Source organism: Trichoderma ghanense (assembly GCF_004382785.1).
Source record: "Trichoderma ghanense strain CCMA-1212 chromosome Unknown scaffold_1, whole genome shotgun sequence".
In the NCBI taxonomy this organism is placed as follows: Eukaryota; Fungi; Ascomycota; class Sordariomycetes; order Hypocreales; family Hypocreaceae; genus Trichoderma; species Trichoderma ghanense.
Window position 1 is genome coordinate 1,087,505 of NW_027395664.1, and position 66,205 is coordinate 1,153,709.

General features: G+C 54.4%; 23 protein-coding genes across 23 annotated transcripts in view; 14 read left to right on the forward strand and 9 right to left on the reverse strand.

Annotated features, from left to right (window-relative positions):
• The window catches only part of CCMA1212_001721 (Glycerol-1-phosphate phosphohydrolase 1), a gene marked incomplete at both ends in the record, with an annotated part of 3,059 nt that extends 2,791 nt beyond the window's left edge, over positions 1-268 (reverse strand). The window contains 2 exons of the mRNA XM_073699138.1: positions 1-209; positions 263-268. The exon at positions 1-209 is cut by the window's left edge and continues 293 nt beyond it. Coding sequence (XP_073562052.1) covers positions 1-209; positions 263-268 — 215 coding nt within the window. The remainder of the gene's footprint in view (positions 210-262) is intronic.
• A 1,746-nt stretch (positions 269-2,014) lies between these two features.
• On the forward strand, positions 2,015-3,849 carry CCMA1212_001722 (Pyroglutamyl-peptidase 1; the record flags this gene model as incomplete). Its single annotated transcript, XM_073699139.1, has 4 exons — positions 2,015-2,458; positions 2,532-2,767; positions 3,529-3,548; positions 3,710-3,849. Coding segments are annotated over 4 exons (840 nt in total), but the record flags the coding sequence as incomplete, so codon positions are not given.
• Positions 3,850-4,299: 450 nt separating this feature from the next.
• Positions 4,300-6,615, reverse strand: CCMA1212_001723 (Kelch repeat-containing protein 3; the record flags this gene model as incomplete). Its single annotated transcript, XM_073699140.1, has 2 exons — positions 4,300-4,575; positions 4,669-6,615. 2 exons carry the CDS (start codon positions 6,613-6,615, stop codon positions 4,300-4,302), a joined length of 2,223 nt encoding a protein of 740 aa, XP_073562050.1.
• Positions 6,616-7,183: 568 nt separating this feature from the next.
• On the reverse strand, positions 7,184-8,395 carry CCMA1212_001724 (Trimethylguanosine synthase; the record flags this gene model as incomplete). Its single annotated transcript, XM_073699141.1, has 3 exons — positions 7,184-7,763; positions 7,826-7,924; positions 7,983-8,395. The coding sequence occupies 3 exons, from the start codon at positions 8,393-8,395 to the stop codon at positions 7,184-7,186; spliced, it is 1,092 nt and encodes a 363-aa protein (XP_073562055.1).
• Positions 8,396-8,980: 585 nt separating this feature from the next.
• CCMA1212_001725 (uncharacterized protein) lies at positions 8,981-10,113 on the forward strand (the record flags this gene model as incomplete). Its single annotated transcript, XM_073699142.1, has 3 exons — positions 8,981-9,145; positions 9,202-9,285; positions 9,346-10,113. 3 exons carry the CDS (start codon positions 8,981-8,983, stop codon positions 10,111-10,113), a joined length of 1,017 nt encoding a protein of 338 aa, XP_073562056.1.
• A 384-nt stretch (positions 10,114-10,497) lies between these two features.
• Positions 10,498-11,185, reverse strand: CCMA1212_001726 (Dolichyl-diphosphooligosaccharide-protein glycosyltransferase subunit dad1; the record flags this gene model as incomplete). The annotated part of the gene is made up of 4 exons (XM_073699143.1): positions 10,498-10,564; positions 10,642-10,705; positions 10,766-10,823; positions 10,910-11,185. The coding sequence occupies 4 exons, from the start codon at positions 11,183-11,185 to the stop codon at positions 10,498-10,500; spliced, it is 465 nt and encodes a 154-aa protein (XP_073562053.1).
• Positions 11,186-11,596: 411 nt separating this feature from the next.
• CCMA1212_001727 (Transmembrane protein) lies at positions 11,597-12,068 on the forward strand (the record flags this gene model as incomplete). The annotated part of the gene is made up of 3 exons (XM_073699144.1): positions 11,597-11,599; positions 11,685-11,814; positions 11,878-12,068. 3 exons carry the CDS (start codon positions 11,597-11,599, stop codon positions 12,066-12,068), a joined length of 324 nt encoding a protein of 107 aa, XP_073562054.1.
• Positions 12,069-12,360: 292 nt separating this feature from the next.
• CCMA1212_001728 (uncharacterized protein) lies at positions 12,361-12,657 on the reverse strand (the record flags this gene model as incomplete). Its single annotated transcript, XM_073699145.1, has 1 exon — positions 12,361-12,657. One exon carries the CDS (start codon positions 12,655-12,657, stop codon positions 12,361-12,363), a length of 297 nt encoding a protein of 98 aa, XP_073562057.1.
• Positions 12,658-13,003: 346 nt separating this feature from the next.
• Positions 13,004-13,695, forward strand: CCMA1212_001729 (uncharacterized protein; the record flags this gene model as incomplete). Its single annotated transcript, XM_073699146.1, has 4 exons — positions 13,004-13,043; positions 13,132-13,222; positions 13,390-13,582; positions 13,663-13,695. The coding sequence occupies 4 exons, from the start codon at positions 13,004-13,006 to the stop codon at positions 13,693-13,695; spliced, it is 357 nt and encodes a 118-aa protein (XP_073562058.1).
• A 3,028-nt stretch (positions 13,696-16,723) lies between these two features.
• Positions 16,724-17,107, forward strand: CCMA1212_001730 (uncharacterized protein; the record flags this gene model as incomplete). Its single annotated transcript, XM_073699147.1, has 1 exon — positions 16,724-17,107. The coding sequence occupies one exon, from the start codon at positions 16,724-16,726 to the stop codon at positions 17,105-17,107; it is 384 nt and encodes a 127-aa protein (XP_073562526.1).
• A 942-nt stretch (positions 17,108-18,049) lies between these two features.
• CCMA1212_001731 (Transcriptional activator hap3) lies at positions 18,050-19,012 on the forward strand (the record flags this gene model as incomplete). Its single annotated transcript, XM_073699148.1, has 3 exons — positions 18,050-18,539; positions 18,609-18,736; positions 18,803-19,012. The coding sequence occupies 3 exons, from the start codon at positions 18,050-18,052 to the stop codon at positions 19,010-19,012; spliced, it is 828 nt and encodes a 275-aa protein (XP_073562525.1).
• A 1,409-nt stretch (positions 19,013-20,421) lies between these two features.
• CCMA1212_001732 (RNA polymerase I-specific transcription initiation factor rrn3) lies at positions 20,422-26,748 on the forward strand (the record flags this gene model as incomplete). The annotated part of the gene is made up of 5 exons (XM_073699149.1): positions 20,422-22,559; positions 24,477-24,710; positions 24,930-25,003; positions 25,552-25,910; positions 26,289-26,748. Exons 1-5 carry the CDS (start codon positions 20,522-20,524, stop codon positions 26,746-26,748), a joined length of 3,165 nt encoding a protein of 1,054 aa, XP_073562528.1. The 5' UTR covers positions 20,422-20,521.
• Positions 26,749-27,190: 442 nt separating this feature from the next.
• CCMA1212_001733 (Protein dopey) lies at positions 27,191-33,142 on the reverse strand (the record flags this gene model as incomplete). Its single annotated transcript, XM_073699150.1, has 6 exons — positions 27,191-28,528; positions 28,587-30,052; positions 30,117-30,361; positions 30,415-32,783; positions 32,856-32,988; positions 33,039-33,142. The coding sequence occupies 6 exons, from the start codon at positions 33,140-33,142 to the stop codon at positions 27,191-27,193; spliced, it is 5,655 nt and encodes a 1,884-aa protein (XP_073562527.1).
• A 785-nt stretch (positions 33,143-33,927) lies between these two features.
• On the forward strand, positions 33,928-35,694 carry CCMA1212_001734 (Vacuolar fusion protein MON1; the record flags this gene model as incomplete). Its single annotated transcript, XM_073699151.1, has 1 exon — positions 33,928-35,694. The coding sequence occupies one exon, from the start codon at positions 33,928-33,930 to the stop codon at positions 35,692-35,694; it is 1,767 nt and encodes a 588-aa protein (XP_073562522.1).
• Positions 35,695-35,978: 284 nt separating this feature from the next.
• Positions 35,979-36,452, reverse strand: CCMA1212_001735 (uncharacterized protein; the record flags this gene model as incomplete). Its single annotated transcript, XM_073699152.1, has 1 exon — positions 35,979-36,452. One exon carries the CDS (start codon positions 36,450-36,452, stop codon positions 35,979-35,981), a length of 474 nt encoding a protein of 157 aa, XP_073562521.1.
• A 3,044-nt stretch (positions 36,453-39,496) lies between these two features.
• On the forward strand, positions 39,497-42,445 carry CCMA1212_001736 (uncharacterized protein; the record flags this gene model as incomplete). The annotated part of the gene is made up of 1 exon (XM_073699153.1): positions 39,497-42,445. The coding sequence occupies one exon, from the start codon at positions 39,497-39,499 to the stop codon at positions 42,443-42,445; it is 2,949 nt and encodes a 982-aa protein (XP_073562524.1).
• A 641-nt stretch (positions 42,446-43,086) lies between these two features.
• Positions 43,087-43,995, forward strand: CCMA1212_001737 (uncharacterized protein; the record flags this gene model as incomplete). Its single annotated transcript, XM_073699154.1, has 1 exon — positions 43,087-43,995. The coding sequence occupies one exon, from the start codon at positions 43,087-43,089 to the stop codon at positions 43,993-43,995; it is 909 nt and encodes a 302-aa protein (XP_073562523.1).
• Positions 43,996-44,542: 547 nt separating this feature from the next.
• Positions 44,543-46,887, forward strand: CCMA1212_001738 (uncharacterized protein; the record flags this gene model as incomplete). Its single annotated transcript, XM_073699155.1, has 5 exons — positions 44,543-44,580; positions 44,643-44,667; positions 44,746-44,831; positions 44,908-46,233; positions 46,320-46,887. 5 exons carry the CDS (start codon positions 44,543-44,545, stop codon positions 46,885-46,887), a joined length of 2,043 nt encoding a protein of 680 aa, XP_073562530.1.
• A 2,431-nt stretch (positions 46,888-49,318) lies between these two features.
• CCMA1212_001739 (uncharacterized protein) lies at positions 49,319-53,003 on the forward strand (the record flags this gene model as incomplete). Its single annotated transcript, XM_073699156.1, has 2 exons — positions 49,319-49,431; positions 49,589-53,003. 2 exons carry the CDS (start codon positions 49,319-49,321, stop codon positions 53,001-53,003), a joined length of 3,528 nt encoding a protein of 1,175 aa, XP_073562529.1.
• Positions 53,004-54,181: 1,178 nt separating this feature from the next.
• Positions 54,182-55,579, reverse strand: CCMA1212_001740 (uncharacterized protein; the record flags this gene model as incomplete). Its single annotated transcript, XM_073699157.1, has 1 exon — positions 54,182-55,579. One exon carries the CDS (start codon positions 55,577-55,579, stop codon positions 54,182-54,184), a length of 1,398 nt encoding a protein of 465 aa, XP_073561938.1.
• Positions 55,580-56,291: 712 nt separating this feature from the next.
• Positions 56,292-56,564, forward strand: CCMA1212_001741 (uncharacterized protein; the record flags this gene model as incomplete). Its single annotated transcript, XM_073699158.1, has 1 exon — positions 56,292-56,564. One exon carries the CDS (start codon positions 56,292-56,294, stop codon positions 56,562-56,564), a length of 273 nt encoding a protein of 90 aa, XP_073561939.1.
• Positions 56,565-56,599: 35 nt separating this feature from the next.
• CCMA1212_001742 (uncharacterized protein) lies at positions 56,600-56,957 on the forward strand (the record flags this gene model as incomplete). Its single annotated transcript, XM_073699159.1, has 2 exons — positions 56,600-56,605; positions 56,640-56,957. The coding sequence occupies 2 exons, from the start codon at positions 56,600-56,602 to the stop codon at positions 56,955-56,957; spliced, it is 324 nt and encodes a 107-aa protein (XP_073561940.1).
• A 3,702-nt stretch (positions 56,958-60,659) lies between these two features.
• On the reverse strand, positions 60,660-62,840 carry CCMA1212_001743 (uncharacterized protein; the record flags this gene model as incomplete). Its single annotated transcript, XM_073699160.1, has 2 exons — positions 60,660-62,563; positions 62,744-62,840. The coding sequence occupies 2 exons, from the start codon at positions 62,838-62,840 to the stop codon at positions 60,660-60,662; spliced, it is 2,001 nt and encodes a 666-aa protein (XP_073561941.1).
• Positions 62,841-66,205: the final 3,365 nt, after the last annotated feature.

The window sequence follows — 66,205 nt, forward strand, 5'->3', positions numbered from 1 at the left end:
AGACCCCACTTGAAGAGATATCTGATTGCTTGGGGTGTCATCTGAACGCCCGCACCCAGCTCGGCAAGCTGAGCAGCAGCGTCCAGGATCGTAACTTGGTGACCAGACTGGCCGAGGGCAATGGCAAGCGAAAGGCCCGCGATGCCTGCTCCCACTATGATGACTCTCATGCTCAAGGGTTTGCCTATGAAATCTGTCCTTAGCTCTGGCTGCGAGGAGACAATGATGTTGTATCTCATACAGCCAGCGGAGATAGGCACACCATCATTGCCCGACACTCGTACCAGCAGACTTGTTCCCTATTTCCAGATGCGATAATAGGCTGTAACGCAGTTGGCGACTGTCGTGTCTCCAATTGAGGCTGCCAACTGTGCAGACCTGGGTGGCAATGTCCAAGTAATCACACAGCACTAATGCGGGATTGATGGAGGGTCGCTTGAGGTGGACAGTGAAGCTGCGTGTAAGGCATTGGCCTTTTATCCATCGGATGCCGCAAGCCCGCTTGCATGCCCGCTTTGGGCCTGTTGGATCCGGGTGATGGACGAAACAAGAGAGGAGTGGCCGAGGGTGAGTGCAGCATTCGTTGGTCAGCCTGCTATCGGATAGCGACCTGGCAGTGTGTGAGTTGGTGATGCAGCAGCAATGCAAGCCCGTATGGGGCATACCCTGGAGTAGTTACGTACACCTTGTATTAGAATCAATTCACAGGTCGCGAGGTGAGGCTTGTGAGAGGTAGAAGCTTGAATGGATTGAGGCGATATGGATTGGGTTGCAAGGTCCTGATGCTGATCAATTGTACTCACGTGAGGCCAGCATTCATGCGCATCAATCAAGGCAGTTGCACGAGAGCGCACCTTCTTCCGATAACTAGCTTACATTCTACTCTGGTGAAGTCACACTGGGAAAGAACCACACATCATCCAATGCGACGCTGCACCTTCCTTAAACGAACTCGAGATACGGCTTACTGCTTCAAGTTCGTAGGGCATGTACATGGCATATCCGTCAAGCAAAGCAGCAGAGCAAAGTACCAATTCGCAGCCGGAGAGCAAGCGGTTTGAAATTGGAGAGGATTTAGACTAGGTAGAAGCGGAATCTACCCCGCGATCCCCCGCTGCTGGTTAACTCTGCCTGTGCAGCGACAGTTCGTACAGGGATCACAAAGTCAGTACAGACAGCGCTTCTAGGCCACGGCTGTCGTTTGACCAATTCACCTCGACGCCGTCAACTAGTAAGCTTAGCATCCCGTCTTGCCGTGCTGCTAATCAAGAGTCGATGTAGGCACCATTGTAGGTCGATGGAGGCTCAGTGTTGATTAATCACAAGAATGGCATCTCCCAACTCGGCAAAGTTGGTCTGATATCGCTTCCCCTCTATCTGTGCTAGTCTTGCTGCGGGCACGGATCCGGAAGCTCCCCCAACTTAACCTACATCCACTAACTCCCCCGCACCTCGGAAAGATACTGGACAGTTTAAACAAGCTCGACAAGGAACCAACGGGTGAGCTTGCTTGCTTCCTGCATATACATTCTCTAGATTGATGGTGAGTGGCATTGGAGAAATCTGTTTGTCTTCTTGTTCATGTAACCTGATTGGCCCGATCAACCAAGGCACGACGGGCATTCGAGGACATGCTCTTCTGCTTACGTCGCTTACCCAGATATATAAAGTTGCCCCGGGACAGCTCTAGTGCTCTCCCAGCTTCTCCGTGGCTTGCCGGCTGAGCATATCGAGCTCCTGTGACATATCTCGGCTGCTTACCCGTGCCATTCATTGCCTGATCTATAGGTACCCTGAGCCCCGGGCACCTGCACCCTTCCCGCCCTTTGCCAATTCCTCCATCTCTCCCGAAACCAACAATACGATACCTCTTTTTGGCTTCGATCAATATCTTGCTCCATGGGTTCCCAGGTGAATGAAGAGCTGACAGTGCTGGTCACTGGTTTCCAGGTTGGTCCTCGTGCCTCTCCTGTTACAAAGCTGTGCTGAAATACAAGCTAATCACAAATTCCAGCCCTTCCGGTCAGAATATCCCATCAATCCCTCGTGGGAAATCGCCAAAGGCCTCCCCGAATACCTCCCGCCACGAAGGGCCAAGGACCCAAACGCCCGATATGCCGTCAACATCCCGCCCGTGCGCATCCTGGTGCATCCCGAGCCACTCCGAGTCAGCTACAAGGCCGTGAGGGAGACGGTGCCAACGCTCTGGGAGGAGACGTATCAGGGCCGCAAGATTGACGTTGTCATCCACATTGGCATGGCCGGCCCGCGGATCATGTACCAGATCGAGAGCCGGGGACGTCGTACCGGATACAAGGCTCGCGATGTGGACGGCCGGCACCTGGATGAGCTGGAAGGGAAGCGGGACGAAGAATGGGTTTGGCATGGCCTGCCGGACGAGCTGCGGACGGACTTGGACATACATGACATCTGGGAGAGGTGGCAGCAGCATACGCCGGTGAGGATGATGAAGCCCTCATACCGATTGGCGGTCCTGCTTGACGCTGCGAGTTACTAACCTGTTGCGTTAGGACGACATGGACCTCCGCATCTCTGACGATGCGGGGCGGTACCTGTGTGACTTCATCTACTACTCAAGCCTAGCATCCTGTTATAAGCAGGGCAAGGAGAGAAAAGTCATCTTCCTTCACGTGCCGGCGGATGGCTCTGAAGCTGTGATCAAACAGGGACAGGAGGTGGCTGTGAACCTCATTCGGTCTATAGTGGAGAGCGAGGTAGCCAAGAAGCAGCAGACGACGGAGGCAACGTCTTGAGGAACGAATACCTGAGCATCTTGCGAGTTTGTGATTGGCCTTGTAGGGGTTTCGGACTTTGGGTATCGGCACCACGGGTATCGGTACTACGGGCGTCGGGGATCGGGGACTCGAACCGGTGAAATGGAAGGCCCTGGGGTACACTTTTGGCGTTCCAAGCAAAGAGATGGGAAGGAATGAGACCATGCTTTTGGATGGCAAGGATATCAAACGCAATGGTTTGGATCGGGAGAGTATGTTCAGAGGGAGATGGGCTCTCTTGTAGCAGCCAAAAAGGGGAATGAAGGCCATTGGCAGTAATTAGGAAGAAATTCATATCTATTCTTTTCTTTCACCAAGTCAACTACCATTCTCAAGCTGCCTTCTCGTCAGTCAATTCTGTAAAGATGACGAATATCAATCTGACCTCTTCCGACGACCGCTTCGGCGAATCGCTGAACCCAAACCATGGTCGCCGTTTTCCCCGGTACTCGGACAAGTCACTCTGTATCTTGCCCGGGCGGGGCGGGGCGTCGCCGATTTTGGCCACCTTGACGCTTTCCGGCCCGGCGACCAACTTTTTTGCCGCTCGAATCTGTACGTCTTTTATTTAGACGACTCTTTCTCTCGTGTTTCTCTTGAACTCTGGAACTTTCATCCGCTAATACTTTCAAAAATATATCTTCCTAGAATATATATTTCTTCTCCAAAACGACACATAGTCTCCCTTTGAGAAAAAAGCGTTAGAAACGCACAAAGAAATCATGTGTCGAAGCGCAGTCTGCAGCACCTGCAGTAAGTTGTACCCCCCGCACAGCCCTTTACTGATCCGATCATCGTCAAAAAAACCCGCCGAAGCTCTGCATATCACAAGACCTTCCGCGCACACGCACACGCAGGAAAACGATCAAAAACCCCTAGATACTACGTAGATAATCTTGCTTACAACATGCCAGAAAAACAAACCTGGTGGGGCTGCGGCAAGCACATCCCCTCCGTGCTGGACTCGGTCCCCGAGGACAGCTGGTGCACCTGCGAGCCCAAGGTCGAGAGGGACGGCAAGGCGTATCCGCCCATGGCCAAGCAGCCAAATTGACTCGTTGGGTGGATCGCGGGCCTGGTGCTGCGGATGAGGGGGAAGAGGGCGGTGTGGGATGCGGAGGGGGTGGTTGAGGGGGATTTGGGTGCTGGTAGGTGAGGTGTTTGGTGTTTGGTGTTGTTGGGTGATGGGGGGGTTTGTTGTTTGTGTGTAGGCATTTTCTCGGTGTTGGATGGTGATGGCGTGGTTGTTATGGGGATTGAGATTGAGGGAGAGGTGACGGACGGATGGCTGGGATAGGACATCAACAGGCCCAAGGACGTCGATGCTACCGCGTGTACTTTACATAGCACCGAGACAACTGATATCGGTTCGACGACGCAAAGTGCTTTGCCCATCTCTTGCCCAGAAGCTACCATATGCCTCCTTCTCCTCCTTCCAAACCCAACCAACACACCAATCATGTGTAACACAAAACCAACTTGACAAAACAGGCAGAGTAACACCTCACCTCCTCCTCGCACCCCCCACAGCACCCGCGTCTCCCCTCTCCGCAAGACTCACCACCTCCTGAATGCCCGCCGCCTCCTGCTCCTCCTCCAGCGCCGTAATCTCCTCGCGGCAGTCCCACCACTTCTCCTCACTGAGCTCAAACGCCTTGGCCTTGATCTCCTTGACGGCCAGCGTCTCCGGCTGGATGTTCTTCCAGCGGAGGTTCGTCATGAGAATCTCTTGCCATTCTGCAGAGGTGCGAACGAAAAATTCGCGGCGGGATTCGAACGGCTATTTTACGTCGTTAGCGAACTGGAGCAGGAAAAACAAGGATACTGACTGGTGTAGAATGAATGGAGGGGGAACGGTAGAGAAATCACTTACCCTTGGGTGTGGCAGACCATCGTCAACCGACGTGGCAGCTGTCTCGGTCTCGTCTTCTTCCGATGTGGTCGAGGGCGTGGGTGCCTCGGAGGATACCTCTGATACTTCGTCTTGCTTCTTCTTGCGCTTGCTTGCTGTGTGGAGCTGCTCCGGTTCTTGGTAGTCTTCGTCCTCCTCTTCCTCGTCCTCATCTTCGTCTTCCTCGTCCTCATCTTCGTCCTCATCTTCCGACTCCTGCATTATCTTGTTAGCGCATGATTCACTCCCAACAGCAACCTTGAAAGGTGAAAGAAAAATTCCCAAACTTACAATCCAGTCTTCAACAGGCCTGCTAAAGATCTCCTTGTATCCATCCAGTTTCACCAGATCAATCGCATAAAGATCGTCAAACGTAAACTCACGGTCCCCCTTCTCGTAAGTACCGCCATAAATATAGAGCACATCGTTCTGAACCGTCAACTGAGAGTTGAAGCGCATATGCGGCGGCTCCATAGACACCGGCATCTCTCTAGCCGGCTTCTCCTCCTCCTCTGGCTCAACCATCATCTTCTCCAGCTCAATGTCGTCCGCGTCCTCCAAAGACGTTCCGGCTTGAAGTGCCGCCAGTTGTCGGAGGAGCTCCTCCTCGTTTGCCTGGGCACGGCCGCGTCTTCCCGCTCGCTGCTCTGACGCGTTCTTCTTCTGCTGCTGGCGCGGCTTACGTGAGGAGAGAGGCATGAATCTGTTTCTCTCGATATTCCACGCAAACAGCTGGTTGAAGAACTCGCTGTCCATTCCCTCCTCGCTCTGCTCAACGTCATGTACACCACCAAACATGATACCACGACCCTTGTGATATGCCATGGTAGCGCCAGCCCGGACGGGGTTCGGTGAGTTTGCAGGCTTCTTTCGCTTCTCCCATCTGACGGTAGGTCCAACGTTCGGGCCTGCATCGGCCGGAGGCAGAGACATCCTGAGGAAGAAGCAATCCTCATGAACCTTGGGCAGGAGAACGTTCTTCTGCCCCTGGTTTTGGTTTCCCTTTTGATTCTTCTTCAGCTGGACCGTAGCCTTGACCCTCGAATAACCTCCGAAAAGCACAGCTCCCTGCTCAGAGGGCAGGAAGGTAAAGGAAGAGCGAGCATCCGGCTTGAGCTGGGCAGGCGGAAGGACAGGGCAGTGCCAGACGTAGTTGACCGTGTCGAATATCCACAAGTCCGACAGATACTTGGTCTGGTTAGATGTGTCCTGGAAGCCCCCAAACAGGATGATGTACTGCTTCCAGTAAGTCATCCGGTGGCCGCTCCGCGCCGGCGGACTCTTGTCCTTGCCCTTGACCTCGATCTTGGTCCATTCCCTCGTCGCGGGCTCCAGCCTCCAGAAGTCGGAATAATGGTGGAAAGTCCCCTGCTTCGGAGACGAAAATTCTCCTCCAAACAGATACACATAGTTGGGGTTTGAGGCTCTCGTCCAAGCATGTCCGGATCGCGGCAGAGGCGCATTGGGGGACGTCACACAGCGCCACTCATCACGGTTGATGTTGTAGATGTGCAGATCATTGAAAAACTGCGCAACAGAGCCGTTGAAGTACTCGCCTCCGAACAAGAGCAGGCTGTTGCCCTCATGCGGAGACGCCAGGATCGTGGACGCAGCCCGGGGCTTCGGAGGGCCGTCAACGACCGTCTCCGTGATCTTCAGAAACTGCTCCTGCTGGCGGCGGTACTCCTCCAGCACCTCATCCAGGTCGACATCCTCAGCGTCGCTGCCCTCAAGCTTGGCAGTCTTGTTCTTGATCTTTTTCTCTCCCTTGCTGGCCTGCTTGGCTGCCTTTTCCGCCTGAAGAAGAGATTCAGTCAGGATTTTTGCTTGGTGCAATGTTGGAGGGGTAACTTGAGGGGAGATTTCAATCTTGATGCTCACCTTTTTTGCTTTTTTGGCGTCGGAATTCTTCTTCTTATCCTTGGCCATGCTGTATATATCTTATCTTATTCTTGAAAGATATAGATGATCAAGTCCATTCACGGCGGATAGTTAGGTCCTGGTCTTCACTTGAGCGGGTCGTAGTGATTGGAGGAAAAGTGCTGCAAAACCTTCATGGTACAGTGTGTAAATAGGTTGAAGAAACTGTGCAGCGTCTCCTTGCTGTCGCATATCGACTGTATCCATTCTCAAGAAAGACAGTGATAAATTTATCCAAGCCAGGGACGAATTAAAATTCAGTTTTATTATCCCTCAAGCCGAGACACAGCTATGGTGCATTTTGGAAGTCGTCAACAACAGTTGGTAATGAGCATGTGAGACTTTTACCGAGAAGGATAACGGCAGAAAAACATATCTTTAACTTGGTTGTAGTATTAAACCCTCTTTATACATGACTGTTGATCTCTAACTAAGAGATGGGACTCAGAATACGGTGACACCGGCATAGGATGACCACACACCGACTCTACCCGGGTATATTATATGTCTCGTCGCTCATACACTGATAAAAAAAAATACGCTCATAAGTCATCCCGAAAGAAACACAGGCAAGAGGTCACTCGCTAGACGCTCCCGATCGCTCTGCTGGAACAAAGACGCCCATGGCCTTGCTAGCCCCTTCAACGCAATACTGGACAACATCGAGCTTCTTCCCCGGCGGTGCGAGTTTCGCAATCTGTCGAATGTCGCTCGTTCTCGGAAGGAACAGTACATGGTCCATCTTCTTGTAAGCTTCATGCAACTGATTCAGGTTGTATGGCTGCATTGTGCTGAGGTCGAAAATCTCATCCGTTCTGTAGCCTGTTCCCCCCCAAGGCGGGCTAGCGAAGACCATGGCAGACGGCAAATCGACCCTTAATTCGGGGTGCAACTTTTCTGGCGCGTTCACGAGCAGATCCATGTACTCGAAGCTGTCGCCGAGGACCCAGGTGACGGTGCCTGGCTCCACACCGTAGAGCTCGGCGTTGTGTTGGGCACACGCGAGTGTGGCAGGGTCGCGCTCAATGGCGATGATGCGATCCCATCGCTCTGACAGCGCAAATGCAATGGTATTGCCTCCAGCTCCTCCAAAAGCATCAATAAGGACGGTTTTCTGAGGGTCATAATAGTCCTCAGCTAGCTCGAACGCGATTTGACTGGCAAGGGTGTCAGTGGCGACCGAAACGGAGGAAATGCAATGCTCAGTCTCGGCACTCACTTCGCTACTGGCTCTGGCGTGACACCAAACCAAGCATCATCAGTCATGTGAACTCCGGCATCATAATATGAAAAGATCGAGTATCTCTGGCTGAAGTACCTGCAGAATGAATTAGCAACCCGGGCGACGACTGTGCTTTTGACAAGAAGAAACTCACTTTTGGATATCCCAGGGCACTTCATGCTTGCCTGTGTAGTGGTGACAATCGTCTGTCAGAGGAAGCCTCCCTGCTGGCTCCAATGAGAATTCGGAAGGCCCCGCGGCTTCACTGGCATCTGCGTCTTCATTGACATCTGCGTCTTCACTGGCATTTGCGTCTTCATTGACATCGGGACCGTCAACGGCCGCCTGGCTCTCGGACGCTAACAACTTGGTTAAACAGGTCACATCCTCCCTCGACTCTGGGTTTGTTTCCAGCACATTTCTAATAATCTCCCATGCGGCTGGAGGAATCTGCCGGGCTTGCGGCAAGAGAAGCTGAGCGGTTGGCGCGTCGACGAAAGGGCCTAGGATGTCGCGTGCAATCTGCTGCTCTATTGCATCGGCAATATCTTGTTCATCCGTGGCCATCGTGAAGCGTGGGTATTGACTGAGCGGATCTCCTCTCGATTTGCGATGAATGGACTGATGAGGCGGAATCTGCAAGCCTCGTTCAGACCAAGGACCAGTCGCTGTAAGAACGTTGGGTGAAGAGGAAGAGGAAAATTCCTTCGTAGGCAGGAGAGAAGATGTAGAAAAGCCAAATCCCCAGGATCGGGTACTGAAGAGATTCCGACTCAGGATTACAAGCGCAGCCGGTATTTGTTGTCAAATTCTTGGATGTTGATGAAAGCATGTTTCGCGCTGGTTGGCAGGTGAATTTCAGACAAGGCTGAGGTTGCTAGTTTCCATCGGCTCCACTCTTAATCCGCGTTAAGCATCTAGCGTCTTGGCACTCATGCAAGGCTGACAATGTCAAGGGACAGCTTGCGGACAAGCTCTCAACAGTGTGAGGGCGGACGTCACTTCTTCTCTTATCAATTAACTCTCCAGCATTCGACTCCCAAACCATCGCCCTCCACTCATCGGCCACGGTCGTATAGCATCACCCCGTCTAGCTTCAGCGCTTCGAAACAATATCGGCCTCGCACAGCAGCGGGGCGACTTCCAGCGACCATGTTTAACGCACTCAACCGCTTCATGTCCCGCCTAGACGGCGACGCCCCGCAACGTCAACACGACCGCGACTCGTTTGGCTTCCAGGTCCTGCGGAACACGAATCTCGAGCTGCCGATTGAGCCTTGGTTTGACTACATTGTCGGGATCAATGGAAGGCCGATTGTATATACCAATGCCCTGTGTGACTGGCAGGCGACCTGGTGCTAAGCATGGTGCAGGATAATCCCGACCCGAGCCTTTTCGCGCAAGAGGTGCAGAACTGCGCCGGCGGAACTGTGACATTTGGATTATGGAGCGCAAAGGTGAGACTACATGAAGAGGCTTGAGACGAGGGAACAAGACAGGATCTGACATCAAAACAGGGCCAACGCATAAGAGAAATGCACATTCCCGTTCCCGCCGACACCGCAGCGCTTGGACTTTCTCTTCAGTTCGCGCCCATCTCGCTCGCCGCCAACGTCTGGCATGTCCTTGATGTACCGGCCAACTCGCCCGCCGACCTTGCCGGACTATTACCGTATAGCGACTACATCCTCGGCAGCCCAGAAGGCGCCTTGAACGGCGAAAGTGCTCTGGGCGAGCTCGTGGAAGACTTCATCGGGCGACCCCTGCGATTATACGTCTACAACAACGAGTACAACGTCTCGCGCGAAGTCACAATACAGCCGAGTCGAAGCTGGGGAGGACATGGAGCCCTGGGATGCACTTTAGGGTACGGAGCGCTGCATCGGCTGCCGGCTCCGTTGAGCGAACCTGTCAGCGCCCCTGGCGAGACGATGTTTGACGGCGACTTTAATGAGAAGAGCGGAGGCCAATACGCCCCAGCACAGGCAAGCTCTCCGGCGCCGCCACCAACAGGCGGCGACTTCCTTGTGCCCGCTCAAATTGTCAGTCCAACGCCAGCAAGCGCGCCTCCGCGCGGTAGCACGCCTCGAGGAGGGAAGAAGAAGGAGCGCCATGCGACGAACAACTTCATGGACGACTACTTCAAGGAGGAAACGGAGAAGAGTTTGGCACTGGATAATGCACCTAAGAGTAAGGGGACAGGTGTACCACCGCCTCCAAAAAGCGCCGGTGGCCCTCCAAAAGCCGAGCATAAAGAAGGTGCAGCGGATGAAGGCGGAGCATGAGAATAATGCGTCGTGGGATTATTTGGTGATTAGGCGAAGGGCGTAGCCAATGCGAGGCGAATGGATGTGAATATTTGACGGCTTGAGCATGACGAAAGAGGGAAAGTCACGAGCACCGGATGTATCACGGCGATTTCGTACAAAGATCGGCTGAATGGATCGAGATCAGCTTGCTATGCCCACTTGGTCAATGACTTCATGTACACCCGGCTCGGCTGCGCTGTCAAGATAAATCCTGTCTTTTGTTTTGGACCATTTTCCTTGTCTGATCACCCTCCCTCAAGGAAGCTGTTCGAGGGAACCACACTGTAGCATAACGGTTTAAGCCCTGCGCTCTACCAAGGCTGCCATTCCACCACCCATATTTTCGTTTATCGGGATCGTTTAGTTGATGAAGTTGACACAGAAAAAATGTAGAATCAGACTGCAGACGACGTAGTCGGCAAATGCTCTGCAGCCGTCAGTTAGCATGATAGAGACATGGACATGTGTTCCATATCCGGTGTCGGCTAGTTGTGTGAATCGTACCGTTCAGGCGATATCTCTGGAAATTCGCTCTTGTTCGCGGCCGTCGTTTGTATACGCAGTGAAACTGGAAGCTTCGAGTTAGAGGGCTGTAAGCAACAGTCAAGGATCACATCGAAAGACGAACTCGTCAAGACAAATTGGCCAACAGTTGCTCCGAAACCTGAAAGAAAGGCATTGAACGGCTGCAACGTAGGTTAGCATGTATGCCAGCACCCCGATGTTCCAAAAAGCTCCCAAAAGCTTCAGAGATTCCTGGGATAAAACGCACGTAGTTGCCCGCCAAGATGCAGTAGAGGAATTGCAGTGCGCCGACAACGGCGATGAAGACGAGGAACACGTCAATGAGCTTCGTCCGCTGCGGCGTCTCCTTCATGTAATACTGGTAAATGTTCTGCAGCACCTTGTCCCAGTTGGCGGGAGAGTTCTTGGCTGATGGTGCGGCGGCGGGCGCTGATGCTGGGACTGAGCCCGCGGCGGTGGTGCTGGACTGGGTGGTAGCCGCGGCTGAGGGCGCCGGTTGCGCTGCGTTCTTCTTGGCGGGCATGGCGGGCGATTGTGTCGTCGGTTTTCTGTTCTGTGGCAGGGGGGAGGAAAAGACGAGGTCGAAGCTGGTGATGCTATCGATCGGTTCGCTGCTTGACAGCACTTGGCCTGTCTGGTCTGCTAAGGTTCGGTACTTTGGTACAATTGCGGCCACGAAAGCTCCAAACAGGTCTGCCAGCTGTGATTGGCTCGCGAATCCGGGGAGTAGTGAGGACCCACTTTGCATTTCCGTTCATCACGTCAGTCTATATCCGGCCTCATTCGACTCCGAGCGCCGAATGAGCTCGGGAACTTGATGAAAATCAAGAGCTTTCCCATCGCGAGCATCAAGTACAGTGATCTTTGGAATCTGATCGAAGTAAGACAAGATACAATCCGAAGCTCTAACAAACGACAGCACAAATCAATCATCATGGTACGTCAAATGACGCTCAGGCGCATCGCGAGTCCGTCGCTTTGGCAAAAGGCGCAAACTGACATGACTGACCTCATCGCAACAGTCTTCCAATTCCTCGCTGTCAAATGCCTCCTTTGTCCTTGCGGCTCTCACGGCCGGAGGCGGCGCCATTGGCTATGCTAAGACTGGCTCTGTTCCCTCAATTGCCGCCGGATTTTTGGTTGGCTTCTTGTGTATGCCATCTCCCCGCGGTTTTCAGCACCTCTGGGCTCACGAAACTAACGTGGTTTTTTCAGACGGCGTCGGCGGATATCGTATCGCCAATGGTCAGCCTTATGGCGTTGAGCTGAGCCTTCTTGCCTCGGCTGTCTTGGGAGCTTCAGCCATCCCTCGAGCGATCCGCCTCAGGAAGCCTGTGCCCATCTTCCTCAGCGTCCTCTCGACCTATGGTCTTCTTACCTTTGGCGCTGCATTGCGCAGGGCCTAGAGGGGGCAGATTCTTGTGTGATATATGTATATCTTAATCGATAGTCAATTCTCGAAGTTTGAGTTGCTTGACAGTACGAAAATTTCTTTCAAGCCGTGTTTGAATCCATAGGCCCTCCTTTGCGCCCCAAAAGTATATGTACACGTCGCCATATCCTACTGGCGACTATTTTTATATCCAACGCCGGTCCCCTGAATTTGATACATAGCAGTATAATACAAGAAGTCGTAAGAATTTCGAGAAGAGAAAGAAATGAGTCGAGAATAGGCGTTGGGGTATATCCGGGTGGCGTTCACAGGCCCAGCGCTCGCTGCTCTTCCTTGATTCGATCTCGTTTCGCTTTCGCGGCAGCCCGGTTCCCCTCTTGTGTTTTGGAGCGCTGCTGTCGAAGACACTTGTCTACCAGGATCTTGGCATCGTTACAGCCGCCCGAGGCCTTGTGCATGAAGCCTTGCGCATGGCATTCTTCGAGAGCGGCGATGACTTCCTGGCATGCTGGACGTCCTCCGTTAGACCACTGGATAAGAATGTTGCGCTGAGGAGCATTGGACCTACCCATAGCATTCTGTGTGTGCAAGTGAGGGTGCATCGTCGGTCGTTTGTCCGATGATCAGGCTGGTGGAATGCGGATTGCGTTTCGCTGGAAGAGAGACGGATTGATGGATTATTCGACATGATCAGCAGATGCCTGCATCAAAAATGCTTGGGCCGTTTTTAGTGGGTTGAACCTAGCGGGGGTCTTCCGCTAAATGCACTGTACCAGGTACAAGCACATGCAGCTGCCGTCCACAGTGCCGGGAATCAACCGACGCTCAAGCTTCAGACAGCAACAGCGGCGCCACCGAAACTCTGCCTCGACATCTCCAACGGTGGACAGTCACAGGGATAGCTGGCCTCTCTCTGATAGCGTCTCTATCTCACTTACAGCAGCAATCATGTCATCATCGCAGCAGGTTTCTGCTAAGAAGCAGCAGGGTAAGACTTCCTCAATCGGGGACGGTTCCCCCGCCTTACCCTCATCCCTTTTATCGTCTCATCTTCATAATGCTGATGGCCGTCTTAGATCTCCAAGCAACGTACTCCAACTACAAAAACACGCTGCAGCAGATTGCATCAAAAATTGGCGACATCGAGCAGGAGGCAGAGGAGCACAAGTACGTTCTTGTTCACTCGACCTTGTCCACCCACCTTCTCTTCTCACTAGGACATTGAACCCCCGCGCGCTCTCAAGCCATGTCTCGCGTCTTCCCTGTCAATGCCGCACACTTTCAGCCTCACCGCAACCCTGCGAATCACACCGCTAATTCGGACAAAATTCTAGGCTTGTGCTTGAGACTTTGGAGCCGCTTTCGGGGGATCGAAAGTGTTTCCGTTTGATCAACGGCGTGCTGGTGGAGAGGACAGTCAAGGATGTGGTGCCGGCACTGAAGACAAACCAGGAGGGGCTCAAGAAAGTCCTTGACGACCTGGTCAAGCAGTACAAGAACAAGCAGGATGAGCTTGACAAGTGGAAGGTCCGTATCCCCCATCTCCAGAGGCAGCTTGCCTTTTCCAAGGATCAACAGGCAGCTAATCTCGACTGACAAACCAACAGAAGAAAAACAACGTCCAGGTAGTACAGCAGTGAGGCACTGCAGACACAACCAACAGAGAAAGCTAGAAAAAAAAAGATGAAAAATATTGTTATCATTCACAAGAGCGTCCAAGCCATTGCCTGATCAAGAGCCCAGTCAGCTAATAAGCCAAGCCATCGAAATCCACGGAATACACCATTAACCTTTAGTCTCGGACACTCCACCTAGGGGCTCGGTTGACATACAGAAAGCTTGGTCAGCGCATAGCTGTTCTATGCCACACGATCCAGCGATACGTGGCCAAACCCCTCGACGATGCAGAAACAAGCCCTTGGCGTACACACGATCCTTCGTGCCTGGCCGTTCAACCGGTCGGAACTCATCCTATGCTGCCGGCGTCTCAATGCCCAACCGCATGCAGCATCCACCCTGCCGTATCTGCACCTGAGGGCACATCCCCGACGCATGATCTTTGATTACAGCAAACGAAGACAGGGGCTATTCTGTGTGCCTTTAATATATGGCTGATGGGTGTCCATCTGTTGAATCCTCAATCTGGAGCGTATCAGGGCAAGCCTGGATGCGGACAAATCACTTTACATGACTAGCAGCTCCAATCGGAATACCACGCCGGCGTCAGCCGCACTATATATTGCTACCTCGACGAGCATGCTCATCACCGATCCTGAGCTCGCAGAGGCTGCCCGAGCGAGTATTCACTTCCGCATGTGCCGTGCCTCTCGGAGATTTCGTCACCAATGCATATGCCTAAGTGCCCCTGAGGCGAGGCGTCTCACTGCCATGTGGCAAGTCATAATGCCAGCGTCCTCAACAAACGGATTCCATGGTTGCACCGCCCCTCCACCAATCTCGTCAATATATGACAATCGCACGACTTGAAAGATGATATTTCCTCGGCGGACATATAGGAAATCCGATCCGAAAGGTGTCTGTCAATCCAGCTTGACACGGGAGTGGGGTGTCACCTTATTAGGCTTCACCCCCTTCCCTCCTTTCTCGTGGCTCGTATGTTAGCTCGTGATACCACATACAAAGCCATTGTTTTTTCATGAAAAAAGCGTCGAACGGTTTCTGGAATGTTACGTCGCCAAGCTGCGGTGGGACGAAGATGCCCAGATGCAAATGAGAGGGGGGCAATGAGGCCGCTAGGCATGCACTCACAGGGACTAAGTGACAACTCATGTGCCTTGAACGACCACGAGAAGGCTACTAAGTGACTAGCAACGGCTGCTGACATGAAGCGATTGCTGCGAACTACAACCTGTGGATGCTCCGGGTACTGAGGCTCCTTTGTACGAGTGTTGCGGCCCATGTCAGTAACAAAGATGGGCACAGACCGCCGGTGTGCATTGCTCACAAGTGTCATGCACCGAGCCAACGAAAGCTGAAGGCATCTCCTGCTGAGAAATTGATATTTGCGTCGCCTCTGCTTTCTGACACGCACAGGCCGCGCAGAGACAGATCGATGAAAGACGGCAAACACCACACATGCATGGGCAAGAAGGCTACTATCCATCAAACGGGCTTAGCTTGCCTGCAGCATCCGACCCCAAGCATGAGTGTGTGGGTGGTGATGGGAGACAAGGTGCTTGCAGACATTGAGGAAACAAATGTCGAAGCCGGATACTCGTGTTTCGTGCCCAAGCTTGGGTGCTGCCGGGTTTCAAGCCAGCTCAGCATACATCCCTCCATCAAGCAAGCCCGCCATCCTTCTTGTCTCCATGAAACCATGCGCAGGGATATGGGGAGAATTGAAGGGCCAGGGACTTTCAATTTGGGCTCGCTACCCAATCGGTCTGCAGTATGGAATAGCATAGAGGCATCGGTTTCAGGGTGCTTCATCACAGCAAAGTGCCGCTCTATCAGAGGTTACCACGGAATGCATGTAGCCGTCCCTTGCGGATCTGTACCTGAAGCGAAGGCCGAACAAAGGGCCAACGAACGGAGCCCTTCGCACCGGAAGCATCACCATTGGCCCAAGCGAACTGCCCAATGCCCGGACGTTTGTCGAGAGCCAGGCCGTGGTTCGTGGGCCGCTCGGCGTCGGTCACCAGCCAACCACTGGGCTGACATGGGAATGCGGCCCAATGGGCTCAGTTGACGCCTCGCATTGAGAATTTTGGGGGCCCGACTTTTTTTTCTTTTCAAGCCACCGGGTTCCTGAGGAAGAGGCTTGCCTTAGCTCTTTGAGCCTGCGATGCATTGTCAAATGAGCAACTGCAGTAGCCCACCATCCCGGTACCGTCGTCGTGGGCTGGCGTGCAGGTTTCGCTTGCGACGGACGACGTCACAACCACGAGGCTGGTCGTATCACGGAATACCGCAGCCCAGGGTCGCTGGTACCATGGGATGCCCTTGCGGCACATACCGGGGGGGAGAAGGATCTAGACGACAGCTTTCATGTTTCTCGCGATGCGCATGCCTTGTCTTCTGCTGCTGATATCCCAACAAAAAGGACACTTTATTCGAAGGAATCTGGAGCTGTGACGACACCAAGAAGGACGCCGCGGATAGGTGCTGGAACACACCGCCTCTGGCGATGCCTTGGTATGACCATCACGGCACCCCTCCTTGGGAGAGTTAGCCTGGCGAGAGATGCACTTGAGACGAGGATTATCAACTGTAGGGTGATGTTGGTCATGGTTAGAGGCTCACATGGGACAGTTGAAAGCAGCACCAGCAGCATGGCAGGCCGGGGTGTGTGTGGTCTGGTGATAGAGCGCATACATGTGCGGTGGGCCATTTTGTCATTGCTTTGTTTTTCAATTCTTGTATGGGAATCACTGATCGTTGGGGAATGCTGCTCCAACTCCATGGGGATTGCAGCTATCCTATACAAGCTGAGGACTCTATTTCTATGAGGTACTCTGGTATAATGGCAACGAAAGCACTGAGGGAATACCTTGTTGAGGCATCGCAGCTGGTGTCATGTCATGTCCAGCTGAGTGTTACTCGTGTCGGTATCTCTCATCATGATGTAGAGCAATGGATCTGTGAGTGCATCCATATGCCCCATGAGCTGGCTCTCGACATCAGCGCATTGCATCGACGTAGCGCCTGATGGTCGCCCAGAGCTCATCCATATTGCACAATACCAAGCTCGCTGGTCATCCGGTACTTGGCAGCTCAGCTTCAGATACCCGCGCTTCTAGTGCAGATCGAGCAGCCCAAGGTTGTGCTGCTGCTGGCCAACAACCGGCCGTTGCGCTGACTGCACATACAAACGTCTTCGTATTCCGCCACACAATCACCATGACGCAGTACCTCGAGCCTCTGTCTCCCCCCGCTATCGATAAACCTGCAACAAGGCTGTCGCTGCAGCGCTGCCCATCCCATGCTGCCGCCGTGGTACCGCCCCCAGCTGCGCAAAGTACCGCGCAACCTCCCCGCCAGGTCCCCGCTGTTATCTCGGCCGCCGCCAGCGCGCTGCCAGTCCACCACTAGCCTCGTGCAGTGCAGAGCTCTGCCTCTTCGTCCTCTTTTGCACTCCACATCCACATTCACACTTATGCACCCACGCCAGCCGCAGCAAGACGCAGACCAGACGCAGACGCAAACAGCGCAATCCCTACGCCCTCGTGAGACGCTTTCCCAGACTCCCCTCCCCCCAGAGCGAAGCCTCTTCTTTGTGCTGACCGTGAACCAAGCCGCCCTACGACCCGGAACCCTGCGCGACCGTGTAACTTTGGCCGCGCCACCGCAATCCGTGCCCGAGCCAGACCACAGACCACAGCCGTTTGCTCTGCACGCGACGGCCTCGTTCTGCCGTCCAATCTGCTGTCTAAGCCGCACCCCCGTCGACCTCAGTCGCCGTTGCCCCGGGCTGTGAATCCCCGAGTCTGCCTGGCATTCGCTGTAGCCACAGAGACCCGTTAGCAGCTGAGAAAGAGAGCTGTGCTTCTTATTGCTTGTTGCTTTGCTTGATCCGCTCACGCCCTCTTGTGGGAGCGCTCTGCTGGGACGAATCTGCTGATTCTGCTCCATCCTCCCCAATCGAATCGTCTGGGAGCTCTTTGCGACTGCGGACCCTTTTTTTTTTCTCGGACACCCCTCCCCCTCCAGTCTGCTATTCCCCCTCCAACCAGGGATATTCTCTCCCAACCGGCTTGCCAGCCCATACATACATACGCCAAGCGGGCGTCATCGGTCCTGCGTCGTCCCCAGCAAGGGCAGACCCAGCCAGAGGCGTCCTAGATCCCTCGCGCCTGTCACGATTGACGCAGCTCTTTGCATCGCCTGCACACACGCCCCCCCTTTGGACGAATCGGGCAAACCCTACCTCTTGCGACGTGGCCAGGGCGACACATCATCGCGAAACCTGCCGAAGCTGTGCCAACCCGAAGATTCTACAAAAAGGACGCTAGCAGCCGCTGCAGGTAGCCAAATATGTCCGACTCCCCTCAATCTCCCCCAAAGGATGTCGACCAAGGTGCACAGTCACCCGACGAGGAAGGACAAATGAATGATAACCAGGAACCCCACTCGGCCGGAGGGACTGGCTACGAGTTTGAAGGTGTCAAGGAGCAAGACAGGTGGTTGCCTATAGCCAATGGTATGTCCTCGTCGTCCCCCCTCTGGAGCCGTTTGTCGAGTCGTGATTTGCCTGTTTGCCCGCATGCGTGGGAGCTGCTGCTCGTCTTTCTCAGCCTCGCATATCTGCCCATGTCTCACCAGTTGTTTTCCAATGTGCAGGAGACGCCGTCTCGCGCCTCCAAGGCCGACAAAGCTGATGAGCTCGATGCTAACATTCGCAATTTTGCTCCAGTTGCTCGAATCATGAAGAACGCCCTGCCGGACAATGCCAAAATAGCAAAGGAAGCGAAAGAATGCATGCAGGAGTGTGTAAGCGAGTTCATCTCCTTCATCACTAGCGAAGGTACGCTTGGAGGTTTCCGGACTTGTTTCCCATGGAGTGTTTGATATGAAAACTGACAGGTTTCGTCAGCCTCCGAGAAATGTCAACAGGAAAAGCGCAAGACGGTCAACGGGGAGGATATTCTCTTCGCTATGACGTCTCTTGGCTTTGAGAACTACGCGGAGGCTCTCAAGGTGTACCTGTCAAAGTACCGCGAGGTAAGGAACAAACCTGATATCGCTTCTTCTCGGGATGGGACGATTAACGAGGCGATGTGAAACTAGCAACAAAATCAATCGAACCGTGACCGCGTCCTAGAGAACAACACCTGGGGAAACGCCATGATCCCCGGCGAGAAGACTGAGCCTGGCACGACCGGTCCCGAATATGCACCACCGGAAGGGGCGAACCCTCCCGAAGGCGGTGCCGAGCCAAACTACATGTACACTTCTCATGCCGGCCACAACGGAGCTGGTGCTGGAGACAACTACTAGTTCGTCATCATTTAGTTGGTCATCGTGGCGCCAGCGTCAGCCGACTACAGACGACGACCTCTCTTCCCCCTCAGAAACCACCATCTCGTGAGCCCGATCGGACTACTATTGCCCTATAGGAAATCCTTTCAAGACCGCTTCACTGCCAGGCCATGATGGCTCTTGGCTCGCTTCTCCACGTGTAGAGATATTGGCGCAGAATGTTTGATTGTTCGACTTGGGATCGGGGCATTTCGGTTCACTTGAAGCTGCAGGGGATAGGGCGGCAATGAGAGAATGGGGAATAGATGGCTCCAATTCTCTATTGTGTGAGTGCGCCGCTTCATTTTCTTCGTTTTCTTTGTATCTTTCGTGCTTGAGCTTTGTCCAGTACAGATGCTTGATCAGACAAGTCAACCACCCCTAAAGGCTTCGCCCGTCACCTCAGGGGTTGAGCCAGGATGCGCGACACATCTATTTTCGGCAGTAAGGATTCAGGACTTTGCCTAGCAGGATAACGGATATGCATGGGGTCCAGACTGTGGGTTACGGAGTTGGATTATTCGAGTCTACTATACCTTATACAACTATATACCAGTTCAGGTGCTACTAAGACCTCACTATGAGGGTTTCTGACTGAGATCAATATTTCGAAGCCATCAATAGTAGCAATGATTCCTTCTTATGAGTTGGAATACCGGTTGTTGACGTGCCCATCCAACCGTAAAGAACAGATGCAGTCAATGTAGCCACTTGCGGCCTCTTTGTGTAACGACTGAATGACTCTTACATGTCAAGTGATACCGCAGCAGAGTGGCGTCAGGGGTGCTCTGATTGGACACAGGTTCGCAAATTGCACATGAGGGAATCGGCCTGAGTCAGAGCGAGGTGAACAGTGATGACTAGCTTGGCACTTGAACGTAGTCAGAGGCAGACGTTGTGATTCGACATGGTCCTTCGCAGCTGTAACACGAGGAGCAAACCAAGCAAGCAAGTTCGAGCCAAGCAAGCCCGCAACGGCACAAGGATATTCCGACGGGTGCACGAACCATGTGGTGCTGCCTAAGCCGACTTGGTTGTGAGGCACGTGCGGGGTCTCCACCGGATTGGAAAATCTTCCCTGATGAGCGCCTCTTGACAAGTGCACCAGGGAAAAAAAAAAAAGATCCATGTCTGACCGCGCATAAACTGACGTTTTTTGTGCCGTGGTTGAATTGGCCCTTCACTTTCCTTCAGCATCGTTCTCCCTCCCGCTTCTCAGTTGACGACTATCTCGCATTCCTGCGCCTTCGATCTCGAGTCATGCACCTTGCCCTTCTTTGAGGGATTGCTTGCACTTCATTTGAAAGAAGAAGAGCTGCGAGGCTTGAGTATTATGAAGGCTTCGGGCGACTGCAGAAAACAGCCTCTTTGCCTTGCCTCTGCAGCACTGCCGTGAACGCGCGGCACGACAATCGCCCTCTTCCACCTCGCCGGCATCGCCCTTCTCGCTCTTAGTCACCGCCGAATCACGACATCGCCGTCCTTCGAATGTTGACCTCGACTCCCAGAAGCCTTCCCGGGACTTTGCCTCGAGGCGCCACTCCTGTCAAATCCATACTCAAGTCTGCTTCTGCACTCGGCCGCAGGAAAGACCAGCATCACCTACCCAGCGAGGGCGACGAGGCCCAGGAGACGCCCATCAAACGGCGCAAGGTGCTATTCGACGAGATCAAGAATGTGACGTACGAGGTTGGCCGACGAACGATGGACGAGATCAAGCTGGAAGTGCGCATGGCGCTCGAGGCCCACCTGCGGGGTGACGACGGCCAGTACGACGGATTGAAGGAGATGTTCGCCAACGACAAGAAGCGATACCTGCCGCCGGTGGTGGGAGAGGAGGATGACACGCTCAAGCCGCACGAGCTGCAGGTCTACCTCATGGCCCTGACGGGCTGCATCCCCATCCTGAAGAGCAAGGACTGCAACGGCCTGGTCAAGGTCATTCTCAGTTGTTCCTGGCTGGGACGCGACGCGGCCTTTGTCAAGGTCTTTACGCACTTTCTCGCCGCCCTGGTCAGCGCGCAGGGTTCTTACCTCAACCACGTCCTGGCCATGATTGTGGACAAGTTTCACGACTCTCGCCCGTCCGCGTGGCTAGTCCCCGACTTCCCCGAGATCAGCCGCGACACGATGCGAGACAGGCTGCATTCGGCTCTTCAATACCTCCTCAAGATGTTTCCCTCTGCGACTTCTGTCCTGGAGAGCCTGCTTAGAAACAAGTTTCCATTCTTAGACGACTCGATGAGAGTCCACATGGCCTACGTTCACAACCTCCTGCGGGTCAAGGACTACGTGCCCGACCTGCAGGAAGACATTTTCGACATGATCTTGGATCGTGTTGTGAAGATTGACTCACAGATGCAGCTAGATCTGGAAGACACGGATGACGATATCACTGCTGCCGTCATGTACGCGCTTCGCGCAGAGAACCCTCAACAAGAAGCTGCTGGCTGGGAAGACGAGGCAGACGACGACAGCGATACCGAATCCGTTGACAGCGACGATGCTGATTACGATCAAGACGCCGTTCGAATCAAGACTCTGAAGGAGAGCGTGGAGAAGATGGACTCGATGCTCGATACCCTTTTCGAAGTCTACACACCGCATTTCGCCAACCCTGGTTCGGATAAGGCGTTTGACATGTTTGTCACGATCCTGCGCGAGTTTGACCAGATGGTTCTGCCGACGTATAAATCGAGACACACGCAGTTCCTCATTTTCCACTTTGCCCAGCAGCACGAGCGGCTTACCGACGCCTTTTGCGGCCAGCTGATTGCCAGCGCCTTCCAGAGCAACACGCCGAACATCCTGAAGCAGGCTGCCGCCGCCTATCTTGCAAGCTTTGTCGCTCGAGGCGCCCACGTGCCGCGCAGCCTCGTGCGCACCATCTTCATGCTTCTGATCCACCACCTGGACCAGTATCGGAGGAAGTACGAGCCCATCTGCCGCGGCCCAGATCTCAAGCGGTTCCATCCCTACTACAGTCTTCTGCAGGCCACCCTCTACATCTTTTGCTTCCGCTGGCAGGACTTGGTGGTTTCTGCCCCCGAGTCTGTCGACCCCGAAGACCCGGCGTCGTATATCGGCCAGGATCTTGAGTGGATTGGCACCTCGCGAAAGGATCTCTCTACGCACATCTTCGGCAAGCTCAACCCCCTCAAGGTTTGCGCACCGGTCATTGTCGAGGAATTCGCCAAGCTGGCGCACCGACTCAACTTCATGTACGCCTATCCGCTGATTGAGGGCAACAAACGCATCCGATTGACGCAGTACTTGTCGTCCACTTACTCTACTGGAGGCGCGCTGCGGGACTCTGGTTTCGATACACAGGAGGAGAGCTTTCACCAGCTCGATCCGTATTTCCCATTCGACCCATACCAGCTGCCAGTGAGCAAGCGCTGGCTGGTGAATGACTATGTGCACTGGAAGGCGGTCCCAGGCTTGAACGCGGAGGACGACGACAGCGAAGCGGAGGAGGACGAGGATGATGAAGAGCTTGAAGAAGGCACCGCAACCGATAGCGACGGTGGCGAGTCAGAGTAACTTTAAGACTGCGATATACGAGAAGACGGATATACCCGGAACGCTACACGATGCGACAGACGGGGTTTGATATTTGGAATTCCCTTTCACCTCTTTCGATTTCTATCTATGGACGCAATCTAGGAATGGCCAGGGTAGATTAAAGGGGGGTTCCGGATCGCGCTTATGTGCGAAAAAGTGTCTTTTTATTTTTGGGCGTTTTAGGGGCGGCATCTGGCTGCTCTGATCTCTGCTGCCATCTTGTCTTTGGCATGTGGCTTGGGTCTTTTTGCATTTACCTGCGGTTCGTTTTCTAGCGAGGAGTTGGTAAAAGGAACCTTTGCTTTGATGTGTTTTTGGTTGGCAGCTTGTATTATGGTTTGCTAAAGTCGTGTATAGGATTGAGAACAGGGCTGATATGATGTTGATTGACACGTTGATAATGTGCATGCTTCTCTCAACATGATGCTCGTCGTTGTTGATCGCTGTGGTAATTACTCAAGCTGAATGTGTCTATTCTTTGCCGTGGTATTGGGTTTCGTAGGGAGGACAAGGCAGGGAGATGGAGGCTTTTCAGTATTTGAAATAGTTGATGGTCAGCGGTCTGAGACCATGACGAGAGGGTTACAAATACCACTCCCGCTTTGTTATTTGAAATCTCGAAGCGATGCCACAAACTGCAATCTATCCCACCTACCTACCTATGCACTTCTTTCGAATCATATCCAGTATGCAACCTCCCATCTGCACGAGACTGATGGTCAAATAACGTCGCAATCTACAGAAGTCGGAGTTATGGTGGTACTTTGTAAGTTGTCGCGATCGTCAATGGTTCCCGTTAGATACATATGTGCAGACATGATTCCAGTTTCGGTTCCGTTCTTTATTATTCTGCCGCCGCTTTTGCAATGCCGATCTGCTTGCTGTTCACATGCTGCTTTGTTCCTTGATTAAACAAATGGGTCTTGAGATGTCGAATTCTTATTGACGGGAATATTAGAGGTTCGTATCGGCATTTTTAGCCATCTCCACCTTTCAAGGCAGTACCCGGTACTGTAGTAGTCAGTTTGTGGTCCCTTGAAGAGCCACCGCAAATCTTCAGCTACTAGTATCTAACAGCAAGCCCGGCTGAAGACAACCAAACTGCGTGCTGGGTTGGTTTCTAGTCGATAAAGTATCCTGTACTTGAGCAGATCGGGGGTTGCGGCAATTGAAGGCGACTTCCGCCCGGAACCCAAAAGGATAAGGTACTATCTAAGATAAAAAGAGCATGGGGACCTACTGCCCAGATGGGCATGATTCTTGGCTGTGTGCTACTAATTGATGCCTAGGGAGGTAAGCAGATTACTGCGAACGGCGAATTGATGACCACATCATCCTCAGCCCATCTCTTCGCCGACTGCTCACTGTTCTTACTAAAAGCTTAAGTAATCCGCTCTTCGTTCCGTCCTCATGATTGCTGTTCTTCATGAGTTGTTGCTGAAAAGGGATTGGTCACTGTATGTGCATTTTTATCCTGCTCTTTTCTCAGATTGCTGCTGCTGCTGCTGCTGCTGTTGCTGCCTTGTATGGAATACTTTGTGCACGAGATGGGAGGAATTCGCTGACGTATTACTTTTCACGCGGCGCAGCACCTAATAATTCCAGAAGCTCAATTACCTATCTTTTCATCGCTTACAACGAAGCTACAAATCACAACGAAGAACTTTTAGTTGTCCAGGGAATATTAAGACCCCCAATCCGGTGATAGACGACGGCGACTCTGCAACAAGATACGGGTAGTCAATCTTTCACTCTTCCCACTTCGCAGCTGTTAATACTCATCCTACGTTCTTGGGGGTCTTGTTCCTGGCTTGTCGGGATCCAATTGGAAACTCTTGAGTTTTGACAACCCATTCGCTCTTTAACACCATCAACCGAGTCATCACTGGAGGGACAATGGCGGACGCAGAAGGTGGCGAGCCTGAGCGGCCCTCATTCACAAGCTTCTGGAAGCGAGTCAAGCAAAAGGAAAAGGACCACGAGGGAGACGGCCAGAAGAAGCACCGCAAGGGGAAAAAGGCGGAGGAGCTGCAGGACGATGTTGAAGGAGGAGGCGCAGGAGGAAGTGCCGAGCAGGATGGATCTCCCGATCGGAATCTAGATCAAGATCATGGTGAGTCTCTTGTGTTTTCTTTTGCTTTGTTTGCCATTCCTTTCTTTGGTGAGATGCCACGCTGTGTTCCCCCGTTGGCTTGTCCACTTGCCCAGTTTTTGCGTCCTTGGTTGAGGGTTGTCCCTGGTTTGGCGTCTTGGATGATTCCTCAGCTGTGTTTTCAGCTTCGTCCCGTGGCGGCTCGATTGAGACGAGGCGCGCTAGGCAAGTGGCCGGAAGGCGACGTGCATCGTGCATATCGCGGGAGGAGGGGGACAGATTTGAGATCTCCTGGGGTCAGACGTGATGCAACGGTCGGTTGATTACAGACGCGGAGCGAGTGCTACGACGTTGACGCGGGTACCGGGTCGATTGCCCGGGTCGCCCATCTGACTGTCTGTCACCCAGTCTGTCTGTCTGCTATGTGCTGTCACGTCGCCGGCTATTGGCGTGCTGAGGAGCAAGTGCTTCGTGATTTGGAATTATTCGATACGGGAGCGGCGGCCCGATGGCTAGTGCTGGCCCTGATGAATCTTGTTCTCCTCTCCTCCTCTGCACAACTGCCGCGAACCGGCACGATGGATCGTCCGTCTTCTTAAGACGAGCAAGTCGCTCTCGAATCATCAAGCCTTACAAGTTTCATCTTCGTCTTCTGTCTGGCTCTCTCGGTTCAGATCGTGGGCGCCATCACCAGATCATCTTCCTTGCTTCTGGCTTGATTCCATCCGTCAACGGCCAGTCCCACAAAAAGTTTGGAATCTTTCAGCCTCGGCTCTATATCATACCGCGTCCCTTTTCGCACGTCATGCCTTTCCTCAGCCGCGTCCCTTCGTCTCGAGATCCGGGGCGGTCAGATGCCAAGACGCACCACAGGAAGAAGAAGATGATGGAGGCTGAACCGAGACCCCGATCCGCAGATGAACCCACGGGCGACGCCGCCAAAGACAAGGCCCAGATCCGACGGGCCCAGGTCCGCAAGGCCCAGATCCAGCACCGGCAGAGAAAGGCAAACTACGTCAAGCAGCTCGAGCTGGACGTGTCCCAGCTGCGAGACCTCATCACGCAGACGCAGCAGGAGACGTCGCAGATGCTCAAGGAGAACGACACCATCCGCGACCTCATCAGGCGGACCGAGCAGCCAGCAGCCCAGCCGTCCTTCACACACGCCGACTCGACGTACTTTTCAACGACGGACTCTCCCGGCACGCGCCTGGGCGGCGTGTCTGAGATTGATGCCCAGGAATGGCTCGCCGCGGGCGGGCAGCTGTCGGAGCTGGACCTGAACCAGCAGCCCCTGATGCCCTCGACGTCCAACGAGCAGGAGATGTTTGGCCACATCAACCTCGATGACATTACCGTCTCGCTGGGCATGAATGATCTGCTGGGCACGCCTTGCTTCACCATCGAAAACCCTTCCGTCGGCAGCAGCGCGCAGGGCTATGCGAGCCCGCCCGCCTTTGAGAACCCTCCCCTGACGCCGCCCTTGACTCCCCAACAAGAGCAGCTTGTCATGAACTGGATACTAGCGTGAGTCTTGCCATCTGACAGACACCTCACAAGATTGTCACCAAAGCACCGACTAACATGAAATCCAACAAGTCTCGAAAACGTCTGCTGGGACCACTTCCAACACAACGACTTCCACGCGCACATCCCCGGCGAGGCCGAGCCCTCCAACAACCACTTCCTCACCGCAACCTCCCTCTTCATGAACGCCGCGCCCCCCTCCGTCTTCACCGACCGCCAGGTCTTCGCCGGCATCGACCCGGCCACCACCCAGGCGCCCACCTTCCAGTGGCACGCCCCCGGCATCTCCATCAGCTCCCTCTGGGCCCTCGCCCAGTTCGAGGTCGACCCCGCCGAGATCTCGCCCGTGCAGATCTGGTTCGACCTCGCGAGCAAGTATCCCTACGAGCTGCTCTTTGCCGACGGCCTGTTGACGTCGCTGCTGATTGAGCTGAGGCCGTACATCAGGTGTATCGAGTATGGGGCTGCGGTGAACAGGCAGTTTTATTTGGATGTTGTGGAGAGGATGATTGGGCCGCCGTCTGTTGTTTGATGGGAATGGGTCTGGGACGGAGTGAATTTTTTTTAGTTTTTGTTTTATGGGGGAGCGTTTTTGAACACATGGTGGCGTAACTGGCAACATCTGCCTTGTTCCTTTTCATGTTCAAGATATGTCTCTTTACCTGTACATTTATCTTTGAGCGGTTCTCATGATGGATCGTCAAGGGACTTCTCATCTGCGTGCTTTGAAGGGTCAGGAGTTGCTGAGGGTCTACATCTAATACCTGTAAATAGTCAAAAAGTCTCTGATTGAGCGTGCAAGCAACGAAATATACCCCCCTTTGATAATCAAGAGGAGCAGAGCAGAGCAGAAGCAGAAGCAGAACCAGAAGAGTTATCAACTCCAAATCTATCAAGCCATCCATCTACACAAATCTAGCAATTCAGCTTTTCCACCTCCAAAAATATACTCGTCATCTCTCTCAAAGACGCATCTACAAAGCCTTCACCATACTCCGATCATCAAAAAGATCCCTCAACAGCCCCTCCACACAGGCCTCCCGATCCACCGTGCCCATCGCATACGTCGACTCAAACGCATAGATGCTGAGCTGCCCAAAGAACGGCCTAAGCACCTTTGCCACCAGCTCATCCTTCCTCTCAAAGCTCACGTCGTCGCTGATGCCGCCGCGGCCCAGCAGCGGGAGACGGCGCGACCCGTTGTTGTGCGTCGCCATCTGGGCCGCCGTCATCGCGTCGTCGTGGCTGCTAACCGCGGCCAGCTGCGTCGACGTCGAGCTCAGCTCCTCGGATATCTCGTCTACCAGGGCGACGGGCTTGTACGTCGACGACCGATACACGGCGTCGATGGTGTCCGTTACGAAGAGCCACTCGTGCAGCTGGAAATCATCCGGGGCCACGCAGATGAGCAGATCGAGCAGCTTGCAGGCCTGCAGGACGGCAGAGTTGACGTAAATCTCCGAAGCCGTGCTGTGGTCCGGAGCCACGATGGAAGCAATGGCGGAGTGGATCTCGGCGTTGACCACCGGCCACAGCCTGGCCAGGTGGATGGGGCTGACCTTGAGCACCAGCGCCCTGATGACCATGTACACCTCTGCTCGCGTGGTTGACGACGGCGAGGACGTCGAGGTGGCCCCAAATAGCTCAACCATCTTGTCAAAGATGACCGGAATGTCCGTGACAAAGGCATCGTCCGCCGAGGCAAGAAGCAGCGTGGCGATCCTCCGCAGGTTGAGCTGCGTCTTCCGATCCGCCTCAAGACGGGCCGAGGTCGCGCCTACACCAAAGACTATGCCCGCAGTTGTCGGTGCGCTGATGCGGCCGACAATCTCCGGCAGCCTCTCCTTATCCGTCAAGGCCCACTGGCGCAGCAACGGCAGCCAGTCGTTCTGGACCAGGGTCAGGTTCATTGCGAAGAACTTGGGGTCGTTGAACGCGTCGCCGACGTCCTTCTTCCAAGTCTTCTGGTTGTTCTGCAGCCTCGACAGCTCGTGCAGGAGCTTCAGTGTACTCGCGGTGACAGAGTCTGGGAACGCCTTGGAGCGAAACGTTGGGCCGATCACGTTGGTGGATATCGTTCCGGCTGCCGACAACACTCGATCCGGCTCAAGAAGGATCTTGGGAAGGTTTGGAACCACCGAGGCGAGAATGGCCACAACATCATCCGATCTCTCAACAGCGGCAGGGAATGTGCCACGGCGCTCCAGCTCGCCCTTGACGGCCTTTGTGCCCGACGTTCCGTTAGAACTCGTAGGGTCGGCAAAGGTTGGCCTCGTTGTGAAGAGAGCGGTAAGAAGTCGTAAAAATAGGTCCTACAGAGGTTGACTGTCAGTCGCTATATCCAGAAAAGCCATGGGTCGTCCAACTTACCCCCAGTTCCCTACGCATCTTCCGCTGCTCTCCAAAGTTGGTGTTGTCGACCTTCTCGCCCAAGATGGCCGCAAACTCAAGAAGGCTAGGGAGTGTCTGTCGGTGAGGGAATGGGTTGTTCAAGAGATCCTTGAGGAACGTTATGCAGTCTTGCCATATCTCATCCATGGCATCATCGTCAAGCGACCTAGCATACTCGACCAAGAAGACGACCAGGTCGGCGTCCTGAAGCGAGATTGTCATGGTGGACTTGCGGGAAGGCTCCAGCGCGGCCGGGTTCGTGCGACTATATATCGAGTTGAAAAGCGCTGGCATTGAATGCCTTGGCCTGGCGGCATCCAAAGCCGCCAAGAAGTTGAACACCATGGCATGCTCTGCGGCGCTGGTTGAGTTTCTCCAAACATCAATCACCGTCTCGAGACTCTCTAGCGTCTCTGCCGTAAAGAGATGCTCGAGGAGCCGTCTTGCCCGGTTCCTCATTCTTAGAGACGTGTAGTTGAAGGATGCGGACGAATTGATGTCCTGCGTAGTGGCATCATCCCCCTGTCCCCAAGTCCAGATAGAGAAGCACATTCGCACGGCATCTTGGAAGGCTAGGTGAACAGTCAAGCGGTCGTTGGCCGTGGCACTTCGGGACTGAGGGGTATCAGACTGAAAGACGCCCGATACCATGCTCCCGAAGAGAGATTGAGGCTGGTCCGGACCCTTCAGAGCCAAGGCCTGAGCTTCTTCGGCGAGCAGTTGATCATGTGCCTTTGCCAAAACTTGTTCCAAAGCGTTGAGAAGGTATATGAGAGTAGATTCTGGCGTTGCGGCCTCATTCTTAACTTCGTATGTATCGTCCTGAAACATGCTCTTCAAGTGTGAGAACGTAACTCCTATTTGTTTGCATAGCGTCTCGACGAGGGGTATCAGAATCTGGAAGATGGACTGGGAGAAAAATGGCAAACATCTGCTGAGAAACGAGACCCAGCTGTCCAGAACAAACTGGCTGTTTGTTGAGCTTAGGCCTGCCTGCAGGCATTTGAGCAGGTGAGGTGGCATTATCATGGGAGGTGGTCTTGGGTCGCCCGCAGACACGGATAGCCGTACTGTATGCAACGGATCTGCGCTTGAGCGTCGCTTTTCAGCAGTCGACGGAATCGAAAGCTCTGTCGCCACCGCGTCCTGTAGTTTCAGGGCGTCGTAGAGGACATCAAGTAAAAGAACCTGCACGTATGGATCGGGACCTCCGATGGACTTGAACAATCTCTCAATGAGGACTTGGTCGAGGTGAAGATCGGACAGAGGGGCAGCTTGATGGCTTATGAGGAAGTGATGGAGAACGGTTAATGCGTAGCGATGTAGCTTGGAGACCCTGGTGTTGAGGTCGTTACTGGCGGAGTCAGAAGCATCACCCGTGATGCAGGCCATGCACACCCTGACGAAGTAATCTTGCAGTGTGATGTCGACCTCATCTCCACCAGCTGGAAACATCAGATATTAGCAGGTAATACTGAGAGAATCTCGATAGAGAAAGAAAAAACATACAGGAAATTTGCACCTGTCCGCCATTGTTGAAGGAGAGGTGTTTTGTTACAAGTACCGCTCTTGAAGTTTCTCCGGAGCACTCAAGAACGTGATGTAGAGTCCGTAGGTAATACAGGCATAGGTCGACATCGTCATCTTCGGTGAAAACGAGGGTCTCGGGCTGAGTCTTTTCGGATGGAACTGTCCTGCCGACACCGCGAAGACGAGGAATCTCTGCGAACTTGATAACGAACAGTAAGAATAGCCTGCGCAGCGTCAGTACCATTTATAGGCGTCGGGAACGATAACTACTACATACCTATCGATGCCAACCATGCTGCTGAGCCACGACTTGACTGCCATGAACAGTTGGGTCCTATCATCCAGTAACCCATCCAGCACAAGGAATAGAGGCCGCGTTAACATGACTTCGTAATGATCAGTCGCGCTAAGCTTTTGGCCCAATCTTGCTTCAATGGCAGGGATCTTTGGCCCGCGACGATCGGATGGCGTGTCCTGGAGAGTGTGAGACCAAAGGACGCCGAAAGCGCGTCCAATATCTGCACCATCGGCAGCACTCTGATCAACCAGGATGCTTGCCAATGAAGCTTCAACATCGCGGCGAGACAGCGAGAGGGCTGCTTGAAGCTGCCACAAGCACCGAACTGCCTCCACATGATACTTGGGTTCAGAGGCAGAGAGATAGGACCATGCGTGCCGGACTAGAGGATGGACTAGCTCGGAGAGTTCTGATGTTGAGATTCGCTCGACGTAATGAAGCTGCGTGATGAGATGCAAGATGGAAGAGAAGTCTGAAAATCTCAGCGGCTTCTTCTGCACCAGTTTGGCCTTCAAAGAAGATACCAAGGTTGTCTCGTCGAACCGATAGTTCTTGGGCACTTTCAGCAAGATCAGAAGTAGGATTCTGATGTGGAAGCTCAAGGAGCACGACGACTGGTGGTCGCCCGGATCATCAACGATGTACTTGATTGCTTTATCCAGAATCAGCTCGCCAGTTTCAACCTGCGAGAAAGGGGCTGGGGATGCGTCCAGGCTTCCCTGCCCGTGGATGTAGAAGTCCTGGATTTTCTTGAGTAGCTCCACAGCCGACAGAGAGGAGACGCTGGTGGTCTCTTTCTTGCGGCTGGTGTTGGCCGTTGATGCTTCAGCAAATGCTCGATCTGGAACCAGCTCAAGGAGAGAGACAACAATGCCAAGGACTTGTTCTCTCAACGATGAGTTGCCACCGCCTTGCAAATTGCCTGCATCTTCCAACATGAGCAAAGCAGCAAGACAAGTCAAGGGAGCGTGAATCGTGACCATCTCCTCCTCGCGCACATTGAAGTGAGTGATGATGAAGTTGACCAAGGACAGCTTATCGCTTCGATCTTCGTCACTGAGATTCCCGGGGCTAATCGCCAGGGCAAGAAGCCCAACAAGCTCACTATAGATGAGGCCACTCTCAATGCCGTCGAAGAAGACGCTTGCGCTGCGAAGCACCTCAGTGAACTCGGCCTTGGGGGGGCCCTGCTTCTGAAATTGCCGCACACTTTCCACTACGGGAAGAAAGATATCTGGAACCACAAGCCCGCCGACTTCCCATCGATCCATCAAGGAGAGACATATTCGGTATGGCCGAGTTCGTTCGGCAACTCCTCTGTGCTTGGTATCTCTTATCATTTCGAGAAGAGATTTCGTAAGCGGTCGCAGTCCATAATGTTCGAAGTAGCTGGTTCGGGAGGAGAGAGCTTGCGGGCCGTCTGCGGCGTTGCTGTGTAGCTCAGGGTTCTGTTCACTTTCATTGCCTGTTGGCTCGGGGCCGAGAAGCCATGCCCATAATCGGCGGTTCAGGCTCATATCTCGTCGGGTGACAACACCGACTGCCGCTTTCAGGAGAAGTTCCAGATCGCCAGGCTTGACAAGCGACTGTAACACTCGAGAATTAAGGGGAAGATGAGAGACAAGTAAATCGAGAAAGCCACGCTGGATCAACAATTGCTCATCGGAAAGTCCGCTGGCGAAGCACCTCACTAGTAAGCCGGGCTCTGGGGTTGTAACGACGGCGGCAATCTCGCTATCGAAGCTGCTGTCGGCATCGTGTTGGCCGTTTCCACCACCAGATGTGCCAGCAGAGGCATCCCCGCCCAATCTGGGAAGATTGCGTATCAAGTAGGCGAGAGCGCCGGCACGGCGGCTATGGCTCGTAACGGAGGCCAGGAAGAAGCATTGCCAGAAGAAGTCGTCACCCGAGGCATGTTGCGCTGTAAGGGCGACGCTGTCCGCTGGCCGGATGGCCTCCTTGAAGCTCCCAACCAGCCGCAACGTTCGATCAAAGTCCTCGCTGGTCTCGTCTTCCAACCCTGGTAGCAACGCTAGGATGATTGACTTCATAGCTGGTCGCAACGACCTGGAATCAATGCCCGTGAAGTGGCGCTCGAGGACGTCGAGATACGGCGAGCGAACCGAGAGGGACGCGAAAGAGAGCGTAGGTGCCAGGCCTGGCAGATATAGAGGGAGATCACGGGATAGCCCATCCTTGCCGATTGTTTCGAACACGTAGTTATACACTTCGAGAGCCTTTTGGTGCACGCCCGAGGGTAGGGATGGGTTCAGGCATTGCGACAGACGTTTCGCGACTGTGATCTTGGAGGGGATAGCGGTGACGTTAGGTGGTCGGGCTTGCAGGCTCTGTCCAAGCTGTCAGTGTGCTGTGTCGCAAATCGAACCACGACGCCATCGCTGGCTTGCGAGTCGCCTGACCTTGAGCAGTCTGTTGAGGAAGGATATATAGTCGGCCCATTCCTCCAGGGCCGTCTCGAACAGCAGCAGCGCTTTATCGACTCCGGTAGCATATCTGCGATACGCCTTGTCCTTGATGGGGGCGTCCTCTAGGCTACTGGATCAGTGACACGGCCGACAGACGCTGTCCACAAGGCTTCCTACCCACCTCCGCCGAGCTGGTTCCTCCATTGCCGTGGAATGGGCGAGTCCCGCCCCGAGCTCTCTGGCGACCCGGATCGCACACCAGGGCCCAGTTCAAGCGCCATTATGACGGGCTGATCGGTTCATGGGCGAGATCAATGACTGCGGCGTTGGGAAGCCAGGACGCGAGGCGCATAGCTGCAGAAAACAGCCGTGGATACGATGTGTGCAGGCAGATCGGTATGGAGTTGATGCAGTTGCGAGATGATCGCTGGCAGCTCCAGCCCACCTCATTCGCCGGGAGGCTACGTTTCAGTGCTTGCGCCCAAAGCTCCAGGTCCAAGGTACCTGTACCGACAGGCGACGTGCGCAGCCAACCCCACTAGAGGTGCTTGATTGGCGCTGGCTGACGCAAGGCTACCGATGATGTATTTCCCCGAAAAAAGAAAAAGAAAAGAAAAAAGTAAATATTGGAAATTGAACAACATGAATAGGGCTCGAGGAAATACCAGATGTAACAGTAAGTACTCATTCTCCTGTATGTAAATGCTAAGACACCTACCAGTTCACTAAGTTGTAAGAACGCTTGAAAGCACTCCATACCTAGTAGTAGGACAAACGCAGCTCTACCTTATAAGGGGCCGCATTTACAGACAGACCCTGGGCTGGCCGCAAAAGTACCCGGTACATCAACTCCCCAGGCAGCGGCATCATTAAAACAGCTCCGAGACAGCAGCTTCGCCTCTTGTCTCTCCTCTCCGTCATCGATGCTCTGCACCTGCAAACACCGTCGCCGCTCACCGCCCACAGACGCAATGGCATGATGGGCATCGGGATCGCGCAACACTCCAGCCGTCTGATGATTGCCTGCTCGAGCCCGTCCTGAGATGCACCAGCGCTGCGACTCACGATGGGACAGGAGAGCGATTCCTCCCCCGAGGAGCAACCCCCTCCGCTGCCCCCAAGGCCAGCCGCGAGCAGCTCCGGCCAGGCAACCACCGCAATCACGCCGCTAGAGATCCAGACGCTGTCCTTCCCCGATGGCACACGAGGGACCTTCTCCACGCCGACCGCTCGGCCCATGTCGACTCCCGGCAGCGGCTACACATCGCCCAGCCGCCGGCCGAGCAACTCCGGCCTGGAGGGAGACGATGGCGCCAGCATCATGAGCTTTGCGCCGACGATGCGCCCGGCTGGAGACATTGCCAGCCTGCTGACGTCGTCCCTCAGCAGGAAGAGCGCGGCTTGGAACTCGCTCAAGTTGCAGTCCAACGTCCAGCCGTTTGAGAGACACCGGCGTGGCGCACAAGACCGGCTTGCTGATTTCGAAAAGGAGTTTGCGCCGCTCCCCGACGAATCGAACGAGTTCTTCAAGGACGACGAACGGCTGGCGCTATGGCGCTCGAAGCTCAAACAGTACATGATCCTGTCTTCGGCAGGCAAGCCGATATGGAGCCGACATGGAGACCTCAATCTCATAAACTCGTCGATCGGAGTCGTGCAAACCATCATCTCCTTCTATGAAGGATCCAAGAATCCCCTCCAGGGCTTCACGGCTGGCAATACTCGCTTTGTGGTATTGACTCAGGGGCCACTCTACTTTGTGGCCATCAGCAAGCTTGGGGAGAGCGATTCGCAGCTACGAGTACAGTTGGAGGCCTTGTACATGCAGATTCTGTCAACGCTCACTCTGCCTTCCCTCACCAACATCTTTGCGAATCGACCGTCCACCGACCTGCGCAAGCCACTGCAAGGAACCGAGGCATTGCTGTCATCATTAGCAGACAGCTTCACAAAAGGGTCGCCCTCGGCATTGCTGAGTTCGTTGGAATGCTTGAAGCTGCGCAAGACCCAGCGGCACTCGATCAATAATACCTTTCTGAAATCAAGGGCCGACAAGCTGCTCTACGGACTCATTGTGGCGGGCGGCAAGCTCGTCAGTGTCATTCGGCCACGGCGGCATTCCCTCCACCCGAGCGATCTCCAGCTCATCTTCAACATGCTCTTCGAGTCGGACGGCATCAAGGCCGGGGGCGGCGAAAACTGGATACCGCTGTGTCTCCCCGCTTTCAACAACAAGGGCTATCTGTACATGTACGTGAGCTTCTTCGAGGGCGTGTCGGGCGAGCAGGCGGCGGCACCGGCGGCGGCCGTGGGGCAGCCGGTCGACGAGGAGATTGCCATGATCCTCATCAGCGCAGACCGGGAGGCCTTTTTCAGCCTCAAACAGATGCGGGACGACGTCGCGCAGCAGCTGGCGAAAAACGGCAGCCTGGCCATCATCCGAGACGCCGCACGAGCCGGGCGCCCCAGCATGGCACAGATCGCGCCGGGCAGCCCGATATGCCATTTCTTGTTTAAGTCGCGAGCGAACGTGCAGTTTTGTATGTCGTCCCTGGAGCCTGCCTTTGGGCATCTGGTCAAGAGACGGCGGCTCATGACGGCGTATCACGAGCTGCACGCGGCCACCCACGCAAAGAATGCGCACCTCAAGATCTTGCAGTGTGTGAGCGACGACGCGACATCACTGGCTTGGCTTACTCCGACGTTTGAATTGTACTGCATTGGCGGTCCCAACTTGTCACGGGCAGCAATGGCGCAGGGAGCGAATAAGATTATGCAATGGATCAAGAGAGAGGAGCAACGGCTGTTCATCATTGGCGGCGGTGTATTTTGATGCCTTCTTTGAAAGAATGGTAATAGAAAGAAAAAATATTGTCATAAATCGTTATCATACAGATTTCCATTTTAGCCCAGCCCAAATCCAGGTGACAGTGCCCTGGACTCCTGTCGATGGTATAAGTCAGTGAAGATTTGCCACTGAACCAGTGTTTTCTTTCTTCTTCTTTCGGATGGTTATCCTTCTCCGAAGGCGTATACAATTGTTGTCTTCTTATTCTGCCGTGGTTGCTGTTCCTTGGTTGCCGATAGTGTTGTTTTAATGGCTCACTCGGTCTTCTTTTACACGAGCTTGGGGATCTCGGACACGGTGATGATAGTCGGAGGCTGAGCGTGCGTGTTGCTGCGCTTCCCAAACATGGCCTCAACCGGCAAGCCGCTGATTCTCCTCGACGCCCTCGAAGACGCTCGCCCTTCGGCGAACTCATCGCCCAAGCGCGCCGGGCGCTGTCGCTTGATGGTCAGGGACCTCTTGGCCCACTGGAGGACCTTTTCGTTGACGCTCTCGCGGCGCTTGGGCACCTGCACCCAGGAGTCGTCGTAGCTGCGCTGGGGCGGCGCCTCGATCTTGTCCTTGGTCTCGACAAAGTAGGACGTCTTTGGCGGCGGCGGGGGGTCCAGGAAGGCCTCGGAGAAGGGGGCGTCAAAGTCCTCGCGGAAACGGGGGCTTCGCATGGGGCTGCGTGGCTGGAGCTGGAGGTCTGGCTGGCTCATGGCGGGCATCTGGAGGTGGAAGTCTGGTTTGCGGAGAGCCATGGTGATGCTGGTGGTGTGAAGTAGGTAAAAAGAGTCTGTCGTGTCAAACAGTACAAAGTAGAAGAAGAAGAAGAAGAAGAAGAAGAAGAAGAAGAAGAAGAAGAAGAAGAAGAAGAAGAAGAGGCCTTGCTTGTTTCAAGGACGTGTGGTAAAAGAACGAATGTGTGTTTGTCAAAAGAGTGCGTGTGTGTCAAAAGAGTGTGTATGGAAATAACGAAAGTGGTGTTGAAAGGAAAGAAAATCAGGTCATTGAAGGAGACGGTATCTGTAAAGAAGACCGATGATGTTGCCTAGTACTTATGTCGAGGAGGACTGTCGCTCGGTCATTTGATCCCACGAGAGCTTCGTTCAGAACCTCATCTCCCGAGGAAGAGGTATGGCCGCAAGGTTTTGATGAAAGTCTAAAATCGACGGTTGACGAGATGAAAGAACAAACTCTGTTACTGTGAGTCTTCTCGGAAGAGCGGGAAAAGGGTCACAGAAGTAAAGCAGGGCGAGAGAAGGGGAGTTTAAAAATAAATAAAGAGGGGAAAAAAAATGGTGCATCAGGTACACACACACCCACACAACTCGTGCCTTGCATGGATGTCATGCACGACTTTTCTCTCTCTCGGTAACTGTTTTCCCCATCGTTCCCATCCATCCATACAGCAATAACCGAGAAATCATCGCCGGAACGGAACCACATGCAAGAGACAGGTCGAGAGACTGCCGCATGCCGCTCATCCACTTCATCCACTTCATCCACTCTGTTGCCCACCCGTGCCCCTGACTAGAGCCAGACCTGCGGGGATGCAGCCAGTCAACGATCCGGAGATGGCCTCTGTGGCCCCCCATCAGGGGCTTTTGGGGGCGCTAGGGTTCAGGCCCGGCAGAGCTGTCTGCGCTGATCCGTGGTGTGGGAAGAAGATGGACGACGCGGTGGTTGCAGGCTTGTGGTGCCATGGGAAAGTCTATCTTATTGCGCAGGGGGAGGGCTTGTTGATGCTGTTGCTCAGGAATCTGTTCGTTGCTGGTAAGCATCAAAAGCCAAGTGGACGATGGCGCTACATGTGCTCGTACTGGCTGCAACACTCCCTCGTCCAAAAACACCAGGACAGACCGGAGGCAGGCTTCATCTTGTTTCCACGGTAATCTCTCCGATTATATTCTAGAACAACTGTCTCGGGCCACTGCCGACGCTTCATTAACGCGAGACCCAAATAGGTGCGGCTACGGGGCAATACCACGTCCCAGCAAGCAAAGACTCGGGGGAGCCCTGGCCACTGCGACACGTGAGCCGTCCGCGATGGGAAAATCATCTCGCCAAAGTGCCCGCATAAACGAGGCCGGGCATCGCCTGTCTGTCATACATGGACAAGGCACGTTGTCTGCGTGGAAGTTGGTGGGAGAGGAAGCATAACCGAAAGGAAGAGAAAACCAGAGAAGATTGAAGACAAGAGAGCGAAACGGATTGCACATCCCCGTCGCTTGGCAGCGAACAGAGTTTAGCTAATACGTCTCATATTGATGCAAGGCGTGGCTTGCAATTGGCCCGAGATGCCCTCCATCTCAGGTGCTAGCCATCGCCTCTGGGTAAATGCCGGGTTCCTGGATCTCACGGTTGTGCGGGCGGACTCGCAAAAACACTGGTTGACTGGGCAGCACTGCTGGGATGTGGTATCGTGGGTTGAGGCGAAATGATTCAGCTGCTCGAGATTGGGCCAGGGGTGTTTGTTCTGCGGCCGTTCGGTTAATTGCAGCTCCTACATCCATTGATTTAGAGTTTACGCGGGCCAAATGGCGACATGTGACCTGAACTGGAAGCATCTGATATCGTCTGTCGTCGTCGTCGTCGTCGTCGTCTGTCGACTGTCTGGATCCTACGAGGTACTGGGTGCCTTTCCTCATGAGGCTACGGAAGACATCGGATCAGGTTGCGATGTGGCGCTGCCTACCTACCTTACCGAGGTAGGTACTGAAGGGGTTTGGACGTCACCTTATATGTAAGAATAGCCGATGTAGAGGCTCAGCACAGCCCATCCGATGCTGTATTTGGAGGTATCCTCCTGGGGCAACGGTATACTGATATTTGTTTTTAGGCTTCACGGCGATATCTTTGGAAATTGCAATATTTACCTGATGGGGGATCAGGCTTGCGTCCGAAGCAAAACCCACCCGACAACAACTTTGAGGGCAGTGAAGCTGTGGCCTTGCTTCCCGGGCTGGACACTGGATCACATACACTCAATCTGTGTCTCAGGGTGCTGGTGACTCACCTGCTACCAAGGTATACCTTCACCCGTATCGTCTCTCTGGGCCTTGCATTTGCCAGCCTTTTCATGTCAACACCAAGCACGAATGATGCGATTTAGTATAAGAACGTTGGAATCTCCGCCTTTTCGTGACAGCTCACCTCGATACCAGTTCACACAAGCCATCTTCGGCCCCATTCCGACACTTATTGTCGCCGCCACTAGGTACCAAATAAAATCATGGCTGAACTCAAAGTCTCCCGGAGGTACCTTGACGGGACTGATGCAATTGTCAGGCACTTCCACTCCCAGCTTCATTGGCTGACGGCAACAGTGACGCATCGTGGCTTCCTCCTCTAGCATTGAAAAGCACTGGCTCCCCTCCCGCGGTCGAACCTTCCTCACTGCAACATGCCATCCTCGCTAAAGGCCCCGAAAGCTAAACACACGCGTCCTTGCCTTATCAAAAGTCCCCGACTGATCCTCCATCTTTCGCTGCCTTTGCCCTCACCTCGTCTCTTCATCTTCCCATGGAGATGCCTGTGCCAAACTGCCGGCCGCCCGCGATTTCTTGGAGTTGGCTAATCGCCCTCGAGTTCTGGAGCTTTTTGATTCCCACGTGTCGATTCGTCGTCTTTGGTTTCCTCGTTTCTTGATCTGGCCCCTGAGCTGAACCTTCACCCGTTATTTTACTCTGTATTCTTCCACGGTTTGCCCAAACATTGATGCGTTTCCATGGACGCTGCCAGGTTACGCCAGAGGTCTGCCAGTCATAGCTCGCTGCGCAGCCAGTATCGATATCAGCCCAGAATGATGAGCTACACTAATCCCCGTCCCTCGGGTCAGAGACACCCGTTGCGCAGCCTCAGCGAGCCCCTGGAGAGCATGCTCAAGACGACAACCGAAACCGGAGACATCGGCATCTTTTCCATCAGGCCCAGCTCGTCATCAAACTTTGGTCGTCCGACCAGGTCCAGGTTGCATCCAAGGGAGGCAAGCTTGCCTTTCCCGGCACGCCCGCCAGCATATGAGGAGAACTATTACTGCCATCCACATGACCACAGGAGGATGCGGCCGTGTCGCGACACCACGTCTGAAATCATTTCTCTCTATGGCTCTGAAAGCCAGCAAACGCTATTGTCGTCCGTCTCGACAGCCAGTCGTGAGGATGACCCCAGATCGTACTCCATGACAACAACAGCCAGTTCAAAGCGAATTCCATCTCAGAAGTCTACGGGTACACTGCAAAGCCAGTCAAGTGGAAGTGGATATCAACGTCCGAGATCTCCCTTTCCCTATCCAACACGACTGAAGCGCCCGGGGGTTCGGCCGGCCTCTCCAGCTCTCGGGGCGAATGGGGATATCGACTACAGTAAGATGGTCGAGCTTGATCGGTTTTCCCAAGTTTGTCTTCATCTCCGACTTCTGGCTCAAGTCTTTCTGTTACTGACTCCTTCACAGAGAACTATTCATGGGTCGTACAAGCCTACTTTTTCCCATGGTTCTCGTCGGCCCCTTTCCATGGCCTTCCGCCCCGATGTCGAAAGGTCAACAACCTCTCTGCCATCAAAATCACTGCACTCGCCCTACCTTTACGCGCCTGTTCCTTGCCATGCCAGAACGGCTAGCTCTTCTTTACCATGGGGAACGCCCAGGCAGTCTAGTCGACATCAACGAGGCTCTGCGGACCAAAGCACTCGTTCGCCTAGTCTTACATCTATTGTCGAGATGTACGATAGACCAAGCACATCAAATTCCGACTGCTCCCCTCCTATGCAATCCCCTGGCCCTCTCTTCTACGACTACAGTGAGCAGTTTGAAGACGAGCCGCCTTGGTACGGGGAGATGGACCTCCCATTACACCCCATACCCAAAAGAGCTGAGAATATTCGCCAATCTCTGCTGCTAATGGACGACTTTGAAGGAAACGTTGACCTGGGCGCTAACTATTCGGACTCGATACAATCCGATGCACAGGCGGCTGAGAAGCCCTCGGCAGAGCCGTCTCACTTGTCAGATGCCGTTGGTTGCGACGCTGAAGATACGGAAAACAGACAGCTGACTCCTCGAGACGAACTGCATGGTATACAAACGCACTCACCGGCCCAGTCAAGTCCGAGCGACGTCCCTTTGATTACTGTGTCTGACGAAGAAGAGAGCCGGCCGCAAAGCATACACAATGATGCATCGCCAAACACAGAGGCGGATGCGACCGATATGCTTTCACTGATGAGCGATTCTACTTCATTGCAATCAAATTCTCCGTTGGAAACACCTTCAAAAGTGACGGAGACCAAGTTTGATGTGATGAATGAATCTCAGAGCCGACAGCCATCCCAAGTTGGCTTTTCCAAGCCGAGATACTCGCTGGATCCAGCGCTCTCCGAGTTCGCTTCAATGGTGACATCCTTTGATTGCTTAGGAAGATCACCAGCCGCCAAGGACAGCGAGGCTCATTCCATGATCGGGGAGTGCCACGATACCTCTGTGCACCAACAAGGCGAGTTGCATCCTGGTGGTCCGAAATGGTCGAGTAGGTGGCCATCTCCAACACCGCCACAGAGGATCGAGGACGGCGGCATATACCAGAAACGCCATCGCAGGAATGGTGCGGCTTCGCGAATTAGCATAACCGGCATCGTCCCAGACAGCTACATACAACGGACGCCCGAGCGGAGAAAGAGCCTACAGATTCTCTCACCGGAGCCCATCTCGCCCGTACGTCAGCTGAGAGTCAAGGAGAGTATACCTCAGCTGATGAAAGCCTTGCCTCCGCTGCCAAGAGAAGCAGAAAAGCTATCAGGTTATGGTACTGCGGGTATACCAGCGCCGTCTGATTACCTGGAGCATGAGCCCTTGATGTTGAGCAGAGACGGTCTTGCAGAGATGAAGCGGCAGCTGGAAGCGAAGCAAAAAACTGCACCGCCCACGACGCCGCAAGGCTCGCAGAACACTCACTCAAGATCCAGAGCGAGAGCCCATGCAACACCGTTATCCTCCCTCGGCAATTCTGAGAGGCCAACGTTTACCAGCACTCAGGAATACTATAGCTCAGCGTCGCGGTCAAGGCTCAGGCTCAAAGCATCGCCGAGCCAAGTCGGCCGGATTCAACCGAACCAAAGCGCGCATTCGCCATGTTACCGATTGAAACAATGCAACTCGTTAGCAGAGCTTGCGCCCCGTACCAACATGGGGACTTGCGATGAGCAGGTCGGAATCGACAAGGGCAGCAAGCGACAGGCATCGAGCTTTGATTCGAGCAGTTGCAACTCGGTGGCAATAGAGGGACAACCTATTCGTTTTGAGCCATCCCCCCAGCCATCCGATCAGTTCAACATCCCCTATCCACCATCACCGGCCAAGGCAGAGGTACATCCAAGTGCTATCCCACCGGTGAATGGTGGTGCCGCATTGATCGAGACAGGCCGCAGCCGCGCTGATCTTCAGCCAAACGGGCCACGCAGGCTTCGGAGCAAGCTCTCGATGTTTCGGCTACGATTTGCCAGCACGCAGAAATATGAGGGCACGAAACTGCCTGTCATCTGCTCGAAGCCAAATACGTTGTCTACACCTGCAATAACAACCAGTCAAGGTACAGATGACTGGTACGACGCAGGGATAAACAGCAGGCAAAAGCAACCTGCTGGTGAACCGGGAAAGGTGGAATGGCGCGTCAGGAGGTGGGCACGAGCTGCTAGGAAGGCCGTTCGTCTATATGTCAAGGAAACCCTGGCACGGGCTCCCAGAGCAAGTGCCTGATGACGAGGACAGTGCGCCGACTTGGAATTTGTTCTGAGCTCTGGATGGATGCCTCTAACGAGTATCTGGTATTTTGAACATGGCAAACAGCAACATATCGTACGGGGACAATGGAAGAGGAACCATGTGGCACGGCCGAGAGGGGTTTGTGAATTATACACTAGCTTGCAGAATACCTAACCAGGTATGCTTGAACAGCCGAAGTCAAATGACACATGCTTTTATTCAGCTTGATCGGAGTGCGTTCCCGGCGGTCAATACTATCCCGCTTTCAGGCACATGCCTTGTAACAAGATGCTCGATCTTAGCCTTGTTTGTTCATCATCGGCGGACTGGCGTCTGGGGAATGACGGAAACCCACCATCGTGAGCGGAGGCGCAACTCCGCCCCGATCAGTGACTATGGCCGACAGCGTAGAGGCTGCTTTCGAGAATGCCTTGATGGAGGGTATATGACCTCTTATCGCGAGTTCAGTGTCCGGTGACGGTTGATGGATTTTGTAGTTGATGCAGGTTTCAGCTTTGGCTGCTTAAACACCAGGCAACACTATCTAATGCAGGCAAGGATATATATATCATCTATAAACCCTTCGCCACTGCAGTTGCAAGTCCCTGAATAGTCTCATCAACACAAATAGCACAATGATGAAGACGTCGATCGTGACTGGGCAACAGGCCCGACTCGCCTCGCGGAACGGGACACACACGACGTCGACTTCAGGCCTGGCACCCGGCCATCTCCAAGCCAACCTCATCATCCTGCCTTCACGATACGCAAACGACTTCCGCACTCTCTGTGCCCGGAATCCCGTGCCATGCCCTCTGATTGCCGAGTCTGCAGCCAAAGGCTGTAGCGATGCCGTCGTGTCTCACATCAAGAACCTCGTCGGCGACGAGATCCTGGGACGAGGGAGCGATCTACGGCGGGATGCGCCACGATACATGGTCTACAGGGACTCGAAGCTGGAAAAGAGCCACTGCGAGGACGTGACGGCAGAGTGGACGGGCGACCACATCGCGTTCCTGATCGGCTGCTCGTACTCGTTCGAGACGGCACTGGCGGAGGCGGGACTGGCGCCGCGGCAGCTGGTGCAGGGGCGCAACGTGCCGATGTACAGGACGACGATGGGGCTGTGCGCGGCGGGGGTGTTCCGGGGCGGGACGTACGTGGTGTCGATGAGGCCGTATAGAAGACGGGATGTCGAGCGAGTGAGGGAGGTGACGAGGAGGTTTGGGGCGATGCACGGGGAGCCGGTGGATTGGGGGTGGGATGCGGTTGGGAGGCTGGGGATTGGGGATATTGATGGGCCGGAGTGGGGGGATGGGCCGTTGGATGAGGAGGGGAGGATGGGGTTTGGGAGGGCGAGGGAGGAGCGGCTTTTGAGGGGTGAGGTTGAGGATGATGGTGATGAGGAGGTTCCTGTGTTTTGGGGTTGTGGAGTGACGCCTCAGGAGGCGGTGATGAGGGCGGGCTTGGAGGGGGTTGTGATGGCGCATGCGCCGGGGCATATGCTGGTGCTGGATGCGAGGGATGAGGATATTGTAGAGTGAGTGATGATGGTGATGATCGCTCATATGTGGTGTGGTGTTGAGAACGGTTTGGATCTTGATCATGTTAGTCCTCGAAATTCACTTGCGTTGTACCAGGTACTTTGTCAAACTGTAAGCACATATGTAGAAGATGACGTCTTTGACTCCTGACTTGATCTACATGTTTGTGAGTAGAGCAGCATGAACATGATGCCCAAGTTGGATCGTCGTTTGCCTTATGAAGAATTGTGTACAAGCTGGAGATCGGAGGGAACTCCGTGGGCGTCCCGGGGTACATGTCGTGTTGAAGGTGCCGGCTAACTAACCGGAGGTCGTATCGGCCGGCATCGGGCGAGTCGCTAGAGGCGCCAACGGCGATTTTACAGGTGACAGCACTCGCTGAGGAGCCTCGCCCTCATCCGTCGACTTTTTTGATGTCGCGATTTGCACTCATCACCTTTTACCTTTTGATCACGCGACATCTCACTCAATTGACTTGACTACGCTCAATTCTTCTAAACGAACCCATCAGCAGCTGTTGCGCCAGTTTGATAGACGTAGCGCAACGATGGAGGAGCCCCTCTTGGGAGACTCCATCAGGACATCGTGAGCCCCTCAATCCTTGTCCGCTTGAGGTTGAACCTTGACTGATGAAATGGTCAATGTAGCTGTGAGCGATGCCGTCGGCGCAAGGTTCGTTCGTCCTGAGCCCTATTCCGTGAATGCCGCCTCACGCGTTTTGAGGCTGACACTCCTCGTTTTGCACCTTAGATCAAATGTGATCGGAAGCGCCCCTGCTCCAGATGCGCCAAGGCCGGCACCGAGTGCGTCCTCCAAGGCATTGGGGAAAAGCAGCGGTAAGGCAGAGAACTCATCGTGGGCTTGAGTAGACGCTGAAAGCTGGCTCCGTGTACTGACGACGACGCCGAGCAGGCCGGTCTCAAAGAGCTATGTCCAGGCTCTCGAGGGCCAGATCGCCGCGCTGGAGACAGTCATTCACAAGCTCGCCCTGGCAGACGACGCGGAGCGGACCCAGATCATCTCTGATCTTTCACTGACCTCGGTGACCCCCAGCGTGCCCCTGTCCGAGGCCGGTCCGGTCGACAGCAAGACGGATCCGAGCCTTGCTGCTGCTCGAGTCAAGTCCGGTCAGCTGAGGCGGCTGAGAGGGAGCAACGCCGCCCAGTTCTTTGGCGGAACGAGCTTGCTCCAGATACACTTTTCCCAAAAGTCGTCGTCGGTTGCGGCCAACTCCACGGCCTTGGAGTCTCTGGCTATTACAGATAGCCAACCCTACAGCAACAGCCACATCATCGGTGCCGCCAACAACAGCAACCCCAGCGTGGATCCGAGTGAGCTGTATGGCGAGTTTGACGATCTCAGTCCCATGGGCGCGTCGTTCCAGTACGAGCCTCACCATGAGACCTCGCAGAAGATGATGTCGACATTCTTCCAGGAGGTTTATCCATACAACATGGTTGTGTATCGCGAATACTTCCTGAGAGATTACGACGTCGGCTCGGGGAAATACTACTCGGACGTTCTGTTCTACTCTATATGTGCCCTTGGGGCCCTTCAGTACGACGACATGCTCAACCTCTCCGATGTCTTCGCGGGCCAGGCTCAGACACTCCTATACTCGACTCTCGACAGTCCCGACCTGACGGTTCTCCAAGCTCTCGTCCTGCTGGGCTACCGCGAGATTGCCGTAGGCCGGGCTTCCAAGGGCTGGCTGTTCTGCGGCATGGCTTTCCGCCTCGCGCACGAGATGGGGCTGCATCTCGATCCCACCAACTGGCAGGGTCCTACCCATGAGACGAGCGGCGACAGGGAAATCCTGCGCAGAGTCTACTGGGCGGTCTTCATCGCCGACAAGCAGCTCAGTCTCTATTTCGGGAGACCTCCAGCCCTGTACCCGAGCGAGTCGGATGTGCGGAATACCATCCGGCTGCAATACCCCCCTGGCTGGCAAGGCCTCTTGGAGACGTACATTTGCAAGGGAGCATCGGCCAATGAATGGGATAAGGGCGTTACGCTCGTGGGCTCCTTCATCTACCGAGCCGAACTGGCCAAGGTCATTCATCTCATCATTACCGATTTGTTCGAGAACCGGAGGGGAGGCGCGGACCCCACCATTATTGCGACCAAGACGAGGAGGATTCACGTTTTGTTGACGAGGTGGCTCACGAGTCTCCCTAGTTCTTTGCATTGGAACCAGTGGACGGTTGGCCAAGTGCCTCCCTTTGTTTTGCATCTACAGTAAGTTGGACGAGTTGCTTTGCATAACCCCCATCCTCTGTGCCGTTTGAACTCGTCCTTTCTCATGACTGATGCGAATTCGACAGCATGATGTTCCACACCATTATGATCATCCTCCACCGCCCGCCTTCGCACATGTTCGAGAACCCAGGCATCGCCGAAAGCGAAGATGTGGAAATCTGCTACGAATCTCTGCAGGCAATCCTCCGCCTCATGCGGAGCTACTCCCGCTACTACCGCTACCGGTCCCTGCCCCTGGACTTTGTGCACACGCTCTCCACGGCGGCGAGCACCGTCATGATGAAGCGCTTCCTCCAAAAGGCCTCGTGGAGCGACCCGGACATTGAGCGCGCCCTGTCGCTCATCATGCAGGCCATGGACGAGATCCAGAACACCTGGCCGTGCGTGCGCGAGATTCGGGACGTGCTCCTGCAGGCGCAGCAGACGCAGGCGACGATGCCGCCGGAGGATCCCCTCAATGCGCCGGGCCTGATGAACGGGCTCGAGGTGGACCATGATGGCTTCCTGGCGAATCTGGGGGATGATGTTGATATCGGGACGCTTATTACGGATGAATTCCTGAGTGCGCAGGTTCCTATATTGGAAGAGGAGCAGGAGCCGTTTGACTTTAATCAGTTGCCGGGACCTTCTTGAACGGGCTTATGGCATGATCCTTTTGCCCAAACTGCAACGCCACTGAGGCGTGAGAGGACATGCTCATCCTTTAGACCTAGACCCAAGCCTTGTGAGTATGGTCTGAGCAAGACACATCCCGGAGCAAGTAGCCTATCCACACTTCTGAGGACACCTCTGGAAGCTTCTGGGTATAAATACCCGCTCTGACGGTAAAATCAACAATGGGAGACATTTGATCAAGGATAACGGCCAGAACTGTCGCCGTTTGCCGGGAAAGGGACACCAGGATGCGGCCATGCGGAGCCCTGGCATCTGTACTCCGTAGTCTGGAGATCCGAGGGGTGATTCACCGCCACGTCCAGGCGACCAGGTCAAGGCTTGCCGGATCGGAGCTCAGACGGCTCTGGGCATGGTTTATTGTTGGCTACTTGACTCTTCGGGAGCAATGCGCTTTTCTGGCCGTGCCATGACGTACGGGACATTTTTTTGCCCAAGTTGATTTCTTCTGGCTGGCTTGAGGCGTTTGTAGGCCAGTTCAAATGTTCTACTATACGCAGGAGGGAGGGCACAGCATCATGAATACCGTACTTTGTAAGATAGAGCCATACAGTCTTTGGGATTGAGGAATGCCATTATTCTTGACCAGCGCGATATGTACTTGCGTCTTCTATGATTCATGCATACGAGCAAGCACTGCATTACCTCCATGATTCTCTTCAAGCCGGCCCCGAATACCGAACGAAAACGAAGCCTCGGTCCCGGCGATGCTAAAAAAAGAAGCAAATTGACGGGAAGAGTGGAGAGGCGCCAAGGCTTTCGTTTGCACCTTATTCTTTGGGCTTAGGCCTGCTGGGAAATTGGCCTGATGCTATTGATAGAGGGCGGAATCCATGCCTACTGTACGGAGTACTTATGGTTAACAAGTCGAATGTATTCCGTGAATCAGGGGCATCAACGGAATAAGACGCCACAATGCTCCTTAGGAGAAAGACTCTTGGGGACCAGAGTGACGGGAATAATAGGAGATGAAATGCCGTAGATCAAAGGAAGCTTGTTGGTTAGTAGTTGTGTAAGTGAACTGCCGGCTGAAGCGTTTGGAATCCACACATTGACGGTCAGATCGGTGATATATTGAGGAATAACAGCTGAACTGATACGCTTTTTTTTTTGCCGTCAGTAGCAGGGGAGAATACGCGCGTTGTCAATCCGGCAAAAAGGAGATGGGCTTTTTGACGACGTATGTGAGGCGCCGTCGGCCAAATCCATAGCCTGCACCGCAATGGGAGGCGAGGAGGATTAGCAGCGATTGCTCGGCGTATCTGCGCGCAGGCTAAATCTGCCGGCGAGGCAAGATTGTGAAGAGAGGACAAGGTACGGAGAATACATACGTAGACGATGATTCCGTCCTTTTTCACAAAGGAGACTCTATAGAACCCAGATGGTTTCCAACCTGAAGGGAATCTCTACTTGGGCGGTTGAGTATGCCTTGTAAGTCATGTAGTACACCAGCAGATATACATACCCAAGAGATCCACGTCCACGAACATGAACGGAGCATAAAGTATTTCGAGAAACATCAGAGATGTCGGCCGTTACTGCGGGCTGAGTCCTTGCCGAATGCCTCAAAGTCACCTCACTATACGCTGCTCGAATCGTATTGCCGTAGGACATGCGGCATTGAACGAGGTGCGCCGAGAGTGACATGGATGCGCTCCGTGTGAGTGGGTATGGGCTGGCGATTCCACGGACCATTCTGCCCAGAGATGACCACATGTCATTCTCTTGCGTCCTTTGAGTCTCACCATGAGGGTTACCTTGATGTTATTCTTCTCCTCCAGCTTGGTGTTTCGTCTCATAGTCTCTGCAAGTTGAATGGGATATCGTGTCTTCTCCATGATCCATAGCAAACGGTGTCATCATCCGTCAGCCCAAGAGCGCTGTAAGACCGCTAACAAACCGCCCAACTGGTCATCAAATGTTCTCCAGGGCGTCGCCGGAGCACTAGCGGGCCTGGAAGGGGGTCGGTGCGGACGCTAGAATCGGGAACTTCAGCTTCTAGAGACAGGGCCAAAGAGGGGCCTGATGCCAACAGCAGGTTCCCGGTACCTGCGGCCTGACCTCCTCGGCACGCCATGCAAAGTCCCGAGTACTTACGCCGTTGGTGCCAACTCCTTACGAGCAAGAGGTTTCGCAGCTTGGCTTTTCAGTCGCACCTGCTTTGCCTCGAGAGGTGCTAGAGCCTCTCAGCCACGCCTCCTCCGCCTCAGCTCCTCTATTCCCTTCCTTCTCTTCCATCTATCAGGTCATCTTCCTCCTCTTTCTCATCCCTTTGCCGTTGCAGCAGCCATTCCCGACAGCGCTTCTCCTCCTCCTCGTCGACCGTCGCCTGGACATGCCGCATCGTGAACGGAGCACAACGAGCTGCTGATTTTGCTAGCGGAGCAGCGTCATGGACGACGCCTCGGCGCCGGCAGAGGCGCGACGGTTGAGCATCGAAAAGGTGCCCATCGTTCCCGAGGCGCCGCCACCGTTCGACGGCCTACCCGACGAAATCATCGAGCAGTGAGCATTTCAACTCCCCCCTTGGACTGCAGGACGGACGCCGGCATTGCTGTGGTGGCCCAAGAAAAGAAAACAGATGGAGAAAATGGCGGAAGAGCAGCAAGACGACAACAATGCGGGAGGAGGAGAAGAATGAAATCTGACGGCCGCATCACAGGATACTCCTCGCGACGGATTCCAATGGCTTCGCCTCGCTCATGACGCTCAACCGCAAGTGGCGGGACGTGTCGCAGCGCCCGCACCTGTACCGATATCACCTCGCTCGATGTCCGAAGTATGCGGCAAACCCAGCCAGCTTGCCATCTGCCGATGCCGACAACTTGCCCCGTCTGCGACGGCTGTTCGCCAGCGAAATCAAGCGAAACCTCTTTGCGTCCTACGTCCGGCCAACCGTCACCCTCGTCAAGCTCGTGTCCAAGGCCATCAGCTCGTCGTCGTGTCCAGGAGGAGAAGGCATGGGCTTCACCACGTCGCCAAACGGGCATTACGTGCTGGCGTACAACTCGTCGAGGATGTACCTCATCGACGCCTCCGGATCGGGCGTCGAGATGAAGCGTGAGTTCAAGATGCTGCGCCGTCCGGTCTCGGCGTGCGTCTCCAACGACGCCACGCTCCTGGTCGTGCTCTCCACCGAGATGCAGGTCGAAATATACGACCTGAAGCAGTCCCCGCCCAAGCGGAAGCAGTCCATGATACTCGACAACAACCCGCGGACCATTGCGCTGTCGCCCTGCGGCACCGTCCTCACCGCAGCCTACGACGGCGGCATCGAGGTCCAGTCGCTCAGCCGGGGAGCGTCTCCCACCGAGCGGCGCGCTGTCAAGTGTGATGCGGTGGATGCTTTGGCCTTTTCGTTTGACGGCACCCAGATCCTTGGCACAACCCTTCATTCGTCTCCACCGAGCACCGTCGTCATCACGGCGCCGTATTACGACCCCGGTGCCCTGTCAATGGAGCAGGGAGAGGAGAACCTGAGCGCAATGTGGACCACGTCCATACTCTTTCCTAATTCGAGTCGTGACTGCAGCCATGCCGTGCTGCTGCAGGATGGAAGCCAAGAGGAGGCCGCTTGGGCGTTTGCATACGACCGCACCTTTGAGACCTTTCGAGCCGTCCGCATCGATGACCTGAGGAACGGCACCACGCACTTCACCGGGCCAGTGCCCAAATCACACTCACAGGCCAAGCTGCTCCCTTGCACGCTGCCCTCGGCTACCTATCACGGCGAATTGGTTTCGGCGTGCTTTCACGGCAGCGAGGTCTGGATCTATGGCGTGCCCGAGGACCTGGCCGCGGTGCCTGAAGCCTCATCGGGCGCCGACAATGCATCCGGTCTGGCACGGAGGAACAGCGCTCAGAGCCACTCTTCGCGATCGCCATCGACAAGGACGCAAGAGCTCATTCCTCCCACAGATGGCACCACAAGAGTTCCTCAGTGGCAGATTCTGTGCGATAAGCTCAGGAACAACTTTGTCGCGGGACACAAGACTTCGGACTTGATTGGCGTGAGCAACGTCAAGTGGGTGTCAGGCTTCGGCGATACTCTGCTCAAAGAGAGGCTCATTGTCACGGCTTCTGGAGTTGTAGGGCCTAGACTCGTCACCGAAGATGAGGACATGGATTTCGTTGATGGCGGTAGAATTGCTCTGCTGGACTTTGGGTATGCCCTTACTGACGGAACCAAGACCGAGATAACCATCGAGGTCGGGACAGATGAGGCCGAAGTGCTCGAAGAGGAGCAGCGCGATATCGAAACCGAAGTTGCCATTGTACGGCGAAGGACGGTGGCCCAGCGCGGAGGAAGAGGAGCCAGGAGGGGCAGTTTGATGCGAACGGCAACAATCGCCGTCACACCTTCGTCTTCTGGCGCGGGTGCGTCGCCCATTTCGCCGGCATCGACGCGGAGCAACGAAGAGGATGACCCTCTAGTACCACGCACCATGGGCCGTAACCCTGCTGCGGATCGCCCAAGCATTCGCGAACCTGTCGTCGACGAGGAGGAGTTCCTGTCGATAGAAGAACAGGAAGCCATGGATGCTCCCTACGCTCACTCCAGCCCGCGCTCAGGGACGGCTCTGCGCCGCGCAGCCACAGTCGCCGCCGCCAGCCGCCGGCTGAATCCGCGGACAGCTGATGGGCGGCCCATAGAGTACCGTCGAGCAGACGGCAGGAGAGAGCATCCGCACGAGAGCGATGCAGACAACTGGGAGCCACCGCCGCCTCCGTATCAAGCCGAGGATCCAGGAGACGCGCCCGCTTTTCTTCGCGGCCGCGCGGTTTTGGCGGCTGTCTCCGTGCCGGGGCAGACACAGCAGTATGTGGCTCTGCCGGTGCCTGAACAGCATCCCGTAAACTCCGTTCCACCTCAGCTGCCGAGTCTGGTTATTCCCCCCAATCTGTCGTCAGTCTCCGTTCATGGATACAACAACTATCATAATCAGGGCGGGTCAGGCCATGCCAGATCCACGAGCGATTCTTCAGTGGTCAGCAGACTGCGAGCCACCGACGAATTGCATCTGCCCTTGTCAAGCACGTCTGGTCCGTTGGATCACGAGGATATATACGATGTCTCTCCTCCCGCCTCGCCCGTGAGGGTTCGAAATCGTGACAGCCAATCCATGGTCACTTCTCAGGATTCCGCAACGCCACAACTGACAACAGCAACGTCAAGCACTTCAATGGGGGTGTATGAGAGCAGTCCGGCTACGGTAGGCCCCTTGGCGCATCCCGAATTCGACTTTGGCTCACCGGGGCTCGGATTCGAGAGTCCCTCGAACTCAGCATTAGAGGCCGGCAGTGCCTCAAGTCATATTGGACGAAGGCTGTCCAATGCACAGACCTGGCCATTGGTTTCTCCATCATCCTCTGACCGGCAGCAAACCGCTTCTGCCTCCACCTCGGAAACCGCTCGCTCAGTCTTGCCACCGGCTCCGAGCTCCGATCAGATGGCTCGGCTGATTCGGAGAGTCAGCCAGGGAAATCCCGTCAACCTAGCAGGTAGTCTGCACTCGACACAGTACCAGCAGCTACATCGGCCACAGCCGGTTGGGGGTTCGCTGGCTTCCACGCCAACAAACGCTCCCGCCACGGACATTGACCAGCCCCTGATTATCAGCACTCCACGCGGCGTAGGGGGTGCCTTTGATCCCCCGGGACGTCGGGTCTCCCGCCGCGGCGACACACCGATTGTGGCTCCCGTGCCTAGGCGGCCCCGCGCCACAGGCGGCTCTGCCGCTCCTCCCACGGTAGAGAGGCTGGAGACGATCTCCACCGGAGGCCCTCAGCCGATTCAGCAGACAAACCTCGTCTTGCCAACGTGGATGCGGGGGCCCCCGGCGTCGCCTGGAAGGCAACCGTCCACCGTAAACAGACGGCCGAGTCGAGCCGAGAGGAGCGCGGCCAGGAATATGCGTGACGCAAAGAAGCGAGGGTGGACAGCCAAGAAGAAGAAGTCGAAGGAGAAGCCCAAGCCGGCCATTACGGAGGAGGACAATAACGGCAGCATCTGGATGGACATGGATGTGCCGCAGACCAAGGACCACGACAAGGACAAAAAGTGCAACGTTATGTGATGAATGACTCACGGCTTTTGAGTTTCTCGTTTCTCTCAGCGACATCCATTGATTATTATCGAAATGGTGCCAGCATAGCATCTAATCATATCTAGCAAGCGAGCTTGTGGTTGTCTGCCAGTTTGGAAATATTTCTTTGTTTCTACGTTGGACATCGGGTCATTTTAGGCAACAGAATTGTTATGGGATATCTGCTTTCCATTTCTTACCTTACTTTCCTTGGTGAACATTATTTTATCAGCGGGCATAGCGGAAGATGAAGATGAACGAAGAAGCGAGAGCGAATGAACCGCAAATGGGTAAAATTATGATTGTTAGATTTTTTCTTTCTTTCTTTTTTTTTTTTTTTTTTTTTTTTGTCTTTTGCCCCTTTGGTGGGAAGACTTTTGCATCTTTGATCTTGTTCTTGTCGTTTTATTCTGGGATTGGGATTCGAGCGATGGTTCTGGTCTGATATTCGTACATGGAGCATGTTGTGTGCATTCTGTTACTTTATTGATATACATACACGTACAGCTGCGTCCATAACCTACCTACCATCAATATGTAGAGAGGAAAGGATTTCAAAGATAATTCCAGTACGAAGCTAGTACCGCCTTGATGCTCGTTCATCATTGGTAAACGGGCCAATACAAACTTGTGATTGTCAAGACAGTTTCTTCATTCTTTTGAGTACCTATCTAAGTATTAGATCCAATCACCATTCTATTACCAATATCCCCAATCACCATAATCATCCCATCTGGGCCTTCTTTCGTCATGCTCCTCCATTGGTATACCCATTCAGTCCACCCAAATTCATCAAATTACACGCCTCATGCAGCCCAGCCCAGCCCATCGGGACATTTAGTCCCTGGTATATACACAAAGGAAATGTATATCGTTAACATGATGAACCCCGATCTCGGGAATCCATAGGTATCACTCATTCTTGTTTGACAAAGGAAAAGAAAAACACAAAAGCGAAGAACCCCCTTTTTTTTGTCTCTCGTCGCCGTATAAACAATCTTTCAGAGGAGAATTAAGGGGCGCACAACAAAGGAGAACGTGAAACAAAAAAAAGGACAAGAAGAGACAAAAAAACCAGAAACAGTATGCTGCTTGTATGTGAATGGCGGGAGACAAAAATAGTAAGAGAGAGAGTGAGAGAGAGACATCTTAAAAGATGATCATCGCCGTCATATCCGGTTCATATGGGGAGGCAAGGGAGGCATGAGATACGGCTGCCCGCGCCGCACATCGCCAAGATCGGCCTCGATCATGAGATCCGTAAACGTGGTGGCGTGCGTCCCGCGCCGATCATAGTTGCCGGTCATGGTGAAGGGGTCGGCAAACACGTCAATGTTCTCACCGCTCGATTCCCTGTGAAGGTCCTGCGGGTAGACTCGCCGGCTGGAAGCTCGCATAGCTCTTATGGGGGGCAGTCGAGACCCACCTCCAACGACACCCGTGCGAGCATTCCGCTCGTCCTCGGAGGTGAGGGAGTCGCGATAGCTTGTTGGGGAGGGGTTTGAATGGTTGGAAGGGCTGGGAGAGTCAAATGGATTCGGGATGGAGAAGCGCTGGTGCGAGTTGTAATTGTTGAGGGCAATCTGCGGCGGCCTCTGGCTGATGGAGGAGCTGATGGAAGGGCTCTTGCGAATAAAGTCGGTGCGGTACGAGTTTGGCTGGAGGACCGGGTCGGAAATGACGCTGCCGGCTCGAGGACCTGGGCCGAGATGTTTGATCCTTCCCACCGTCGGCTTCTCAGAGTAGTCGTCCTTCTTGTGAAGGTTGCGGCGACGCACAAAGAGGAACGCGATGGCTCCCAGCACGATCAGCACGGCGCAGCCTCCAATGACACCCCCGATGATGGAGACGGTCTTTGGGTTGGAAGCATGCGAAGACGACGAATCCGGCGTCTCGGAGCTTGCATCGGCCGTGGACATAGAGGTTGAAGACGAGGTTGGCGACGAGGCTGGCAATGACGCCTGCGATGGGGCTGGCGATGAAGCTTGCGATGAGGCCGGCGATGTAGCTGGCGATGAGGCTTGTGTCGTGGTGACCGGCGCAACGACCAGGGTAGTGCTGAACGTAGACGGCGGCTCTGTAGAGGCGGGCGCAGAGTTTGCTGTTGTTGCACTTGCTGGCGAAGCGGTCGTTGATGAGGCGGCCTTCTCCGGAGATACGCTCTGATCAGAATCCTTCACGCACAGGTCGTCTCCGGAACACGAGTACCCGAACGGACAGCAGAGGTCGGCGCCACACTTCTCCAACGGCACGTCAAAGACGCTGGTCTTGATTGGAGACTGCTGGTTCTTGCTCGGGTCCTGCTGGCTGACATCGCAGGTGATGGGCTGGATCTTTTCGCACGTCTGGCCCGTGGGACAGCACATGGCAGTTGTGTTGCCGGCTAATGGAAGGCAAGATGTTCCTGCTGAGCAGCAAAAGTTGTTGGGCAGGCCGGCAGGGCAAGACTGGGTGCCGGCGGAGCATTTCGATTCTTGAAAGACGAGACCTGCCGGCGAGGCTGAGACGAGTGATGCCAATGCTGAAACCAGCAGCAAGAGGCGAGCAGACCGTGATGTGAGAGTCATTGTGATCTGGCCACAGCTTCAACCGTAGGGGCCCAACTTGGTGAGTATGTGGCTCTCGTCCTCAGGGGCAGACAGAATGCTGCCTGTCGCTTCGCTCTTGAATGAATCAAGGCAGGAGTTGGGGTCGGTGTCGATCACGGACTGTCCCCAGATACGTGATGATTCGGAGATTTTCTGGTTGGCTGGACAGTCGTCTAGGTCGCTGAAGATGTGTTTGGTAATGAAAGAAAGTGGTGAGACAGAGACGAAAGAGTCGAAGAAGCGAAGTTGATCTTGGTTATCGTATGTCGTATCAGAGAATGAACAATGTGCCTATAAAGACGAATGACACACGTATACCAAACACCGGGAAACGAGGCAAGCAATGAACGGTTGCCAGTATGTGAATGAACGTGACATGAACAAGCAAATAGATGGAGAAAACTGGAGAGAAACACGGGAGAGTGCAGAACACAGAGAGGTGAATGGAAGAATGGGAAAGAAAACTGGGTAGAGCAAGAAGCTCAGAGGGTCTCAGTCACGAGGGTGCGGATCATGAGAGACGAGAAACAAGGCCCCCAGGACATTGAACAGATCAGACTCTTGCCATGCCGATATCTGCAGAGGATAGGCGCGCAAGCAGAAGACTCTGGCGTGGTGAATCCGCTCCGGGACGTCTCAGAAGCGGGACCGTGGCTCCTGGTCGAAGTCTCCATATCCCCTTCATCTGCCCATGCCTCATGCTGCCATGCTTGGGGAGCGGCTTCTTGCTCCGGGCCTGTTCACCACGTCGAGCACGAGCACGTTTCAAGGCCGTCCTGCAACTGCCAGCGAGCGAATGCAGGTCCGCCAGGCTGTCGAAACAAGGGCCAAGCAGCCTGTCAACGATCCAGGACCACTCAAGTCGAGGTATCGGGGCGACAGTGCCACTCGACAGACGCCCACGCGGACAGGGAGCAGAACGACTGGAGACGGTCTGCAGAGGCATCAGTTCGTGTGCATGTAAGTCATACGGCCACGGGGCAGGGACGGAGCTTCGGCATGGAGGTGAGCAGCAAGCCGGCAAACGACTGGCCGGCAGGCAGCGGCAGAGACGGGCGATGCGTCATGGCTTGATGCCCAGGATCTGGCAGCGATGCGCCGTCGAGAGCCGGATTTGCTGAGGGCGGGAGGTTTGAACTCTGGAGCGTCGAGGGCTGCAGGTCTGGGGTTTCAGGCTTGGGCGCGCGCGGGCAGATGGTTGGCGCTCATTGGCCCTGGCGAGAAGCCGCTGGCAGGGCGATTGGGCGCCTGGCGTAGCCGCCGGAGCCGTCATTGGGCGCCTAGAGCCAGTCGCCGATGGGCGCTGAGAGCGCTGGGGATGCACTGGAGACTCCAACGAATGAAGCCAGGTAGGTAACTGCTACATGGAAGGATAACATGCAATCGCACAGCAGCGTTTGAGAAATTTTGGGCGCGTCCGCCTAGGCGAGGGCGTACAAAGTACTAACCCGGTGGATGCAGAGGATTTAGTAATCGGGAATTTGCAAGTCAGAGTGGAAGAAAACACCATGAATTTTGGTCCCGATACGGTGACACCATGCATCAATCACGCCTCTCTTCGACTTGCAAGCACATTCAGCCCGTTTAATCAGCAACCGGCACACGCCAAACCGAAGACACGCACATCCTTCCATGATAACACCAAACAAACACTTGCTCGCTCGCTTCCTCGGTAACAGCCTCCAGAGCAGCAGATACCACCCCATGATGCTACTCTACGATACAACAACCATCCCATCCAACCAAACAGCCCCCGCGTCCAAAGGGGCCGTCGCGTTTTCCCGCTTCTTCTCGGCCGTTACGAGTATCAACTCCGCGCCGCTGCATTCACACACCCTCAGGATGAATAAAGAGGAGACGTGAGAAGACGAGAAACTCCGATGGGTTGATACGAAGTGGACGTCGGATGAAAGAGACGGGAAACAGAGCATGGGAAAAGAGGCAGAGGTTGAAAAGGCCCTGGCTGCCGTCTTATCCAAACAGTCTGTCAGCATCCTCACCATCCCCATCTGTGCCTGTGCCTGTCACTGTACCGCCTCTGGAGCTTACAAACCTCGTACCGAGAGATGACGACTTGACCAGCGTGGAGGATTGCTTAGAGTACAATTGGTTGACAAGGTCCCCAGCAAGCCCAATGCCCATAACCTACCAACTATATCATATCACATATTGCCGATGACATTCATTGCCATGCCTCCTCACACAAAGATGAATTACAAAGGCGAACAATCACCGATTCTTCCGACTCTTGCACTGTACTACGTCGTTATCACTCGTTGATTGATGGCAATCCCACACCCAGGAATGCACCTCATCTGCTCAACCAAATCCATCCCAACCCCTTCCCCAAACATCCCCAACCATGCGGGCTCCCTCACCAACGCATCCACCCTCTTTGAAACTTGTTTCTACGGTGTTTTGCGTACGTGCTTCTTCCAGCTCATCGCTCCATCGCACGCTAGCCACGCCTGCGCCGCAGCTGAAAGGGCCTCGATTCAACACAACACGCCCGATCCGCCACATCAATAGTTGTCCACCGCCATGCGGACAATCCATCCCATCAAAACCAATCACTATTCCCGCATCCATCAATTGTAGAACTCACAGCTTTTTCCATCCGCCGCCGCGTTTTCCCTCGTGCAAGCCGCACAGCCACCATGCCACGCCAAGCCTATCCCCTGTTTGCCAGCATAACTGTACTTGCATCTACTCGTTCGTCCAGGTGGCAACGAATCCTCATCCCGTGGTCTTCAGAAAATAAAAAATCACCACCAAACATCACGCACAACCATCCATGCCCTGTCATTTTGCCATCTTCCACACACCCCCGGTTCCAGCAAAATCTCTTCCGCAGGGCCCCCAGCTTTTGCCCTCGCCACGTTACTGTCAAAAAAAAAAAAAATGCCAAAGATGCAGTGCCACCCCCTTGTCCAGTATCGTGCATTCTCCGTCGTTTTCTCCTCACAGTATGCGAGCAGCGACACGCTCTGAAAGGCTGCTCTTCTTCATGCATGCTATAGACTCATTCATTCATTCACTCACTCCATGAGCGTCCTCTTCAACACAGTATACAAAATTTCAACAAGGGACCCATTGATACCTGCACACTCCGTATGTTCACGTTACCTCGCATAACAAAAATCCAAACACCAATTCAAAGCGCTCTTCAACTCACTACAACCCAAATCTTCGCACTCTTCGTAGTATCGCGTCGTATGTACAACCACACAACCATCCGCCTTCCCACCCATTCAACTCACTCACTCAACCCTCCCTGTTCCCAAAAGCCCCCCCTGCAAAAAATCGGATCTCGTCCGCGCAGACTTACCGAAACATCCCCATTTTCTCGTCCTTCCTCTTTTTCGTCGCTTTGACTGATTTTCTACTTCGGCTACCTACGAAAGAAGGTACATAGCTTGTCAAACGCATCACTTATCTGGTTTTTTTTTTTATCCGGTCAGCTGATTGTTGTTAATGCCCTTTCACCTTTGGGCCCAAACTACCTACCTAGCTCCAGCTCCCAATACAACGGAGCGAGAGGGGGGTGTGAGAAGTGAAGAGCAAATGGGAATCGAAATGCCGAGAGATACTGTGCTGTCCATGTGGACACATTTGGGCGAAAGCCGATTGTTTGGATAAACGTCTTTGAAAATCGAACAAACTCCGTGAAGGATTGCTCTCGTGTAAGTGATCACATGCGGCGATGATAAAAAAAAAACAACTGGTATTTCGCAGAAAAGGCAATCAAAAAACGCACCCAAACAACAAAGCAAATCTCCCAATGATCGTCTGCCTCTACCTAAAGAATATTCCCTCTACTTGACATAAGGCAGAAGAATGCCTTCCCATTTGTCCTGTTATTAGCCATCTCAGCCCAAAAGTTCCCGCTCCCGCCTACTCTTCCCTCCACCAAATCTCTTGCTTCTCCCTCTCTCTAGAATGATGTACCACTTCGCTTCTCTCTCTCCCGAACTCCCCCCCGCCAATACCACCCTCCACCGGTTAACAGTCTCGCATATCCTTCTTACCAATGACATTTCCAAGCATTGACATAACGCAGCAGCCCGTAAAATTGACCAATCGAAAGGATGCAGAGAAGCACATTGTATTGCCTTCGGATGTACAAAGGTAACATTACAATTTCAACAGATTATATACCCCTGCCTGATGCATCTTAACGTCGCCATTTCATCTCGTCGCTCTGCACCGAAACTGCATCGTACAAGCTGCAACAAGTATGTGACAATCTGGCAAATCCCATGGTCAAGCCCGGTGTCCAAGTGTGAATAGTCAAGTTTGAAATCTTTAGACTACCTAAACTAGGTAAATCACCTAGAGAGATGATGACAACATGGTATCACCCAGCGAGAACGCCTTGTTTCCGCAGTGTCCCATCCATGGTCGCTACCAGCTCGCTCTTATTCTTTCTGTATCCCAGAAACCAATACCCATGCTAGATGCTTCATGAAAACAAAACCCTGCCATGGAGGTTCTCCGTCCTCTCAAAGGCTCGAAAATAGAAAATGATAAAGTGAAAATACACACATCTTGCGCCGCGCCCAATGCCAGCCTGGTATAATAGTAAAAATGCAATCCCACAAGGGGGAAAAGTGTGCAAAAGCGAAGAAATATGAAAGATGCATCATTCGTCACCCGTCTGCCATCCAGGCAGACATTGTCCACGGAATCTTCGTGAGGTCCTCCAAGTTGTCCAAAGTGTGTCAAACAGCATCCAAGACTTTCCCATACCGCACTCATCTCTGTTTAAGAACCGCTGTGAGCCCTGCTTGCCTTGCGGCGTCCTTTTGTAAACCCATGCCAGTAGGGGTATATGTAAAAACGTTGGACATGGCAATCTCGCAAAAGAATTGTGAGACCAAAGAATGTGATCCGGAAAAAAAAATTATAACGAGAAATAAATAAAAAAAAAAGTGGCAAATGCCTGCTTTGCCTTTGGGGCGGAAAAGCAAGAACGTGGAACAGTGACTGCTCAGGCAGGCTCTTGTGCTTGTCGTACCTCAAAGACCAGCTTGTCAAGATATGCGCCCAAGTTCCGCCTTTACATGAGCAGGTAGTCCATGTTCTGCATCCGCATGAGGTCGCGCCAGTGGAGATATGGCTGAGCCACCTCGGAGCCCACGCTCTCGGGGGTGCCCATCCTGGACAGGTTGTCGTTGTGAAGCCAGAGGCCGCGCAGCACCATGACCATGCGGCCAAAAGAGCCACAGTCAGCCTGCTCGCCGAGCTGCGCGACGCGATCCTCAAAGAGCACGCGGAACTCCGAGTCGGGCAGGCTGATGGAGCCGCACAGCAGGTAGACCCAGACCAAGCTGCGGTCATACCCTTCCGGGCCCGAGGGGATGAATTGCAGGACATTGGTAAGCTTGTCGACAAGCCCCTTGGGCGAGTGCTGCTGGGGGCTGAAGCCGGGCACCAGGCTGCACAGGTAGATGCGTGCCGCAAGGCGGAACGCGGCCGTGATGTTCTTGGACAGCTGCTTGGGCGACAGAGTGCCGTTGCCGTTGAAGGGCATCTTGGGCGTGTTCTCATTCACCTCGGTGATGCTGATCTGCTCACCCAGGGCAGACACGTGCTGGCAGAGGGTAAAGTCATCCATGCCGTCCCGCTTGAGCGACTCGAGGCAGGCAATCTCAGAGATGAGGTACATGACTCGGTCTTCGCATCCCATCAGCTCGCGCAGGCCCATAGAGGGATTCAGCTGAGACAGGTGCTTCTCGCGGTACGTGTGCGCAAAGGTAGGGGACGTTCCCTGCATGGTGGCGCCAAGGATGTCAATCCAGGCGGTCAAGGTCATGTTGAATGGCGTCTGCGTCATCGGCGTGGCAGGGTCCAAGACCTGACCGGGGAGGTCCAGCTTGGTGACCAGGTTGATGGCGGCTTGGAAGTGCTGGTGCCACGGAATGTCGAGCAGCTCCTGGCTGGACGAGCGGCCCACGACGCACTGGAAGAAGATGAGTCCAAGAGTGGCCTCGAGGATCTGCTGGTAGTTCTCATCCCGCTTCAGCGACTCGCACAGCGACCAGATGGTCGCGTAGCGGTGTCGCATGATGTCGTGGTCAATGTCTTCGCTGGGGCCAGCCGTCAGGGACTTGAGGTGCTGCGCGGCGATGCTCAGGCAGCAGTGCAGGTAGGTGTTGTTGGACTGCAGCGCAGGGAGGATCAGGTCCGAGGCGACCGATCCGTGCTGGTTCGTCTCAAGAATGGGGAAGATGGTGGGCAAGACAAACTGGATGAAGTGGTCAAACAGGCGCTGGTCGTTCTCGTCCAGCTCAATCTTGACCTGCCTGGAGTCGTACGAGGGCCCGTGAGCAAAGTCAAAGAAGTTGACGTTGAGCGCCTCCTCGGCCAGCGATTCGCGGCGCTCCTCGTGAACATGCTCGACCCAGCTTCCAGGGAGGGCGCCCGACTGCAGGATGGTTCCCGGCGGCGGAGGCGGGCAGTAGGTGCTGAAGGTGGAGACTTGGGACTCCTTCAACGTGGGGATGTCGTTGATGAACATCTGGCGCTCCGTCTTGACATCAATCTCGTACGGCGAGTAGGAGCCGATCATGAACTCCGGGGCGATTTGGGAGTTGTAGGCAGAGTAGTCGGCATGGTGCATCGGGCCATTGAAGTTGAAGCCGTTGGAGAAGTGGGAGTCGATGGATGCTGACCTGTTGCGGTCCATGGGATCGGTGTATGTGGCGGACGATGGCACCGAGTGTGACAGGCCGGGGGGCGATGAAGTGACAGAGGTTGAGATGGACGTGTGCGCCGACTTCTCCGACAGCTTCTTGCGCTTGATGATGCCCTTGATGTCCTCCTTGTGCTTCTTGCGCGCATCGTTGTTGCTCCACCACATGGGCCGCTTGTATTCGCATGCTAGGCCGAGGTGCTTGCAAGCTGTGCAGAGAGGCGTGCCCTCGTCGCACTTCTTGCGTCGTAACCTGCAGGTGTAGCAGCCTGGAGTTGGCGCCGAGTGTTAGTCCTCGTCTGCAGCGTTTGAATTTCATGACAGGGAAAAAAACAAGGAGCAGACTTGGATGGTATGACGTTGGAGAGGAAAGCCAAAGAGATGGTAATGTGCCGAATGCGGCCCGTGTGTAAGACGGCTGCCGCCCAGCATCGTGAGATTTCACATACCTGTTCTTGAGCGGCGGTGCATCTGCGTGCCGCGGCGAGTTGCGCCATTGCTGGCTTTGGGCGCCGTCTTGGCCTTCCCAGACTGCGAAACGGCCATGTGTACGGAATTCATTGAAGTTCTTGACAAGATATTGTGGTGATTGGGGGGCAGAGTAGACATTTGTAGTAGCTTGCGATGCTCAACACCACAGGGTACTTCTCTCGAGTGCAGGGGAGGGGTGTCTCTTGCACAGTCCGCCAAGGGGGGCGTGTGGCACGGTGCTGGGCTGGGAGATGCTCGCACTGTCTGTCCTTTGTTGTGGGCCTGGGCAAGGAGCGGGACGAGGAGCAAATCCAGTCAAAGCCGCCGCTTGTGGTGTCCGGGGGTGGAAAGCTCTCGGACGATGGATAAAGGCGATAAGGGCCGGAGTGGACTGTTGCCAGACAAGGAAGTGAAGTGAGGCTGTCCTGCCAGAGCTGGTGGTTCAGGCCCGAGGTTGGAGATGGTATTAGATTACGGCCCTGTCTTTGCAGAGCTGAGTGGTCGGTCTAAGTCGTGGGGAGCCGTCGTGTCAAACAACGGTCGCTCTTGTTTCGTCCGTCAACGGAGTCTAGTAAGGTTGTGCGAAATGAAGCTGAATGTGCGTATAGAGAACGACTGGTTCCAAGCAAGTCCGGCTTGCTCTTCACTGGAAATGATGGTGATGCCTGATCAAAGGACGACGAAGGACGAGTGCGGTGGAGGGGGAAATAGGGTTAAAAAGAGGAGGGAAAGCCTTCTGGCGACAACTTGGACACTCTCACCTTTGCTCCGGCAGAAGAAGAAAAGAGGGCTAAATTCGAAGAGCAGGACAGGACGCGACTTATATCTTGGCCGCGATTCTCGCGGCCAAGCGTCCAGGACCATCTCGACCGGTTCCGCAGGGAGCTTTTTGCAGCTCGTGCTGCTATTTTTGAAAATCAAATGGCACTAATTATGCCCATCTGGCACCAAGACCGCTTGTGTCCAGAGCTGCGCTTAGAGCAACCAATGAGCATCGTCCAGGGACCGCTTGCTTGGGTCATCAAGGACGGTGGAGGTGCGGCAGAGAAGCTCTTAGTGGGAGCTGCGGACCGGGGTTAGACCAACCACCGAGAGGAGAAAATCTCGACGTGGATGCCTGTCTGGGCCTGGGGACATGTCACCCACACCGAACGCCACAACGGCAAGCAGTGGGCAATAGCTAGATGCCGTACCTTGACCACGTCCAAGAACCAGCAGCAGAGTCCAGATGTCTGTCCGCAAGACCCGCAGCTCGAGGCCATTGAGCCAGGCCAAGGGTGAAAAGCCTGCGGCCACCTGGCCTTGTCCTCTGGAACGATGATGACGCCGCAGCCAGCGTGATGCCACCAGTGATGCCACCAGCATGCACATCCATGATCCCCGTGGAAACGTGGGCAGTAGTTCGGCGACGAGAGAGCCATACCCGATGCCCTGTAGCCGGTGTCGGTCATCCCCAACAGATGGCCATGTGTGCATCAACGCACCACATTATGTGTTCTGAGGGGCAGCATGTTGCATGCGCCATCCAGCACTGGTCCTCCACACAACGGCCGGAATCGCTTCGCCATGGTGTGTCGTTCAACATGCTCCGTACCTCGTACGAGCAGGTACCTTGCCTTGTGCTTGCGAACGCAATCCGACATGCAGCTGCAGCCCAATGTGCAGGGCTCACTTCGAGCTCCCAAGTGAAGTAGAGGAGAGCTGACAGGGTTGCTCTCCATCCTCTGCCAAGGCCTAAACCGCATCGGCGACTCATAGCGAACTTCGGCGGAGCAGGCTGCAGATCGAACCCTGGTGCAAGGCATGATGGTGTCGTCTTCATTGCTAGAAAAGTTTTGCGTCTCCGCAGTACATACCTCTTTGAGCCACTGCTGATAACGTCTTTTTGGCAGGTACAGACAAGATGCTTGCCCAAGCAGATAGATCACGTCTGGCAACTGCATACTCGTGTCGTGCAAATGACTGCCCAAGCATCAAAGTCCACAGGGAATTTGTCACTCTCAACTGCTGCGTGCGAGTTGCTCAGCGTTGTAACCACCTACTCGTACGAAATATGCCGGTGGGGATTGTTGCAGCAGTGCTAAGGCGGCGTGATGCTCGCACGAAGCAGGTACAGGAACCCTCAATAAGGTAGCTGTTAGAAGCCGAACAAGATGGGGAAGGAGGCTGGATACACACGAGTAGGCAATCTCTCTGCGCGGATGAGTAACTTTCATTACCACTGGCAGTTGTTGGGTCCTATCACTTGCTGCCTTGGCTCCAGCCTTGATGTCCAGAGCGCAGGGAGAGTCGTAAAGAGCGTTTCCGTGGAAGGAGCCGGAACCCTGGCCGGTCATTCTGAATTCAATTGCAGCAGTTGGGCAGTGGTACGAGGGCTTCGTGCTGGTCGTTCTCTCTTGTTCTCCCTGCAGATGCCGAGCACAGGTACGAAGTACGAGTACGCGGGTGGCTGCGGTGTTGCAGCGCCAGGCGCAGGTACCACCTACGGGGACCTGTACGACTCGTACAGATACGGCAATTTGCAGGCCATTCGTACAAGCAGAGAAGCGCAAGGGAGACGAGGAACGATGCCGAAAGCGAATGCCCATACGAAAAGGACGAAGAACGCGACCCTGGGCCTGGCCTGTCTGTCGAGCGGGAAACGGAACAAGGATGAGGTTGCTTCCGTGGCGGCAGAGGTGCGTGCTAGTGGGCTGGACCGCTGAGCGTGGAAGAGCTTCCGGGCGTGCTGATTGGCCAGAGGGCTGTGATGAATTGCTGGTCCGTGCAGCAAGCGGTAGGGGCCGCGGGACCAACCGACTGTAGCGCCTGCACAGGTCAAGGACCAATCCCTGCGCGCAGCCCGGCTGGCGATCGAGATTGGCTCACTCGGGCTGGTGGCATTCCGCACTAGTAGGGACCTGGCTGCGAGAAACATCCAATCGCATGCGTGGGGAGCCGCTGTGGGGACCAAGTCCGCACTTTGGACCGATCGCAGGTGAGGAGAAGGCGGACGGACGGCTCCTGCTCTATTCTCTCTTGGTGGCTGACTCACACCCACTGAGCGAATAAAGAATGGGAGGGTGGGATCGTTCCTTCCGGGAGGGTAGCATTGGGAAGTTGATTGCTGCTGCTCTTGCTGTTTTCGAGATGGAGATGAGATAACGCGAAAAGATCCAAAAGCCATTTGCCTAAAACGGCTGAATAGAGAGAGCAGGCCGCGTTGAGCGAGAGACGAGAGATCTTGCTGCCGCTGATAATGCTTCGTGCTCGTACTTCCAGTTGGTATAGTAGGTATTGTCAATCTTTCGTTCGTTCAGGTAGTAGAGTAGGTAGGAAGTATCTAAGGTAAGGTGGTGGCTGTCATACAACATGTAATCTCATGTACGGAGTGCATCGTGCCTTCCTTAACCTCGCCGTGATTTCACGCTCGGGAAACTCAGTCCCTAGTGATCTGCAAC